Raw genomic sequence first — 72,089 nt, 5'->3', positions numbered from 1 at the left:
ATCTCTCCAACCACAAATGAGAAATGGATGTTCTTGGACTTTTTGGAAATGGGAGAGAAAGATCTACAACTTTCATGTTCAACAAAATTCCATTTGAAGCATTTTTGGTCATGTAATCTTGAGGAGAAAACCTTTCCATTTTTGGCAAATCCAAATTATGGGTCACTTTCTATTTTTGGAAAGTTTTCATCTGACTTCATTTTCTTCAATGTTGATGTTTGAAATGTCAAATGAGACTTTTTTGAACATGAATGAAGTATTTCCCATCACTTCCCACCTCCAAATCCAACAGTTGACTGAGCAGTTGATTGGCTAGGGTTTCAGTTGACTGAAGAATGCCTTGACGAAATCCAAGCCTCTACCACTTGAGATCTTGATTCAAAATGATATCATAGCTCAAATGAACTCTTATGAATGATCATGGTGCCCAAATTCTCAAGAATGGCCACCATCTATTGCTCAATGACTGCCTTGACCTGTAATTGCTTCATCTGCAAGTAACAAGGTTAGATGACATATTTTTGTACTTTTGGTTAGTAAACAAATGAAAAGCAATGATATACAAATGAAAAACATGCTTGGTGATCAAGAACCACTCTCAAAAGATAACCCATCCACAGAGGAGCAAGCATGGTGCACAATGATCCTTGAGGCAATGATATGATGTGATATGATGCCATGAGGGATCTTAGGGACAAAATTGGGGTCTTACACTTTGATCTGATTCACAACCAAAGTTGAATCTCCATAGACGTCTAAATACTTGATTCTAAGATCAATGGCCTCTTCAAGCCCCATAATTCAAGCTTCATACTCAGCCGTATTGTTTGTACACTTGAAAGTCAGTCTAGCTGTAAATGGAAAATGTGTGCCTTGAGGAGTAATAATCACTGCCCCAATTCTATTACCATACTGATTAACAGCTCCATCAAATACCATGCCCCTACGGGAACCAGGTTCTGGCCCTTCTTCAAGCAATGGTTCATCACAATATTTTATTTTCAAATACAAGATCTCTTCATCAGGAAAATCATATTGTACTGACTGATAGTCTTCAATCGGTTGGTGAGCTAGATGGTCAGCCAAGACACCACCTTTGATAGCCTTTTGAGATCGGTATTCAATATCATACTCGGATAACAACATCTGCCAACAGGCAATCCCCCCAATTAAAACAGGCTTCTCAAAAATATACTTGATTGGATCCATTTTGGATATCAACCAAGTGGTATGATTTAACATATACTGACGCACACGCTTAGCAGCCCAAGCCAATGCACAATAAGTCTTTTCAAGCATAGAATACTGAGTCTCACGGTTGGTGAATTTCTTACTGAGGTAATAAATTTCATATTCTTTCTTTCCATTTTCATCTTGCTGACCCAGAATGCAACTCATACTTTCTTCCAACACAGTCAAATACATGATAAATGGTCTTCCTTCAATAGCGGTAGACAAAATCGGAGGCTCGAGCAGATACTCTTTGATACTGTCAAAAGGTTTCTGACAATCTTCGATCCAATCACAAGACTGATCTTTTTGAAGAAGATTGAATATAGGCGCACACGTGGCAGTCATATGCGATATGAATCTTGAGATATAATTCAAGCGGCCGAGAAAACCTCTGACTTGCTTCTCAGTTTTGGGCACAGGCATCTCTTGTATTGCTTTGACCTTGGCAGGATCAACTTCAATACCCTTCTCGCTGACGATAAAGCCCAACAACTTACCAGAACAAACACCAAAAGTACACTTATTGGGATTCAAGTGGAGTTTGTACTTCCTCAAGCGCTGAAATAGCTTCAACAAATGTTCAACATGTTATTCTTCATTACTGGATTTAGCAATCATATCATCAACATAAACTTCGATTTCTTTATGCATCATATCATAAAAAAGAGTAGTCATTGCTCTTTGGTAAGTTGCACCATCATTCTTTAAACCGAAAGGCATCATTCTATAATAGAATGTTCCCCAAGGTGTAATGAATGTGGTTTTCTCCATATCTTCGGGTTCCATCTTGATCTGATTATATCCAAAAAAATATGTCCATAAACGAAAAGACTTTGAACTTAGATGTGTTGTCTACCAACATATCAATGTGTGGCAGAGGGAAATCATCTTTCGGACTGCCTTTGTTCAAATCTCTGTAATCAACACACATACGGACTTTTCCATCCTTCTTTGGAACAGGCACAATATTGGCCACCCACTACGGATACTCGACAGTAGCAAGGAAACCGACATCAATCTGCTTTTGCACTTCTTCTTTAATATTCACTGCCATGTCAAGATGAGTTCTTCTCAATTTCTGCTTGACTGGCGGGCATTCTGGCTTCAACGACAATCTGTGATCCCAATGCTAATGCATATGATGAGATAGCATGAGGGATCTTAGGGTCAAAATTGGGGTCTTACAATGGCGTGGTAATATCTCAAGCTTTTCCACCAAAATTAAAAGATCCATGTAAGTTTACTATTTCTTGCAATATCGGTGAGGTGAATATTCTGCATGCTCTGTGTGATCTTTAATCTAGCATAAATGTCATGCCACTAAAAACGGTGAAAGACTTGAAAGTGGGTGAGATCACACCGAGTAACATGACTCTCACTCTAACTGACTCATCTATTACATAATCGGTTGCTATTTTGCGTGACGTGTTAGTACATGTCGACAGACTAGTATTTCCTGCGGATTTTGTAGTGCTGGATACAAAACGGGATTCAAGAGGATATGTTATTCTCTGATTACCATTCTTGCCAAGCGGAAAAGCAAAGATTGATGTAGAAAATAGTGAACTTATCTTGAAGTTCAATAAAAAGAAAGTTGTTTTCAAGGTGTATGATTGGATACCGTATGTTGAGAGTTCGGATACTTGCTATCATATGTAGGAATAAGGTAACAAGGTAGACAAAGGGCATAAAAGAAGTGAAGTTACCGGCGTAAGGGTATCTCTTACGCCTGACATAACTTAGACTTGGATCATCAAGCTATTTACAGAAAATAAGTGCTAGATGAGAGGCAAGCCAACAATTTTTTATTATTATTAGTTCTCATTTTGCTGAATTTATTTTATCTCTATTCAAGACCATATTAAGAGGAAGTTTCTAATCAAGCATAAATTTTCTAAGAAGATCTCAATTGTCTTTAATAAACAAGTTTGTAGATGTTTATGTTTTTTTAGATTGCAAGTTTAGCACTTTAGCATTGAATAGATGATCCAAAAGAAACTTGATCATCATAATAGCAACTACAAACTTGAAGGACAAGGATGGGAAAAGAATCAACGAACTTGTACTCAACCTACAGATACCTCATCTAGTAAGGTTTGAGCCAAATATTTTCATTGTTCACTTTTCTTTATTTATGAGTTTATCCGTGCATTATTCTTTTATCTCATTAAATTTATTTTCGATTAAGTTATCTGGTTTGAACAACACACACCGAGGCTATTTTTGTTTGTTTATAACTTTGAGCCTTTGCAAACCACCCTTTAGTAATAGGTTTATCCATTGCTAAACACTTTAAGCCTAATCATTTCTTTCGGTGATGGAGCCTTAAATTCTTATCCATATTACTTGAAAGATCTTTTCTTTCCACCCTCTCTTTGGAGTTAGATAGAAGTATAGTTCTTAACGTATATGAAAAAGAATAAGTTTGGGGTTGCTCTTGGAAGTGAGCAAATTTTTAAATTTGGGGTTGGGGTATAGAGAATGTGACCCAAAAACCCAAAAAAAAATTCAAAAAATATTGTGAAAAAGAAGGGGGAAAGAAACTTCTTCAAAAAAAAGAATGAGAAAATAAAATAAAACAAAAGGATCAAAACTCTCTAATACTATAAAAAAGAAACAAAAATGTATGATGAATGAAGGAGAACTAGGAACCTAACTCCAAAGGTTTAAACCTACTTTCCTAAAAATCACCTACCCTAACATAAGCCAAGTTACAACTTGAAAAGTCCTCTAATGTATGTATTGTGATTTCTATGATGAACTTGATTAGAACATGATCAAGCTAAGCTTAATTGATTATGCATGTTGATTGAGTGATTACCCTACCCATTTAGTGAGCTATAGTGAGTTGAGAGACATGTTGAGTATTGTCAATGTTGAGGGTGTTTTCCTTATTTTCCGCATAGAAGTTGGGAGCTAGAACCATGGTCAGGTAAAAGAAGTATTTAATTTAGTGATGTTCGATTGTTATTGTGCGGCTTGTTCTCTGTTGGAATATGCAGTTGCAGGCGAGTTACTTGAGGACAAGCAATGATTCAAGTTTGGTGTGTGATGAGAGTTCATCATTCCATATATTTAGTCGAAGAATCGGAGCAAAACGAGTCAAAGTCGAGCAAATTTGAGGAAGAATGACAAAAGAATGAAGAAAAAATAGCTAAGTATGCAAATTGAGGACTTAGTGAAATTTTGAGTGAAAAGGGAGAAAAAAAGAGTGAAGCTTCGGAAATATTCACACCCACCATCACGCAGCATCGTGCACATGATAAGGCATTAAAAGTTGCATCGTGTGTGATGCAGGGTATCGTGCGCGCGATGGTCACTTTTCTGGGCATTTTTCTGACGCATTCAGGTCCATCATGATGCCTTTAAAAGAGGTTTTCAACACTTTTACAAGGGTTGCGATTTTAGGAGATTGAAGCACAAATTAGTGAGCACAAGTGGTGATTTTTAGAGCATTTGAAGCCATTGGAGGCCATATCTTCAAGAAACTTCTTATGTTATCATTGTTTATCAATTTTGGTATTTTAATTACACTATGAGTAGCTAAATTCTTCTAGGTTAGATTGTGTTATGATGAACCTGTTTCTCAATTTTGGGATTCTATGTTGATATGACCACTGTATGAACCTATTGATTTATAATCTTATTCAATTGCTTCTTGTTCATTATGTTTTTCATGTGAGATACTCTTTTAATCTGGTTTTGGGCACAAAGGGAATGCTGACCATTATTCTATGTGTTGGACCTAGGGCAATTGTTGTACTTACGCTGGTTAAATAGACATAGGAGACCCCGGGTAGTGGCATAGAGAATTAACGTTCTATATATTTCCTAACTCTGCTTACATTGGCAGACTAGGAATAGAAAGCTCCTGGTAGTGGTTAGTGAGTTATTTCGTGAGGTATTGGCTATAACGGTTTTATTAATTCGTCGTGAGGTTATAGTGATTAGATAATTCATACAGAGCATCAAATATCAACAAGAGGGGAATAAGGGATTCTACAACACAACCTGGCCGTTTTTGTGACATTGTTTACTCGTTTATTTACTTTTCGCATTGAAACCTGAAAAAACCCATTTTTTACTAGTTTTTCCAAATTGCACACATTTTGTCTTGCTTGGAGGCAGACCCTATGGATTCGATCTTTTTATTACTTCTACAGTGTCGGAACACTTACCGAGATGTCATCAAGATACTTCATCTATGGGTGCTTAATTTATGAAATGGTAGAGAGGTTTCCCTTAACCTCCTATAGGGTTTTTCTCCTTTTTGTTGACCGGGTTATGTGATGAGTAATATAATTAAATTTCTATTTATATGTCATGATTTAATTACAAATTTGTGTACTGTATTTGGTGTGATTGTTACATATGTTATTTGTTCATAAACAGGAGTTTGGATATGAATTAGGGGTTTTCAGAACATGTTCAATTCCATGATTGATTGATGATCATTTAATGTTGGGTCTGTATAATTTATGTTGATTGTTGTATAATTGTAATATAATTATTGTGTGTCAAATTTTGAGTGTTTGGCTTTTTACATAATCGAAATTGGAGATCCAGAAGGCCTACAATGGTGAAAAAATGCAGAATGTTGCATTCTATGGTAATTCTGCATTCTGCAGCAGTGGTAGATGTCAGCCATGTGACAAACTACCTGTCATTGTGTCCAGCTTTGTGACGGTCATCAGCTTTGTGACGGTCCACCCGTCACGACCAAGCAGACTTGGTTCAAATACTATTGTTATCATAACTTGAGTTTTGAGACTCATATTGAGGCGCAGTTCGAAACGTTGGAAAGCTAACACATAGAGCTTCATCATGATAGTGCTTTGTGAGATGAATTTCCTTATTTGAATGATGTGTGAGTATATGTTGTAAAGTGTGTGTATAATTGCATGACTTATTGTAAATGCTTGATGATGAACATGATTTAATTAATTAAATTATATAATTATTTATTTATTATGAAGCGAAATTATACATAAACGAGTATTATGTTTAAGTGTGAAAATGTGTGATAAAAGTGCAAGTATGATGTGATGTAAATTTAGTGCATAATTGTTGATGAGTTGATGAGAAATGTGATTTAAGCTGTGAGTTACTATTTATGCAGTGTATATATTTAATTATAGTTAGAGTGGGGTTGTTTTGCATATTTTGTGTCGAGTAATTATGTATAGTCAAAGTGGTGTTGTACTACATGTTTATATGGCATTCATCATGTGTGTCGTTGTTGTGAAAAATGCATATTCGCTAGTTCAGAGTGGGGACTAGTGGCTTGTCACAATCCTTGAGTGGGGGCTTGGAGCTCATAGTGGGGGCTCGGGGTTCACATAGATTGAGACCCAGTTCGTATGATGAACTAAACATTGAGTCGGTACTATAACACCCTGATTTCATTAGATTAATTTTAATTAAATTATTATGTTTTGTGTGATTTAATTAATCGTTGTATAGTTGTTCGGTGTAGAGAGAAAGTTAGAGTTTAGTAGAATTATATAGAATTGTTTATAATTTTAAATAATTAAATAATAGTAAAGTTAGTGGACTTATTAATTAAAATAGTTATATGAGGAGTTGGAGCATGTTTGAGAATTAAAAGAATTAGAGGTTGATAGAAGTAATTTGGAATTATTTTTAATCACTTAAAATAATAGTAGTTATTTAATTTAATTAAAATAAAATAGAAATTAAGGAGAATGGCAAAGTAGGGATTTGGGGAGTAAGGAAGGATAAAATAGAGAAAGCCAAATTAGGGATTTTGTATTATAAATAGAGAAGTTGAGAGAAAGTGAGAGTTTGGTCAGTACGTGAAAATTGGTTTGAATAGGCAAGAGTAGCATTGGAAACTTAGAGCTATGGGAGAGGAAAGAACACCAAGAAATTAAAATTCATTTTGTTGCTAGGAGAACCAAGGTAAGGGGGAGATCATGCATTTATGGATGCCATATCATGAAAGGGTGGGGAGGTTTCCCTTGGCATCCATTAGGTTTTGTGTGTTCTTTGATGTTGATGAATTTGATTAACACTGATGTGTTTTGTGGTTGTTTGTGTGATTCAATTATTGTAATGTGTTATTGAATCTGCCCTTGAAATCATGTTGATATGTGATTGTTGTTGTATTGAATTCTTGAACTTTGAGGTGAATTGAGTGGTCTCTATTTTAGTGAATCTAAATGAATAATTCATGAAATAACTGAATATGTTTATGATCTATAGGATGAAATAGGTGTGATAATATGGTTAGATCATGAATTGGAGTAAATTAGAAGCATATGATTGAGTCTGCCATAGGACTGAACGATAGGAAAACTTGGCATTGTCACGTAACAAATCAACTGGGATTTTTGGAGAATCACTCATTGACAATCAGTTGTCCCAAAGTGACAATCAATTGTACTAATGTAAAAATTTAGAAAAAATGCACCCATGACAATCGGTTGTAGCATGAGGACAATCGGTTGTAATGCTTTTTTGAAGAAAAAAATGTACTTTTTAGGGTCTGTCACTGGTGACAATCGGTTGTCACCTATTCACAATCAGTTGTCACTGAATGTTGAACTATGATATGCTTTGACGTTTTACCTCATAACTTTTTAATCGTGTATCTAAACGACATGCCATTTGAAGCATTGGAAAGTTAATACTCAGAGATATAACATGATTATGATAGGTGAATTGTTTGAGTATTATTCCTATGCCTACTATGTTGGTGAAGTCTTTGTTCATATGTTCGGTTAATGAACTGTTGACATATCTCGACGATCTTGGTCATAACTTTCATTTTGTAAGCCCAATTTAGACGTTGTTTGAAGTGTTTGAAAGATAACATGCTGAACTACACATTAGTAGTGAGAGTTGGGATGATTAAACTAGGATTATATGTATACTATTGTTGTAGGTTTCATGGTGATGTGATGAACTGTTTAACAAAACATTGAGTTTCTGTTAATGATGAATTGTTGCGGTAAATTGCTAATATAATTGTAGGTTGTTTGTTTGTCTTGTTTTGATGACATGTTGAATTGAGATGCATGGTTTCAATGTGAAACTATCCTGTTGATGTTGTACAAGAAATTATGCGGTTGATGTGATAATGTTTGTATTGTTGCAATTGTTGTGATAATGTTGGTGTGATTATAAGATGAACGGATATACTTATAATGACAACATGTTTAGTTAAGATGTATAGTTTCCATGTGAAACTATCATATTGATGTTGTATAGGAGATTATGTGGTTGATGTGATATTGTTTGTGTTGTTGAGTTATTGTGACAATGCATACATTCATTCATGCATCATGAGTCGTTAATATTGTGAAAAAGGCGATTACAGGTTTCGATGTTGGTGATAGGTAATTGTCTCAAGCTTGATGTTGAGACTCGGAGCTCAGTATGGGGATCATGGGTTCGAAGTTAATTGGAACCATTGTGAAATAGGCAATTATAGGTTTCGATGTTGGTGACCGGTAATTGTCCCAAGCTTGATGTTGTGGCTTGGAGCTCAGTGTGGGGCTCAGGGTTTGTTGAGTAAGCTTATGGGTTCGCAGTTGATTGGGACTCGGTTCATAATTGGAATCATTATTGGAGTCGGTACCACATGCATATGAGTTTATTAGTGTTGTTGGGATACACATTTGCATATTGATTATATATTATTGTGAAGTGGGTGAAACTTGAATACATGTGTTGTGGTGCATAGTGGATTATGTTTGAACTATATTGAAATTAATCTACTCTAATTGTGTATGCGTCATTTATTACTTAAATGTATTTTTCATCCCTTCTGTTTGAATGTTGCCTTTACATGAGCATCACGTAGATACTCAAGAGAGTAGATCTCGCTGAAGTAGGTGGAAGCTGGCTCATGGAGTACTTGCTTAGTTTATCCTTTTGATTCATGGTGTGTTGCTCTAATTATGTAACATCGAGGTGGGAACGTTGGTTTTACTTTCTACGTTGTTTATGTTGAAGTTTGAGACTAAATGTCATGAGATGATGTACCTTTAATAATTATTTAATGATGAATTCCGCTGCGATTATACCCTAAGTGAATGTGAGCATGCGATGACAGGTTTTATGTGAAATATTGCAACCCGTGTTACAGAGCTAGATATTTTTTATGTGAGTGACATTCTATATGGTTGTATTTTTTTATTAAGTTATGCGATAATTTGTATGTGGGGTTTTAGGTTGTTACATAGTGGTATCAAAGCAGGTCAATCCGTCTGGTCAAGTTTTGTAATGTTGTTTGTTCCCTAGCACACGACATGTGTGTGCAACATAATTGGTGCTTGTTTGTTTTTCTAACCGCTTGTCTGCAGGATCGGGATTGAAATAAGTGGGGGAGAAGCTTCTACTTCTCTGAGATATTTTAGGTGTGGAAGATTGGTTCGGCGTGCTGCTGGTTGCAAGAGTGCAGATTGTTGGAAGAGTCGGTGTTGGTTCTTGAGTGGTAGAGGAGGAAGGTTTGAAGTTCACATCAACAGGTTTGACAAATCAGTATCATTTCTAGAGTTGGATTTCGATGATGAGCGGTTTATGTCTGCTAAGAAAATGGATGAGCTTACAAAGGATGATGTCATAGTATTTATGATACTAGCTTCTGTGAAGGCTGAAGGTAAGGCTATGATTGGTGTGTTACGAGTGGTGTGTGATTTTCCAGAAGAGTTTCCTGATGATATTAGTGATTTGCTATCGAAGTGTGAATTTGAGTGTTATACACTTAGTACCTAGTATTAGTCTGGTGTTCGATAGCTCCTTATAGAACATATGTTTCAGAGTTGAGTGAATTGAAGAAGCAACGGAAAAATCTGCTTGAGAAAAAGTTTGTTCATCCGAGTGTTTTGTCGTGGGGTGCACTGGTGTTGTTAGTTAAGAAGAAAAATGATGGCATAAGGTTATGTGTCGATTATAGATAGATGAATAAAGTGATGATCAAGAACAAGTATCCACTTCTGAAGAATTAATGATTTTATGGATCACTTGGTAGATGCTTGTATGTTTCACAAGATAGATTTGCGTTTGGGTTATTATCATATATGTGTGAAGCCAAAAGATATTCCTAAGACTGCTTTCAAAATGATATATGGTCACTACGAGTATTCGGTAAATGTCATTTGGTATGAGTAACTCTTCTGGAGTGTTCATAGAATACATGAATAGAATCTTTCATCCATATTTAGACCAGTTCATGGTTGTGTTTATATATGACAACCTGATATACCCGAAATCTGATGAAGAGCATGTGGGACCTTTGAGAATTGTATTGCAGGCATTGAAAGAGAACTAGTTGTACATAAAGTTTTCCAAGTGCAAGTTTTGTTTAAGAGAAGTGAGTTTCCTTGGTTATGAGATTTCTAGTGGTGGTATAGTTGTGGATCCATCGAAGATAGATGTTGTGTTGTAATGGGAGGCTCCAAAGTATGTCACTGAGATTAGAAGTTTTCTCATATTAACTAGTTACTACAAGAAGAACATTGAAGGTTTGTTGAAGTTAGCATTGTCATTGACTCGGTTGACTCGAAAAGGTCAAGCATATGTTTAGGATGTGCATTGTGAAGAAAGTTTCCAAGAAATCAAGAAGAAGTTAACGTCTGCTCCAATTTTGATTTTTGCCGAATCCAAGTGAGTTCTTTGTTGTATATTGTGATGCTTCAAAGATGGGTCTGAGAGATGCGTTGATGCAGAATGGTCAAGTGGTAGCTTACGCTTCTAGACAGTTGAGAGTTCATAAGAAGAACTATCCTTCGCATGATCTCGAGTTAGCAGCAGTGGTATTCATGTTGAAGATTTTAGGCACTGCCTATTTTGGCTACAGATTTGAGGTGTTCAGTAATTACGAGAGTGTGAAATATTTATTTGATCTAAAAGAATTAAATATGAGGCAGAGGAGATGGTTCAAGAATTGGAGTTGTTGGAACAATTCAGAGATATGAGTTTAGTATGCGAAGAAACTCCTCTCAGTGTAAAGTTAGATATGTTAAAGTTGACTAGTGGTATTCTGGAAGAGATCAGAGAGGGTCAGGAGATTGACTTAGGATCGATGAACCATCTGGTGTTGATCAATCAAGGAAAAAGGTGGAGAGTTCAGGATTGATGAGAACAATATGATGAGATTTAGAGATATAGTTGGTGTTCCAGATGTGCCATCACTTAAAAAGAGTATTCTTGAGGATGGACATCAAAGTGGTCTAGGTATTCATCCCGGTGCCATAAATATGTATCAAGACTTGAAGAAATTGTTTTTGTGGCCTAGTATGAAGAAAGAGGTAGTCGAGTTTATCTATGCTTTTTTGATATGTCAAAAATCAAAGATTGAACATTGTAAGCCTTTGGGTCTGATGCAATCGTTGAGCATTCCAGAGAGGAAATGGGATAGTATTTCTATGTATTTTATGTCAGGTTTGCCGAAGACTGCTATGGGATATGATTCGATTTAGGTGATAGTGCATAAACTAACTAAATTGGCTCAGTTCCTACAGGTAGAGATTAAACATTCCTTGTAGAGGTTAGTCGAGTTGTATATTGAAGAGATTGTGAGACTGTATGGTATACCTTCGAGTATTGTGTCGGATAGGGATCCGAGGTTTATGTTGAGATTCTGGGAGAGTTTGCAAAAGGCTTTAGGTATGAAGTTGCGTTTAAGTCCTGATTATCATCCGCATATGGATAGTCAGACATAGGGAACTATCCAATTCTTAGGAGCCTTGTTGAGATCTTGTATGCTAGAACAAAGAGGCGCTTGGGATAACTAATTACCATTGGTCGAGTTTACCTACAATAAAAAATTTCATCCTAGCATTGGAATGGCACTGTATGAGACATTGTATGGTAGAAGGTGTACGAATCTTTTATGTTAGTGTGAGTCAGGCGAAAATGGTGTGCTCGGACCTGAAATTGCTTATAAGACGAGTGAGAAGATCAAGATGATCCAAGAGAAGATGAAAGTGTTGTAGAGTTGTAAGAAAAGTTATCGTGAGAAGAGCAGGAAAGCACTTGAGTTCTAGGTGGAGATCACATGTTTTTTAGGGTTAGTCCAGTAATTGGTGTTGGTAGAGCTCTGAAGTCTCGTGAGCTCAGTCCGTGTTTCATTAGTCTGTACCAAATTATGTAGAGAATATGAGAGGTGGCATATTAGATTGCTTTACAACAGTATCTTTCTAATATTCATGATGTGTTTTATGTGTCTTAATTGAGGAGATACATTCTGGATCTGTCTCATGTGATCCAAGTGGATGATGTACATGCGAGAGATAATCTGATTGTTGAGGAATTACCCATGCGGGTAGAGGATCGGGAAGTGAAGCAGTTTCGTGGTAAAGAGATTACCTTGGTGAAGGTAGCTTGGGGAGAACTAGCTGGTGGAACCCTAACTTGGGAGCTTGAGATCAAGATGAGGAATTCGAATTCGAATCTGTTCATTTGAAGTGATTTTCGGGGACAAAAATTCCTTAACTGGGGAGAGTTGTAACACCCCATTTTCATTAGATTAATTTTAATTAAATTATATATTTTTTGTGCGATTTAATTAATCGTTGTGTAGTTGTGGGGTGTAGAGAGAGAGTTAGAGTTTAATAGAATTATTTAGAATTGTTTAGAATTTTACATAATTAAATAATAGTAAATTTAGTGGTTTTATTAATTAAAATAGTAATATGAGGAGTTGTAGCATGTTTGAGAATTAAAAGAATTAGAGGTTGATAGAAGTGATTTAGAATTATATTAAATCACTTAAAATAATAGTAGTTATTTTATTTAATTAAAATAAAATAGAAATTAAGGAGAATGGCAAATTATGGATTTGGGGAGTAAGGAAGGATAAAATAGAGAAATCCAAATTAGGAATTTTGTATTATAAATAGAGAAGTTGAGAGAAAGTGAGGGTTTGGTCAGTACGTGTAAATGGCTTGAAGAGGCAAGAGTAGCATTGGAAACTTATAGGAAAGGGAAGAACACAAAGAAATTGAGATTCCTTTTGCTGCTAGGAGAACCAAGGTAAGGGGGAGATCATTCATTTATGGATGCCATATCATGAAAGGGTAGGGAGATGTCCCTTGGCCTCCATTAGGTTTTGTATGTTCTTTGATGTTGATGAATTTTATGAACAATGATGCGTTTTATGGTTGTATGTGTGATTCAATTATTGTGATGTGTTGTTGAATCTATCCTTGAAATCATGTTGGTATGTCATTGTTGTTGTGTTGAATTCTTGAGTTTTGAGGTGAATTGAGTGATCCCTATTTTGGTGAATCTAAATGAAGAATTCATGAAATAACTTAGTATGTTTATGATTTACATGGCCAAATAGGTGTGATAATATGGTTAGATCATGAATAAGATTAAATTAGAAGCATATGATTGAGTCTGGTATAGCACTAAAGGATTGGAAAACTTGGCACTATCACGTAACGGCACAACTGGGATTTTTGGAAAATCATTTAGTGACAATCAGATGTCCCAAAGTGACAATCGATTGTACTAGTGTAAAAATTTAGAAAAAATGCACCCATCGGTTATAGCATAAGGACAATTGATTGTCATGATTTTCAAAAAAAACATACTTGTTGGGGTTTGGCACTAGTGACAATCGGTTGTCACCTATTGACAATCGATTGTCACTGAATGTTGAACAATGGTATGCTTTGACGTTTTACGTCATAACTTTTTAACTGTGTATCCAAATGATGTTTCGTTTAAAGTATTAGAAATATAACGCTTACAGATATAATATGATAGTGATAGGTGAATTGTTTGAGTATTATTCCTATTCCTACTGTATTGGTGAAATCTTTGTTCATATGTTCGATTAATGAATTATTGACATATCCTGACGATCTTGGTCATAACTTCCATTTTGTAAGCCCGATTTAGACGTTGTTTGAAGTGTTAGAAAGCTAACATGCTGAACTACACATTAGTAGTGAGAGTTGGGATGATTAAACTAGGATTATATGTGTACTGTTGTTGTTGATTTCATGATGATGTGACGAACCGTTTAACAAAACGTTGAGTTTCTATTGATGATAAATTGTTATGGTAAATTGCTAATATAGTTGCAGGATGTTTGGTTGTCATGTTTTGATGACATGTTGAGTTGAGATGCATGGTTTCGATGTGAAACTATCTTGTTGATGTTGTACAAGAAATTATGTGGTTGATGTGATATTATTTGTGTTATTGTAATTGTTGTGACAATGTTGATGTGATTATGAAATGAATTGATATAATTATAATAATAACATGTTAAGTTAAGATGTGTAGCTTCAATGTATAACTATCTTGTTGATGTTGTACAGAAAATTATGTGGTTGATGTGAAACCGTTTGTGTTATTGAGTTGTTGTGACGATACACACATTCATTCATGCATCATGAGTTGTTGTTGTTGTTGTGAAAGAGGCGATTACAGGTTTGGATTCTGGTGACCAGTAATTGTCCCAAGCTTGATGCTGAGGCTTGGAGCTTGGTGTGGGGATCCTGGGTTCGTGGTTGATTGTAACTCGGTTCATAACTAGAACCATTATGAAAGAGGCGATTACAGGTTTCGATGTTGGTGACCAGTAATTGTCCCAAGCTTGAAGTTATGGATTGGAGCTCGGTGTGGGGCACAAGGTTTGCTGAGTGAAGCCCAGGGGTTTGAAGTTGGTTGGGACTCAGTTCATAATTAGAATCATTGTTGGAGTCGGTACCGCATGCATATGATTATGTTGATATTGTTGAGAGTCACATTTACATATTGATTGTGTATTATTGTGAAGTGGGTGAAACTTGAATACATGTGTTGTGGTGTATAATGGATTATATTTGAAATGTATTATATTTAATCTACTCGGGTTGTGTATGTGTTGTTTATTATTTGAATGTATTTCTCAACCCTTCTGTTTAAATGTTGCCTTTACATGGCCATCCTGTAGATACTCAGAAATAGAACTCGTTGAAGTAAGTGGAAGCTAGCTCTTGGAGTACTTCCTTAGTTTATCATTATGATTAGTGGTGTCTTGCTCTGATTATGTAACATCAAGTTGGGAACATTTATTTTACTTTCTACGTTGTTTATGTTGAAGTTTGAGACTAAATGTCATGAGATGTTGTACCTTTAATAATTATTTAATGATGAATTTTGTTGCGATGATACCCTAAGTGAAGGTGAGTATGCGTTGATAGGTTTTATGTGAAATATTGTAACCCGTGTTACAGAGTGTGATGTGTTTGATGTGAGTGACACCCTATGTGTTTGATGTGAAGTGTTATGCGATAATTTGTATGCAGGGTTTTAGGGTGTTATAGGTACCGCATGCATATAGAGTTGAGTTATGAGTCTGATTCAGAGTGGGAACCAGGACAAGCATGAGTCGTGTCATTGTTGCATTATATTGCATGATTATGATTTAATGGTTGTGATGTAGGTGAGTTGTTAATACATGATGTTGGTGTGTTTTCTGATTATGTGAATGATTGTGTAGATATATGAATTTATCTTGAATGATTATGCACCATTTATTATTTGAATTTATTCTCACCCCCTTTTTGTGTTGTTGCATATGTGCTCCTATCGAGTATAGATAATCAGGTGTTTGAGTCTTCGCTTGAGGCTGGAGACGATGTTGTGCCTCTTCAGTTACTTTTTGTTCGATTCTATAGTGGGAGTCGCTCTGATACGTAACACGAGGGGATCGAGTTGTCCTATATTTGTTTATGTTGCGTATCTTTCTATTTTGTTTTATTCTATGATGGACTGTTTTTCAAACTAATACTATTATTGAGGCTTTTATGCCAAGTGTTTTGTATTTTCCGCTGCTTATTAAATGGTTTAATTTAAATTATATGGTTCAAAATGGTTTTTGGTTGTGCGAGTAATATCCTACTTGGTGTTTAATTGTGTAATACGTGTTTTAATTACTATTTTTATCGAGTCGAGAAGTAGGGTTTTTACATAGTGGTACCAGAGCCTGATTGGTCTATCCTTCCAGATTTTGTAATGATGTTTGTTCCCAAGTATGCGACATATTGAAACATTGTCAGTGCTCGTTTATTTTTCGAACCGCTTTCCTGTAGGAGCGAGATTGAAACAAGTGGGGGAGAAGCTTCTGCTTCTCTGTGATGTTTCAGGTGTTGAGGGTTGGTTCAACGTGCTACTAATTGCAAGAGTGAAAATTGTTGGATGAGTCAGTGTTGTTTCCTAAGTTTGTTGAAGAGGAATATTTGGAGCTTTTTATCTGCTGAGTGTGTATCGAGGTTGAATTTCAAAGTGTCTGCTATGAGTGGTAGCATGGTCATTGATACCCTGGCTAGTGGTTCAGTGACTACTTCCTTGGTATGTTTGAATTGTACTCTGACAAATTTTGGGAGAGATTTTGGGATGGGCTTAGTGTGTTTGCCTCTAAGTCATTTTGACATTATTTTGGGAATGAATTGGTTGGAGTTCAACCATGTGTTTATTAATTGTTTTGATAAGTCAATGCAGCTTTTGGATTTCAAAGGGAGTACTATTAGTTGACAAATTCCGGCCAAAGAAGGTAAGTTCACTCGACTAGGAAGCCCGTCGGAATATGAGGTCGACAAGAAGTTGGACAATCCATGGGTCAACATCAAGAGGTTTAGTCGAAGTCGAAAGGTATCTCCTTGGTGAGGGATGATTGTGGGTGGCCAAAACGTGGGCAGTTATCTACGTACATGGGAAAAGTGGGCCGACACGTATCATCTCAATATAGGTTCGTAACCCCTGACGGTTAATTTTTATTAGTATTTAAGCAAGTGTTAGAGATCATTTTACGGGTGGCATTTTTAGCATTTGTAGTAGGAGTACACTTGAAGTACCAAAGCGTTTATGAGAAAAGAGTCATCTCCCTACAAAAAAATATACCTTTGCCTCCATTTATATTCATCAGTCATTTAAACTTACCAAATTGTCTTTACTTTCTTGCTTTTACTTTCACTATATTTTCGTTTGTCATTATGTTTTACTGCATTTTAAACTTACCAAGAGTTACATTCACCCCTTTTGAGCGTTCCAAAGACATTGCCCACTAAAACATCATACACTCAACACTAAGTCTAGGACTTTGTAGTCGGTCCTGCAAGTAACCCTCTCATAGGAAGGCTAGAGATTATTGGCAAAAGAAACAAATTAGCACACCCAGTGGGACCTCGACATCGTTAAGTGTATGTGATTGCGCATTGGCAAAATGAAACCTCCTCGACCACACAAAGAAATGTCTTCGGCGGGAGACATGACGACGTCCTAGGCGACCGATGTCGGTTCTAGCATGGCGTCGACGATTTCGACAGTATTTATAGGTCCAACTCTAACACCGTGTCAGCCACAAATGCTGACACCAACAACAATGGGAACTTTTGGGCAATATATGCCCAATTTTATGGTCCCTATGCACATGAAGTTGGGAATGTCGACTGAGTTTATGGCAAGTATGCATAACCTCAATCGACTTTTGGCGAAGCATCATCATCATCGTCATTCCCACGTTATCAGGGGTTAGAACCTTTGGAAACTCCATTCGGTCGACCCCCAAGTTTTGGACTGGCGTCCCAGTCGGTCCCAACTTTTACATCAAGTTATGTCGACGTTATAAGACAGCAGATGAACGAGAGTAACCATGAAATGGTACATATGCTAACTCAGCAAATGGGTACCATATTGAGGCCTTTGATCCAAGATTCGACGCAAAGTTACCAGCAATTGGCAACTCAAATTACAAGGATATGAGACTTTTGGGGGGCTCTAAGGGCTCCGCTTCGTCGGAATCCTACGCCTCCTCCTCGACCGGAAACCTCGGTCCGACAAGAGGAAATGACGGACGATACTGTCGAACAAGAATATCAGGAATTCAAACAGATTTCAAGGGTGGCACAAAGGCCCCCCGTGGTAATGGTTAACAGAAACCAGGATCCCGACCAGGTGGTCAGACAAACTCGATACGAGGCAGCTGTTGGGGAGCAAAACCTAGAGGCTATCATCGAACGGATCATAGTACGAAATGGAATAAGCCCGTGCTTGCAGCGGCCAACTTACTCTTCACCCTAGCCAGATTTTGTCTTATAGACAGAACTGCCTATGGGATGGAAAGTTCCGAAATTTACCAAGTTCGCTGGAGATACTAAGGAGTCCACCGTCGAACATGTTGCCAGGTATCAGACTGAGGTCGGCGACATAGCGGACAATGAGGATTTGAAGTTAAAATACTTCCCAATTTCTCTTACAAAAAATGCGTTTACGTGGTTCACAATGCTACCTCCATAGTCGATCCAAACATGGACACAGTTGGAGAGATTGTTCCAGGAACAATTTTACATGGGGCATTCAAAGGTTAGCCTAAAAGAACTAGCTAGCGTCAAACAAAAAGTTGCTGAGTCGGTTGATCAGTACCTAAACAGGTTTAGACTATTGAAAGCACGATGCTTTACTCAAGTCCCTGAGCATGAATTAGTTGAGATACCTGCCGGAGGTTTAGATTATTCTATAAGGAAAAAGCTGGATACTCAGTATCTTAAAGATATGTCCCAATTGGCTGACAGAGTTCGACGTATCGAACGCCTGAAAGCTGAGAAGACTAAAACGGGTCGATATCATAAGAAAGAAAAAATATCATATATCATAGTCGAAGGTTGTTCTTCCGACGATGAAGATTTAATCGACAGAAGCAAGGTTAACATGGTCGAACTTAAGCCCAGACCTCCATATGCGTGTAAGGTTTTAAAGCCTTCGAATGGAAAAAACCCCATCGAAGCTGAGAAAACAGATAAATACATAGCTAAGACTTATACGTTCGACGTGTCTAAGTGCGATGAAATCTTTGATATGTTAGTAAAATACGAACAAATTATCGTCCCTCAGGGTTTAGAGGATCCCCCCTAGAACAAAAGGAGAAAAACGGATTCTGTAAATTTCATAATTTCCTTGGTTACAAAACTCACCAATGTGTTCTTTTTAGGGATTTGGTTCAAAAGGCTTTGAAAGAAGGAAGGCTCCAGTTTGGCGAAAGGCAAAAAATGCAGATGGACTTTGATCCTCTGAAGGTGAAAGGAGCTTTGTACTCGGAGCCTCTCGAATGCATGATGGTCGAGACTACTGATGGTCTCGTAGAGGCTTCCGAAGCAGCGTCCTTAGTTGAATCTTTTGAAGTGTTGATGGTCGAAACTACTGAGGGTTTTGGAAATAAGGCCAAAAGGAAATCCGAGTCGGCCTACCCCCAACCAGGCGAAAGTTTATCATACTTCCAAGAGAAGTGTAGAGGGAATGGGTCAAAGGCTCTGCTATGCCCTAAGTGCAGTGCGGTGTTCGACGAGAAAACCGTCGAGAAATTGGAGGCTGACAACAAGGATTTGAAGGAAGAGAAACTTGTCGTCCCACGATATATGTTCGACAAGCATGGAGCACCTTGATGGAACTAAGAATATAGAAGGAAGTTTCAACGTCCCCGACCAAAGACTTTCATTCCGCCGACCGACATCCCACAAGAAAAGTGGATAGAGTCCGTCAACTAGAAAGGAGGCAAGAAACCAAAGTGGAGAGTGTTGGAGAAAGAAACAACATCTCCAGAGAAGAAAAAGGGCTACATGGTATCTCCTAACTACAAAGGAAAGAATCCGGTGACCAGGACAGAATGGAGGCGTTACCAGTGAACATAAAAGTTGGGAGGGACGTCACCACTCAACATTTGAAACTCGTGGAAACCTCTGGACAAAAGAAACAAATACCAAAGGTATTGGGACCGGGACAAAGAAAAATGGTGGCCAACCAGACAGTGGCCATGACTGTCGACTCGACGGGGAAGAAAGTAGTGGTAGCCTTCCAAAGTGTGGAATGTTCGTCAGAAGTTGAAAAATAGCCAAGAGACGGGGGCGAATCGAAGGAAGAAGAACTTGAGTACTCCTCTCAACCAAAGGAAGGAGAGCCTGAATACTCCCCCCAGTCCGACAAGGAGTTTGACAAAGACATGTACGATGAAACCAATGATGACATCTATGGTGATGACTTCGTTGTAAACAGCGGCATTATATCGGTATTGCCAGTTGAATACGACATGGTATCCAAAGTCTCTGAAACAAAAGAAGATTTTGTGTTGGATGAAACGGTTGGAGGGAAACCTCTGTGCTACTACGTCATGAATAGTGGCATAGTGGAGGAACAGAAGGCCACGTTTGAAAGACCTAGCCAAGGGATGATGTATCATCTAAAGCCTTTGTTCATCAGGGCGAATGTTGATGGAATAACAGTGAACAAGGTATTTATCGACGGAGGCACTGTAGTCAATCTGATGCCCGATACTCTATTTAAGAAAATGGGAAATGGTGATGAAGATCTTCGACAACACAACATGGTCCTATTAAACTATGAAGGGAAAACCAGCAAAATAATGGGAGTTGTCCAGGTCGATCTTACCGTGGGAACAACAACACACTCAACATTGTTCATGGTAATAGACTCCAAAGCTAATTTCAATTTACTCCTGGGTCGGGAATGGATTCATGGGATAAGAGAGGTACCTTCGACGGTTCATCAGAGACTTATAATATGGCGCAAAGACGACATCGTGGAGAACATTGAGGTTGACCAAAGTTATTATCGGGTCGACGACTAGGGCTCAAAGAGATCTTTCAACCAACACTTGGCGAATATAGCGCCATATGATGACGAAACAGGTTCCTATACCTCCGTCAAAACTGTCCAAGTTATGAACTTAGACCATGATCATGGTTTCATATGGGATAATGAGGAAGATACACGATCAGAGACGGGAATTCCACCTACGGGGTGGCCTGCAGTCGATGAAGATGACTACTGAGTCAGAAAGTTTGGCTCGAACTTCGGCCTATTTGGCTGAAAACAAGAGAAAGTCGATTCTGGAAAAGGAGATGCTTCAAAATTTGGCCTGTGAGGCCGAAGGTTTAGAAGATGATCGACAAGACCAAACAACAGATTCAGAAGGCCGGAGGCGTGATTGCATTTACGATAATGAGCCTTTGGGGTTCGAAAAGAACCCATCAGATGAATCCCATAAGATGCAAGCACAAGATGCCCTCGAAGAGATAGATTTGGGGGATGGGGGCACAAAAAGACCAACCTACATAAGTACTAAGGTAGGGTCAGAAATGAGGGCGAAGTTGATTGAAGTATTGACCGAATACAAAGACTGTTTTTGTTGGGATTATAATGACCAGTGAAGCATTGACTGCCTATCCAACCTGGGAAAAGACCAATGAAGCAACACCTTCGATGATTTGCTTCGGACATCACCTTGAAAATTAAGCAAGAGATTGAAAGACTCCTCAAAAGTTTCTTTATCAGAACTGCGAGGTACATCGAATGGTTAGCCGACATAGTGCCCGTCATTAAGAAAAACAGAACTCTTAAAATCTATATAGATTTTAGAGATCTGAATAATGCCACGCCAAAGGATGAATACTCGATGCTCGTGGCGGAAATGCTGGTCGATTCGACCGCAGATTTTGAATACCTGAGCATGCTTGATGGTTACTCTCGCTACAATCAAATTCTTATAGCTGAATATGATGTCCCCAAGATAATGTTTCGATGCCCTGGAGCTTTAGGGACATACGAATGGATCGTGATGCCATTTGGTTTAAAAAACGCAAGAGCGACCTATCAAAGGGCTATGAATGTCATATTTCATGACTTCATTGAAAATTTTATGCAGGTGTATATTGACGACATCATGATAAAATCGTCATCACAGGGAGATCACTTGGATCACCTTCGACGCTCGTCTGATAGAATGAGGAAATATGGATTGAAAATGAATCCATTAAAATGTGCTTTCGGTGTGCATGTAAGGGACTTCCTGGGGTTTGTGGTACACAAACGAGGCATCGAGATCAATCAAAACAAGACAAAAGCGATCTTAAACCTTAAAAGCTCGTCGACAAAGAAGCAACTCCAATCTTTGTTGGGGAAGATAATCTTCTTAAGACGGTTCATATCGAATCTAAGTGGTAAGACGAAGGTGTTTTCGCCACTTCTCAAAATTAAGAAGGAAGGTGATTTTCACTGGGGACCAGAGCAACAAGAGGCTTTCGACGCCATTAAGGGTTTCCTTATAAAGCCTCGTATTTTGTTACCTCCTAGTAGGAGGAAAAATATGAGTTTATATATTGCTGCATCGGATATGACTATAGGGAGTATGTTGGCCCAAGAGGATATTAATGGTGTCGAGAGACCCATATATTACCTCAGTAGAATGTTAATAGATGCTGAAACTAGGTACAGTCTCATCGAGAAACTATGCTTATGCTTGTACTTTGCTTGTATGAAATTAAAGAAATATATAAAACCAATTGATGTTTATGTTTCATCTCATTACGATATTATTAAACATATGTTGTCTAAATCTATTCTGCATAGCCAAATGAGAAAATGGGCACTAGCTTTAATAGAGTTTCCTCTAACATATAAGTCTTTAAAGGCCATGAAGGGCCAAATTGTGGCAGATTTTATAATAGATCATGCCATGATCGAACCTTCACTAAACATGGTTGACACAAAACCATGGCGGTTATGTTTCGATGGTTCAGGCCACAAGGACGGAACGGGAGTCAGGGTGTTGATATTATCCCCACAAGATGGTCCAACGAGACTCAATTGCAAGATCAACGAAAAATGTTCCAACAATGAAGCTGAGTACGAGGCCCTAATAATTGGTCTTCGACTCTTGAAGGAGTTGGGAGCCAGTAGAGTTAAGTTAAGGGGAGATTCGGATTTGGTAATCAAGCAGGTCACACGAGAGTACAAATGTATCAAGGAAAATTTAGTAAGTATTATATGACGGCAACACAATTGTTGGAGTACTTTGAGGTTGTCGACATAAAACATGTGCTGAGAAATGAAAACCAAGAAGCCAGCGATTTGGCCCAGATCGCTTCCATGTATAAGATGTCTAAGTCGGAATTCTAAGATATGATTGAAGTTCGGGAAAAGACGGTGTCGGACGCATCGCCACTAAAGGAAGATATCCTCGACATGAATGACAGTTGTGATGAAGGATTCGATGAAGAACGTCCTGGAGATTTTGGATTCAAGAAGTCCTGGGGACATGGAGTCTTCACTGTCAACAGTTCATCACCAACGGACTGGAGAAAACCAATCTTGGAATATTTAGAGAATCCAGTCGGAAGCACCGATAGGAAAATCATATATAGAGCTTTGAGCTATGTGCTTCTAGGAAATGAATTATTGAAGAAAACACCATAAGGAGTATTAGTTAAATGTATGGGAAATGCGGAAGCATATTTGTCCACATCTGAGGTACATAGTGGAGCCTGTGGCGCGCACCAGACAGGCCACAAGATGAAATGGTTGTTGTTCAGACAGGGCGTTATTTGGCCCATTATGTTGAAGGATTGCATCGAGTTCGCCAAGGGATGCCAGGAATGTCAGGTGCATGCAGGTGTTCAACACATGCCAGCGAGTGAGTTGCATGTGATCATCAAGCCATGTCCTTTTAGGGGGTGGGCGTTAGACGCCAATGGAAAGATTCGGCAGCCTCATCGAAGCAACAGAAGTTCATCCTAGTCGGGATAGACTACTTCACTAAGTGGATCGAATATATCCCTCTAGTGAAGGTGGATCAGGAGGAGGTGATTGAATTCATCCAAAAACATATTATATATCGATTCGGCATCCCAGAGACCATTACCACAAACCAGGGTTCGGTGTTTGTGGGACAAAAGATGCAAGAGTTTGTTGGCGAAACGGGTTTTAGGTTAGTTACTTCTACACCTTATTACGTATAAGCGAATGGATAAGTCGAAGCGGCCAACAAAGTGATAATAAGTTTAATTAGAAAACACGTTTCAAAAAAGCCAAATAATTGGCACAAGACTTTGGACCAAATCCAATAGGCCTGTCGAACGTCCCCAATTGAGACAACAAACTCGACGCCTTTTTGACTAACATTTGGGCACGATGTCATATTACCATTAGAAATTTGTTTGCATTCTATCAGAGTACAACGCCAAAATGATCTCCAGACGGAACAATATTGGGAGATGATGTTCGACGAACTGGTCGATTTGGACGAAGAAAGATTGGTTACGATGGAAACACTGGCACGATAGAAAGAACGCGTGGCCAAAGTATACAACAGAAAGGTAAGGGCAAAAACCTTTACAGTGGACGATTATGTTTGAAAAGTAATCCTGCCTATAAATCGAAGAGATCAGACTCTAGGAAAATAGTCTCCAAAATGGAAAGGACCATTTCAGATAATCCGAACATTTACCAACAATGCTTATGAGATCCAAGAACTTGGTATGGAACAAAGGGTCTTGAGAGTTAATGGGAAATATTTAAAGAAATATAAACCTATGCTACAATAAATCCAAATCCAAACGTAACAAAATTCATTAATTCATTGAAGTGGCCCAAAAAGGCGCTACAAAAATGGTCGATGGACCTTACAGGATGAAAACAAAAAAGATCAGACGAGAAATCTAGATTTGAAGTCCTGAAAAGAGGTTATCTCATGAATAATCCTATTGTCTAGAGAAACCTTCTTTCCACACAGTTGTTTGATGTCGACCTCAATTTTGAGGGCTTTTTCCCCATGGGATATCCCCTTCAGAACCTCGCGGTCGACAGCCTCTTGCGCTGGAATTTCCTCAACCGTCTCTAAGGAAGCCTTTTGCGCTGACACATCAGAATTTGTTTTGTTAAGTTCAGCTATCTGGGCTTGGTAGTCGGAGATTTGTTGGTCCAAGGCTTGTTGTCGACGAAGGCGTTCCTCTTTTTTGGTTTCAAATTCGTTGAGTTTTTGTTCATGGACCTCATTGGAGTCCCATTCAAGCCTTACCTCATTAAGTTTCGTCTTGATCTGAAGGTCAGCATTTTGACAAAGGCTAAGGTCCTTGACAAATTGGGTGAAGAAGGCCTCAAACTCGACAAAATACTTGACCATTGAAGCAAGAAGATCATGAAGGGAAAGTGAGTCAAGGAATTTGAAAATATCACGAGCTAGCCCTTCTTCTGTTTCAAGAGCACGTAAAAAGTCGCTCTCGAAAAGTGACGCCTTCAGTTGCTGAAGTATGAAAATGACCTTAGCATTTTGCTCTGAGGGAGGAACGGCAGTCAAAGATGAAGGTGGCACATCAGTAGAAAGACAACGGAGTTGCTGTAGTTTCCGAAGGGCCTTAGCGGGGTTCCGTTGTTTGATAATCCTAATCTCTCTCGAAGTTAAAAAAACTGGTCAACGCACTTTCGTCAACAGTGCTTGGCGGATTTAGAGTTGGTGGGGAAACAAAATTTTGTTGAACCGCTGGTGAGGCACTTTGGAACTCAGGTTGCCATTGTGGACTCAAGATATTGTCGGCAGAGGGATGGTCAGTATTATCTTCGGCCACAGTTTTGACCGGAATTGGAGAGGCCACAAATTCCTGAAAGATAGAATTATTAGAACTCATGATGAAAAGAATGAAGGAGAATTGCCATCCAAGGCGCAGCGGAATTTAAAAATTTCTCCATTTAGTGATCCTTACGAATGGGCATGATCAGTGATAGAATCGTTATCTCTTGTGGCGATTCAAACCTTTGGTGCATATCTCTTGTAACGATCAAAACCTTGGATACAAATCCACGGAGCGATCACGAACGTTGAACGATGACAACGTCTCTACTCAGTCCACACGAACGGATTCTTTCAATCGCAGTGCTAGCTGTTATGAATGAAGGCTTTGAGTGAGAGAAAGAGAGATACGAAATTCCAACTCTTCAGTTGTGTTGTATTCTCATACAATGCTTCTGCACAAGAGTTCTATTTATAGAACCACTTGTGTGGGCTTCAAGCCAAAAAGCCCACTTAAGTGTGTTTTGGCCCATATCTCATAATATGCTAAAATCACTTAAGTATTTGGTACCTTACCATATTTCGTATTCTACTTAAGTACACCGTACCTTACGATGTTCCTTAGTTACTCTATCTCTCATCAATCCGTCCTTTGTGTGTGACCCTGTAGGTTTTTTGCGACGTTGGCAATTATATTAAATCACGCATTTAACATAATAAACAGTGAGCGGTATCTAGCAACACATCACTGCTATCCAAGACACGAAAATTTCATGTGATCTGACAAAACCTCTTGTGATAATAATTATGTGTATAATTACCCCTTTGCCCTTATGTCTATATTGAACACAAGGTATAGACCGTGTCACCCTTGTCCAGTTCAATATTGGGCCCATATACATTTATCCTGTTACGCAGGATGGGTAAATTCCATCTAGGACACTCATGTCCCTCAGCATGCTTTATGGAGTACCCATCAACTGTCTTTATGGTTATCCAGTTACGGACAACGTTGGATCAGCAATAAAGCACTCGATTCTACATCTAGGATCCATAGTGGTTTCAGGTCGAAGAGTGGTATACACTATTATCACCATGAGAATAACTTATGACACTTTGCATAACTTTCTATATAGTATTCTCATAGCGGGTCAATCCGGTATAAATATTACTCCTAATATTCATACTTATGTTTAAGACTTGATAACTCCTTATCCATGATCCATGAGATGTGATCATCAGTCTACAAACATAATAGTCTTAATACTTTAATGTTATCCCACTTCACACTAAATCTCGACTACGGATACTTTAAGAATAGTGTCCTTATGTTTAATGTGCTCTCATGATTAAGTCACACTTAATACATTAAACGGACTATCAATTCCAAGGACTTTATTAATCAACCATAATAAATAAAATGCCTTTTATTATTAATAAATAATTCGATACAAGTACCAAAAGTATTGGTCTCTAGGGCTTACACCAACAAAGAAACCCATGGTTGGTAATGGTAAAGATGGACGAATACTTGAAGGGTCACGGGGGGTGGAGAAACGGTAGGAGTCCTCTCTTAATCACGAGAGGTGAAAGCTTCCTCGAGGTCATCTTGGATTGCAGGGGTCGAAGCCGACGGAGCCACCTTCAATGGAGTCTTTTTGGCCTGAGCCTTTTTCCGTCGGATAGGAGTAGGGGGCGTTCTGGGTGGTGCCTTCAATGTGGGAAAAATGTGCGAGTGCACACTATCGTCGGACTCCTCATTTTCGACTAAAGGTACTTCTTCAGGTACCTGAATTTCAAGATAAGTGAAAAGGTAATGGAAGTACTAAGGTAAAATTTTAATGATATTGATGCGCAATACCTACAAAGTGGGAGTCGAAGGCGCTCGTTGTTTCTTCGAAGGCTTGGATAAAGTTGGCTCAGATGAGGGAACGACCCTCTTTCGAAGAAAAGATGAGAAGATCAACAAGGCAAAAAGGTTTGCCTGTAAGACTCCAGGATTGTGATCTATTCCAGGATAACGAAGTTAATGACGATGGTGACTTCGTCCATTTTTCACTTGTGGTCGAATTCAAACCCGTTAAAATGATGGAGGCTTTGAGTGATCCAAAATGGATTTGTGATATCAAGGAGGAGCTGGAATCAATTGAGGAGAATAAGATTTGGATCTAGTTGATTTTCCTAAAGGGAAAAGACCCATAGGTGTGAGATGGGTGTACAAGGTCTAAGCAAATCTTATAGGAGAGGTTGTGAAACACAAAGTTAGATTGGTAGATAAGGGATTTTTATAAAAGGAGGGACTAGACTTTGAGGAAGTATTCACACCGGTAGCAAGAATTGAGATTATCTGATTGGTTGTTGGGATTGCAAACAACAACGACAACTGGTCCATTTATCAAATGGACGTCAAGTCCGCGTTTTTAAACAGATCGTTGGGAGAGGAGGTATATATGGAGCGGCACTCGGGTTTAGTTGTGAAAAACCAAGAATCAAAGTTCTATAGGTTTAAGAAAGCTTTGTACAATTTGAAACAAGCTCTAAGAGCTTGGAACAAGAGGAAAAATGGTTTCTTGAAAGATATATGCTTTAACAATTGTATGTATCTGAACATGGTGTGTATGTGAAGAAGGATGCAAATGAAGGGGTGATAATTCTTTATCTATACCTGGATGATTTGTTGATCACGGGAAGTGATGAAGATTGCATTCCTAAGTTCAAGGGTGAGCTTATGAAATAATTTGAGATGATCAACCTTGACCACATGACATACTTCCTTGGTATTGAGTTCCATAAGTCCAAAAAGGGGCTACTTATGCATCAAATAAGGTATGCTCTTGAGATTTTTAAAAAAGATTAAAATGGAACATTGTAACATTGCCATCACTTCTACTGAACCAAGGTTGCATCTATTGAAGAGTGAACATGAGTATGATGTTAATCCAACTTAGTATCGGAGGCTAATTGGATTGTTACAATACTTATGTGATACGAGATCAGATTTGGCTTTTAGTGTAAGAATTATGAGTAGATTGATGGAGAGACTGAATATGTCTCACTTTCTAGCAGTCAAGAGGATTCTAAGATACATCAAAGGTTCTATAGGCTGAATAATTTTGTTTCCCGCAACGAACAAGGGTATAAAGTACAATTTACTCGGATATTACGATTCCAATTGGTGCAGAGATAATGATGACAAAAAATCCACAACTAAGTACATCTTTATGTTTAGAGAAACACCAATCTCATGGTGTTCAGAGAAGGAACCGGTTGTGGCACTCTCTTCTTATGAGGCTGAGTATATTGTAGTTTCATTGTGTGCGTGTCAAGTCGTACGATTGATGATTTTATTAAAGGAGTTGTGCAATGAAGAGGGTGAGACTATACCATTCATGGTTGATAATGTTTCTACTATAAATCTTTCTAAGCATCTCATTGCACATGGGAGAACCACTTAAGGAGAAGGGCGATCCAAAATGTAGCAGAATTTAAAATTTCTCCTTTAATGATCCTTACGAATGGGCATGATCAGTGATAGAATCGTTACCTCTTGTGGCGATTGTAACCTTTGATGCAGATCTACAGAGCGATCACGAACGTTGAACGATGACAACGCCTCTACTCAGTCCACACGAACGGAATCCTTCAATCTTAGTGCTAGCTGCTACGAATGAAGGCTTTGAGTGAGAGAGAGAGAGAGAGAGAAACGAAATTGCAATTGCTAAATGCTTCTACACAAGGGTTCTATTTATAGAACCACTTGTGTGGACTTCAAGCTAAAAAGCCCACTTAAGTGTATGTGGCTCATATCTTATAATATGCCAAATTCACTTAAGCGCGTGGTACCTTACCATATTTCGTATTCTACTTAAGTACATCGTACCTTACGATGATCTACAATTCACTTAAGTGCACCGTACCTTACGGTGTTCCTTAGTTACTCTATCTCTCATCAATCCGTCCTTTGTGTGTGACCCTATAGGTTTTTGCGGCATTGGCAATTATATTAAATCACGTATTTAACATAATAAACAGTGAGCGGTATCTAGCAACACATCACTGCTATCCAAGACACGAAAATATCATGTGATCTGACAAATCTTTCTGTGATAATACTAATGTGCACAATTACCCTTTTGCCCTTATGTCTATATTGAACACAAGGCATAGACCGTGTCTTCCTTGTCCAGTTCAATATTGGGCCCATAGACATTTATCCTGTTATACAGGATGGGCAAATTCCATCTAGGTCACTCATGTCCCTTAGCATGCTTCGTGGAGTACCCATCAAATGTCTTTATGGTCATCCAATTACGGACAATGTTTGATCAGCAATAAGGCACTCGACTCTACATCTAGGGTCCATAGTGGTTTCAGGTCGAAGGGTGGTATACACCATTATCACCATGAGAATAACTTATGACACTTTGCATAACATTCTATGTAGTATTCTCATAGCGGGTCAATCCAGTATAAATATTACTCTTACTATTCATACCTATGTTTAAGACTTGATAACTCCTTATCCATGATCCATGAGATGTGATCATCAGTCTATAAACATAATAGTCTTCATGCTTTAATGTTATCCCACTTTACAATAAAGCTCGACTACGGATACTTTAAGAATAGTGTCCTTATGTTTAATGTGATCTCATGATTAAGTCATACTTGATACATTAAACGGACTAGCTATTCTAGGGACTTTATTAAACAAACATAATAAAGAAAAAGCCTTTTATTATTAATAAATAATTCGATACAAGTACCAAAAGTATTGGCCTCTAGGGCTTACACCAACAAAGCAAGCATATTGAGATGAGATTTCACTACTTTAGAGAGCTTGTTAATGAAGGAAGATTGAGGTCGGGGTATTGTAGAAGTGAAGACCAAGTAGCTGATTTGCTGACCAAAGAAGGGTCGATTGAAGTATTCAAAAGATTGAAAAAGCATATGGACATGGAAGACTTAGAGCACATGAGTTAAGGTGATGTGTTAAGTGGAAAAAAGTAATTCACGCGTCTGTAACAGGTTACACCCCTTTGGAGAAAATACATAGAGAGTTGCTTCAACCAATTACAATATATAGGTAATCGGTTACAACAGAAACATAAGTGTCGAGTAACTGGTTACACTCTGTTTGTAACCCATTACACTCTGTCTGGAACAAGTTACACACTCTATCTGTAACTGGTTACAACTTTATATATATATATTTTTTTTTTATTTGTATCTTAATCAATGTAATTGTATATATACCCTAGTGGGCATCTCATTAATACGAAACAATATTTTCATCCTGAATTATCACTTTCTCTCTTTCTCTCTCTATCACTCTCTATATTAAAAATCACTATTCTTATTCTTATGCTTCCTTGTTCGAACAATTAGCATCTTTAAATATATTCATTATTGTAAAAATTGCAATCAAATTTATTTTTTCATGTGTTCTCTCCATCCAATTTAACACTATTAAAATTAAGATAAAATAAGGTATGATAGAGTAAAATAAATTTACATTATTTTACACTATCGATCAATAAATAATGTGTACTTGCAATATCACGCATGTATTTAAAATATAATGATACAATATGATAAATTAATAATTTTTTATTGAACACGCGTATAAAATTATTTTACATCATCAGCGACGATGATTTGAGTCCTTTAAACTTTGAAATATGAAAAAAGTTATAAATGAACATTTTTTTCAATTGAAATTGAAACACTTATTCGCCAAATTAATAAAGCTTTAATATCTTCCCTCGCATGAATCCAACAAGTTAAATCTAAATTCTACCGAAGATCAACATCTATAAAAACAAATTCTATTGAAACTACACAATGTAGATAAATTTTTTCTCACCGCCTCAATTGTAACATGAACACAAGAAATTGGAATGATATAAAATAATGAGATTGATTTTGGTGTGCGTAAATAAGTTAGGGTTATAAAGAAAAAATAGAAAACATTTACCCAAATAGACGAAAAGATATAAAACAAAGCACACTGTTTATTTATAGTTTGTAAAAAAAAGAAAAGAGTGAAGGACATTTGGTCAAATGTGAAGGTGGGAGACCTTAATAAATGAATGTGTCATAGTGGAGTGCTCAGATGATCAGATGACTACTGAGACCAAAAATTGTTAGTATCCACAGAAAGACAGTACATATTGGTGTGTGTGGTGGCCTCTCTCTTCCTTCCCGCCATTAAAACTCATCTCTCTCTCTCTCTCTCTACCACATCATCACCATCACCATTATTATTATTATTATTATTTCTTCAACTTTCTTTCTTTTTTACCTTTCTCTTCTATAAATAGCCAGAATAATAGAGAGGTCCTGCGTTTTACTATATTTTTACTAGGGTTTTCTTCATCATATATACTTAACTTTCTTTCACTCTCATCACTCATCATCATCATCATCATCATCATCACCCCCAAAAAATATATTAAAAAACCATTTCCCAAAACCAAATTCATCTCATCTCATTTCATACCATCTCATAATAATAAATATATTTGAACTAGCTAGTAGCTAGGGTTTCAAGAAGATATATAGATATATAGTTATATATATATATATGATGATGGGTAGTAGTAGTATATATTCATCATCATCATCAAGAGGTGGTGGAGAGATGGACATAGACATGAACATGAACATGATGAATATGAAACCTGCATGGCTAGAGAGGTTGATGGATGAAACATTCTTTGGAGATTGTGGGGTCCACAAAAATCGAAGGAAGAACGAGAAGAACATTTTTTGCTTACACTGTTGTCTTAGCATCTGCCCCCACTGCTTATCTTCTCATACCTCTCATCCTCTTCTCCAGGTATTATATTATTACTATTATTATTATTATTATCATTTCAATTTTCATCTTTTCTTTTTCTCAATTAATCACTTTCTAATCCTTTTCTTATAAATAAAAAAGTTGTTTTTTACATGTCTTTCATCTTGTCAATTTCATGGAGTGGTAATTGGAAAAATTCACGTGATGGATGGTGTTAATTAGTAGTATTTTTGTTCATCTTTTCATGTTGTGGAACACTTTGTTATCTTTAGGTTCTTTTGTTGTTTCATGGATATTTGGAGATTCTTGGATTTTCACTTGTTCCTAGCTAACTAGCTATAGCTAGCCTTTTAATTTTATTTTTTTTGAATTTTTTTCGTTTGAGAGTTTTCTTTTCTGGATCTCTTTTGGATTTGTAATTTGTTAAAATAAAAATTCTCTTTTTTTTTTTTTTAATTCATTTTCTCGTGACCTTCTTTCATTATAATTTCTCTCTGACATGCAATTTTGGAGGATTTACCTTGGTGATAGCTTCAAGGTTTTTTTTAATCCTTTTTTATTTTTTTGATAAGTACAAATATTATTAATTCTTTTGGAAAACTCAAGATGGTTTTAACTTTTAATCAGTTTGTGAATTTCAAAGCAATTTCACATGTAATTGTTGTAAAATGATATAAATTTTTATCTACACACTTCACTCAAATTTTTATCTCTCTAATGGATTCTTGCAATCTGGGAAGAGTTATGGAAAAAAAAAGTTACTTTGTATTTTCTTGATTTCATTCAGATGAGGAAATAAGAGGGTAAAAAAGTTGTCAAGTTAAAATTGTTGGGGTTTAATTTGGTCCATGCAATTTTCTCTTTGGAAAACTTTCCAATTTTATGTCAATTAATGGGGTTCCAGGGTTGTTTCTGCTAGATTCTTTCTATATACTCCCTCCCAATTAATTATAAACAAATTTTGTCTCAATTTTTTTTGGAATAAATTATAAATAAATTAAAAAAAAATATTAACTAATTTATTTATTTATTTATTTAATGATAGTACTAGTAATTCTAAAATACATTCCATTCAACTCAATTATCATATTTGTAATAAATCAACTTTTAAATACTCATGGAGAATAATATAGATAATTCAATTCTTTATTATTACAATTGCATATATTAAATATGATCAAATATAGTTTTTCATTTGCATAATTTAGTCTTATAAATAATTTCAAGGAAGTAATATTTTTTTAATTAAAGAGAAACACAATCAATAGAAAATAATTAATTAAATTAATAATAAAATGATATTTTTATGCGATAATTATCTTATTACACACAAAATAAAGAGAGGTATAAATGTGATAATTTTAATGAAAAAAGGTATAGAGTGGTAAGTAATTGTGTAATGAAAATTCAGCAGTATTGTCTCATTGTATTTGGTGTTTACCCATATCTATGTTTATGTATATTTATATATGGTTTCCAAAAGGGTTCACTATATGTCTTGATTGTTTCTTACTTTTGGTTTTTGGTTTTTTTCCCATTAATAGAACATCTCTTTTTTATCCAATTTTTTCTGCAAAGGTTTATCATCTGTTCCTTTCTTTGAAAGCGAAAAGTTTGACCCATTGATTTCCCAATTCATGTCCCTTTATTTAATTATAATTTAATTTGCACAAGAACCCACCACTTCTATTTAAATTATTCCTCATTTCACACTTCATTTAATTTCTTTTGCTATTGAATTTATTGAAGCTCTCTACATGACCAAGGGTTGGTTGTCTAACTTAAATCCTCTCAATTTTACTTTTGCTTCTCCCAAAAATATTGTTGTGTTTCATTAAAGACAAAATTTATGTCAAGTTTCAACATTCTTATAGGAAAAATAATGGGATAATAGTAAAAAAAAATTATTGATATTTTAAAGAGATAAATAAGAATGGAAATTTTATTTTATTTAATTATTTATTTACTATTGACTTCATTTGTAACATTTGTTTGACTGTGTGATGATGCAGGTGAGAAGGTATGTTTACCACAATGTAATTCGATTGGATGATCTGGAAAAGCTCATAGATTGTTCCAATATTCAGGTTAGAAAAAAACTATAAAAAACTAGTATCAAGATAAAAAAAAATTGATGTGATAATAATTAATTGTATATGGTTTTAATAATTTTTTGTTTATGAAGTTATTGATTAATGTTTGTATTTGATTGTAGCCCTATACTATTAACAGTGCGAAAGTGATATTTTTAAACCAGAGGCCACAATCAAGGTCATGCAAAGTTACAGCCAATGTTTGCTTCACTTGTGACAGAATTCTTCAGGATCCATTCCATTTCTGTTCTCTCTCATGCAAGGTTCTTTTTTCATTTCTCTATCTCTTATTCTTTTTTGTTTTGGTATTAATCAATTTTGGTTTTGATTCATCAAAAAAAAGATTACTTTTATGGGAGAGGTGTTCATTTTTGTTGATAATAGTTTATTTCTTAGCATCCTCTTTTGCTTAACTAAAATTGATAAGTTAGTGGAGAGCTGAACCTTTTAACTTAAAGTTGATAGGAGACTTAAAAGCTATAAAGTGGTATAAAAATAAATGATTGAAGAAAACCAGATAAATTTCTTATATTAGTTTTAAAATACTATATTATTTTTAAAAATATTTGTATAGTACTAAAATATATCTAAATGGTAAAGAATAAATAAACAAAGATGAAAGTTGCTGTACAAAAATTGAAAATGAATAACATAATGTGCAAAGCTTCTCAAACAATATACATCATATAAAAATTTTAGATATAACAAAATTAATATTCACAACATTTAGGAAAGACAAATAACAATAACAAATATTTAGAAAAGACACTAACAACAACTATTCTTATCTCATTATGTTTAAATCGATGGGTTATATGATTTATTTTTGTTATAATATTTTATTTAAAATTATATTTTTATTCAAACAATTAATTTTGAGATTTTTTTATTCGATAATATATATATATATATATATATATATATATATATATATATATATATATATATATATATATATATATATATATATAATATGCTAACAAGTGCCCCCAAAAACACTTTTTAAGTGTTTAAATCGTTAATATTTTTGGAAAATACCTATATATAATGTATTGAAAATTAAAATAATTAATTTTTGAAAAGTGTATTTTTTTTATTTAGTATTTTTAAAGAGTGTCCGAGAATATTTATTATTAAGATAAAATATTATATCAAATAGTTTTGTGTTAATAAATCAATAAATTAATAGAAATTAATTATATGCCAATAATTTTTACTGTCAATAGTATACATTTATTAAGATAAAATATCATTTCAAATAGTATTGTGCTAATAAATTAATAGAAATTAATATACGTCAATAATTTTTATTGCCAATATTGTTATCAAGATAAAATATTATTTCAAATAATTGTGGTAATAAATTAATATAAAATAATATATGCCAATAATTTTTATATAAATAAATGAACAAACACTTACATTTAGCTTTTAAAAAACTAATAGCAGTTGTATACATAAAAAATTGTGATAATTAAATTCTTGAACTTATAATGTAATACACTTTTATATAGTCATCCAATAATGTCAAAAATAGTGGTCATTTTCATAAATTTTAAACTTTTTACTGTATTAATTATTTATTTATTAGCAATATTCTTAATTATATTATATTTTTTCTAAAATCTATAATGAAAATCTAACAAACTTGAAAAATAAATTTGTAAAATTATACTAATCATCAACAAATTTATTATTACAAACAATTTTGTGATTCTTGTGATTTTCCTGGAAGATTTCATAATTAAGTATTAATTATTATTAGAACTAGAATTAATGTATGTTTAGGCTTTGTTTACACCAAGACCTCACAAACAAGGACACAGGTAAATAAAAGTTGAGAACTGAGAGAAGGACTGGAAAAAAAAATAAGAGGATGATATGATATGAGTATGACAGGTTCAAATTGTGTGAGGACCCCTGTTTGGGTAAATTAATTTTCCAACTACTTAAAATTACCATTTATAGAATTCATAAAACTATTTATTATTTTCACAGCTTTAAGTCGCCATCAAAATAATTCATTAATATATTCAGTGGCTAAAATTTTATATTTTATTATTACAAGTATTTAGTTCGTAAAGATTGTAGCTGTTCATTTTTTTTACACATTTAGGAAGATAATATTAGATTATTCAAGTAGTTAGAGATATTTTAGACAATAATATAATAAATCACAGCAGTATTATGATGTAATTTAATTAGATGTATTTGCATAAAAATTAGTCTCTTAATAAAAACGAGTTTTTATTAGAGTTCTATAATCATAATGGATTAATAGACTGCCCTAAAAAATTTGCAATGTGAAAAAGGCTTACATTGACAATTGATCTGATTTCATGGAAATTTTATATTTTGTAATAAATTTTTATTTTTGCAATTATTTTTAAAATTTATTTGCTTGTCTTAAATTTAGCAAATATAAGAAAGAATAAAAGACTTTCTACATATTAAAGTTATATGTAATATTAATTAATTTATTCTAATTTTCCTTCAAAAAATTGATATGATTGCAGGTAGAATACATGGTGTATGAGGGTGAAAATTTGTCGAACATTTTACATCGATTTGATGAATCTGACTTTGCAATATCGCAATTCGAGGGACTAAGAGTGGATGGATCTGAGGTAATTGATGAAGATAACAATCAGATTGGGCCAAGTTCTTCAAATTACTCCATCATCAATGAAGATCAGGCCACCAGCAACAATAGATTCCTCCCTCTCCCTCTCCCTGCCATTGTCCTCTCTCTTGGTAGCAGAAGAAAAGGTGCTCCTCAAAGGGCCCCACTCTCCTAATTATCCTTTTTCATTCAATTTTTATATATATTAATAATTATTCTCTTTCATCTTTTCATCGCTAAATAAGAATTTCTTCATCACTTTTTATTAGTATATTGTATCTTCTAAAGTTATGCTATGTGCATTGTGGGATGGTTTTTCAAACCACCAATTTTGTTGGAAATAATATGGTTTTTTTTATTAAGTCGGGTATCCTTTATGCACAACTGCAAAACTATAATAGCAGGACTGATTTTGAATTTATTGTTATGGATTCTGTTGAAACGTCAAAGCAAACTTTATTTTTGTTTGAGAAGACCAATGAGGTAGTGAGTTTTAAAATTTAGAAGTGATAACAAAAATAGTATAGTTATCATTGATTAGTTTTACAGATATGAGTTGTCATTTCAATTGAATGTGTTGTTCAATTTAATGGCTTTGAGTGTAGTCTTCAAAGTGTCCATTCCAGTTTCGGATTCAAAGAAAAATAATTAATGTTAAGATACATTGATTTTGTAATGAATCTAAATAAAAAATGACTACTAGTATCTTTTTAATCTGTTGGGTGAAATGACAGATGAAATGTAGGGCATAGAATTGATTTTACATGATTTTATATAATTCATTTTGCTCATCCAAGGTATAGTATTATTTAGTATTGTTGCGATTGTAGGAACACAAAACATAGAAAGATTCTGTAGTGAATAGTGAAGTAAAAAGTTGAATGTGTGTGTTCCAGCTAAGAAGGTGTGAGAAATCCAGATGACTAGCGCTGACCTAGGTGAGATGTGAGGAGTATGGGAAAAGACGGTAAAGTAACGACGGATCTAAAAGAAAGAGAAAAAATTGGCAGACAGCGGTTTGGGTAGGGGTTAGAGAAGAAGAAAATGAAAACGTAGAGTAGGTGTATGTTTGAGTTTCAATTTTGGACACAAGCTAATTAATTTTAGCATCTTTGGATGTTTTCTATTACTACAACTTTTTATTTTAAACATGGTACCCGACCATCATACAGAATAGGAGATGGTGAGACCGACTAATCTAATGAATTGTTTGTCAAAGTAAAATTATATATGGATTGGCTTAACACTTAACGAGATTCCAAATGTGAGATCTTGAGAAAGTATACTCTCAAGTATGGATAGGAAAAAGTTAGGTCTAATAGAATTTATAGTATGGGTTTAAATTGTTAAAATATTTAAAGGTGTTAGATCTATATATCCTGAAAATTTATGTTGATCAGTCGATGTGTAAAATCGAAAGAGGTCGGTGATGAAATAGGAATGGTTCGGGTAAAAGTCGAGTAGTATTCAAAGCCAGAATGTGGACTTGCCTAAGGGATATCCGAGGTATAGCTCGGCCTATGAAATCATCATATTTTCGGGTTGAGGGTCCTAGTGAGCCGAGATGATGAGTCTCGTATCATCGGGTATGGATCCCGAATAAGCCCGGATAAATCGAGATAGTGGTCAGACGAAGGTCCACCGTCTGGGAGCGTTTTTGAAAAGTGAAAGGTAATAACGACACCATATTGAAACAATCCTTACCGTCCATTAAAAAGGGAAAATGAATTATGAAGTGGTGGCTTTGAATGTGAAAAGGAAGAGGAAAGAGCTCTTGATGATTGTTTAGGCATGTATAAAGGACATGGAGAAGCAAGAAAGGGGGGGGGGACAACCGAAGAAAAGCATTTGACAGACACTAACCTAACTATTTAAGGCTCTCCCTGACTAAAATCGGAGGAGTCAAGCTTTTAGTGTTTTTAGCAAGAACATGATCCATAGCACATAGTGTGATGAACCAACTAGTGAAGTTGTTAGAGATGTTCGACAAGTTGTTAGAGAAGTTCGACAAGAAGCTGTCGAAGGTCGAGCTAGCACAAGAAGACCTCTGAGAACAAGAAACATGCATGCATGACTGCAGGAATATGTAATCACATCAGATAATGTGGTCAATGATGAAGGTGAGTTAGTACATTATGCCTTCTATGCAGATACTGAGCTAACCGATGCAGATACAACATTGGAAGGCTCAAGGTGGACGAAAGCTATGGTGGATGAGATAAAATCCATAGAAGACAATGGTACACGGTAACTAGTTGAATTTCCAAAAGGGAAGAAGACAATTGATGTGAAATGGATATACAAAGTCAAGTTGAATCCAAATGGTGAAGCAATTTGATACAAGGCAAGACTTGTAGCAAACGGGTTTCTTCATAAAGAAGGAAATTACTATGATGAAGTCTTTACATCGGTAGCTAGTAGTGAGCGAATCAGGTTGGTTGTTGGTCTAGCCAATATACATAACTGGTTGATTGTCAAATGGGTGTGAAATATGCATTCCTGAATGGACCTCTAGACAAAGAGGTGTATGTAACATAACTAGTTAAGTTTGTGAAACATTACCAAGAAAGGAAAGTATACAGGCTACATAAAGTCGTGTATGGACTGAAACAAGCTCCAAGAGCTTAGAACAAGAAAATATACGGCTTTCTAAGAGAAAAAGAGTTTGAGAAGTACACTAAGGAGCATGGTGTGTATGTTAGGAGAAGAAGAAGTTAGTTGCTTATATTATGTCTCTATGTCAACGACCTCTTGATAACAGGCAGTTGCAAGAAGGAGATCGATGACTTCAAACATGACTTAAGTAAGGAGTTTGAAGTTTCAGACTTAGGAAATATCTCATACTTCCTTGGCATCGAATTCTACAAGAGTAGTAGAGGCTTGATGATGCACCAAAGAAGATATGTATGCAAATTACTCAAGAGATTTGAGATGCAAGATTTCAACCCAACTTCGACTTCAGTTGATCCTAGATTGCAACTAATAAAGGATTTGACTGAAGATGATGTCGATCCAATGCAGTATAGAAGACTTATTGGATCACTTTGATACCTCTTTCACACAAGACCGGATTTAGCCTATTGTGTAGGCATTGTCAGCAGATTCATGCAGAAGCCGGAGGTATCGTACTTTGCAGTCACCAAGAGGATACTAAGGTATCTCAAAGGAACACTCGACTATGGTATTTTGTTTCCTTCCATCGATGAAAGAAAAGAATGCAAACTTATAGGCTACACTAACTCTAGTTAGTATGGTGATGCTGGAGATAGAAAATCGACAGCAAGATATGTGTTTGTGTTAGGTAATGCGTTAGTCGCATGGAGTTCAAGAAAGGAACCAGTGGTGGTTTTATCATCATGTGAGGGTGAATACATACCAATTTCGTTATGTGCATGCCAAGCAACATGAATGATGAATCTAGTCAAAATTACAGTCAAGAATCATGGAGCAATGATCATGAAGATCGACAACATGTTGGTTATCAACCTGGAAAAGAATCCAATAGCACATGAAAGAAGCAAACACATCGAAATGAGGTTTCATTATCTGAGAGAGAGAGAAGGTAGCAAATGGAAAGTTGAGCTTGAAGCATTGCAGATCAGAGAATTAGATTGTAGATACAATGACGAAGGTTGTGCAGGTCGAAATGTTCAAGAGATTAAGAACAATGATGAATGTATATAGCTTAGACACAATAATTAGGTGGTGTGTTAAATATGTAATTCTTTGTGTCGAAGTCAAAATAGTGTGTTTTTATTCCATGGGTGTCGAAAGGTGTTTTTTGTGTGTGTCAAAAATAGCATGCGTCGAACAGAGTCTATATTAATTGTATTTGACAGAAAATCAAATACAACTATCGCGCCACGAAAAATATAGAGTCGCCACCATATTTTATTTATTCCAAAGGAAGGGGAAAATAGCAATAAAACTTCAAATGAGAATGGTCTCGCAACCAAGAGATGATTCCGAAGTTGGTTATGCAAGAGGGATGTATTAGCACCCCTCACATCCATCGTACTCGATGGGAACCACTTGCTTGTATCGATGCATATGGGTGTTGTTTATCTGAATGTTGCTTGCTATCGAAAAATGAGATGAATAGGGATAAGATGGGGAGAGAATAAGTTTTAAATTAGTATGCTCCCCAAGGATTTTGGCCCTTGTGCCTATATATCCTCATATGTGCAGTGAGAAAGTCAGAGCTCCATAGATCCTCTCACAAACAGAGTATGTGTTTGGTTGTTTTTACTGAATAGTATTGATGTTTGCATGCTACTGCTCACTTACTTGTATGCTCGAGCATGGGAACGGGAAGTATTTGTTTGTTTGCGATAAAGTGGATGCGCTTGGATTACACTCTTGCAGCTAAACATTACTTGCTCACACATGGAGGCTTAAGCGCCATTCACGGTAGAACGGAAGTAACACGTCCTTTTTGAAAGGATTGAATATTGCACTGAGGTAAAAGATGATTTGATTTATTGGGGTTGATTTTAGTGCAGAGACAAGCATTAGACCCTTGGCTAGATACAGTCAATAGTCCAAGAACTTGGGAGTTGAGAGGATAATGTTATCCTAACCACTCTTTTTCATCCAAAAAAAAGACTTGAGTTGTGAAAACATTTGGCAAGTCTAATCATTGGAACTTAGAGGGAGACAAGTATCTGACCCTTGACTAAGTATGACCAACAATATATTGGTTCTGGTTCTGGCGGAGGAACATGCACATCAACACTGTAAGGCAACTTGATTTCCTTCACCCTTTGTACCACCCACTGGTGATACGGTTCTTTAGCTCGGCAATCACATTTACCCAACTATTTGCCTTTGCGATGAATTTGAGTCCAAGCTTGTTTAATCTTCTGCAACAGATTTGGGTTCTCTGCTCCCAAACCAGGTAGGAAGAAATCCTTCAGTAATTCAGCCTTAGGTTCATTCTCCATCAAGTATCCCAACTGCCTCATGGCCAGTGAAGGGTTGTAAGTTATGCAACCTCGTAGGCCCATGAGTGGCACATTCGGTAAGTCTTCACAACTCATGATAACTTGTTCTATCTTGGAAGTAGGAATATAACAAACAACAACTTCAGCAGAAAGGGAAGCAAACTTCTGAGACCACCTCAAGTCTTTCAAAAAGTCTACCCATGACCCTTTTTTAGGCATGTGGGATAAGAGCCATGCGTACTACAGTGAAGCACAACTCAATACCACGTCTTTCTTCTTTTAGTACCTAGTGTGCAAGCAGTAATACACATCCGACACCAATGTATGGACATGATTTCCAAATACAAACACGCTGATGATAGAAGAGTTTATGTAGTCATTGTAACACCCCTTTTTCTACCCCAAAATACTTAACATATAATCAGAGTAAATAAGCACGCATATAAACAAAAGGGCGTCACATCGACGTTTTCAAAAACTAAAAGCTTTCAAAACCCAACAGCTTTCATCATCAATATACAATACACCTGGTCATTTAAAATAACACACTTCAAATATCATGAGTCATCAAGAATATGCGTTCGCAGCGGAAAATATTGAATACTCATGCATTTCATAAAATGATCCATGTCCCATACCATGATCATATCTCAATAATCTCTTCAAGATAAAATAAAACCATATTCAGAATATTTGGCACTATGGCCTCTCAGACAACAATCGCAAATAAACATGTTCACAAGTAATAACATAATACATATCCAAATAAGATATGAGTTCAATACTACTAATCTACCCCGTGTTACATGACCAGAGCATCGACTCATTACCTAGTCTCTAGGCTAAAACACGGAAACTCTCCGGCTAAATCTCGAGTGAGCTACCATCCACTTAACTTCAGCAATACTACTCTTGAATATCTGCACGATGCCTATGTAAAGGCAACATTCAAACAGAAGGGTGAGAATTCAAATCATTATGAAGAAGTATAATAAGGCACAATGATTAAATCAACAATTAACGGAATTCATCACACCTTGTATAACCATGTCAATAATATTAACCAACATTTATTTCACATGTTTCAAACATCCATCAAAACTCAAGGAGTACAATATTAAAATCCAATACTATATTCCCAAATATACACATAACTACAATTATCACATAATCACATATTTTACCAAGTTATGTATCCAAACATCACCAAATTCAATTACCATATCTCATACACATATCACAATCACATCAATGCATACATTCAATTATCACATGACTCTAATGTGACTCAATCCAAGACATGTGACTCTATGCATGTGGTACCGCAATGTGAACCCAAGGTTTCACCGCTTTCCAATTCAATATCTAGAATCCAAGCCACGCTTCCGATCCGGACAAGATCAAAGTCACTACGTCTATTTCCAATTAAGGATCAACGTCTGCTACGCCTATTTCCATTCAAGGATCGACGTCTATTACCACGTGAACCCACAGTTTCACCGCTTCCACCATGAAGCCGACCATGCCATGAATGAATGTACAAATACCAACACATATGCAATTAAGATCATCTCTACCATCTTAACATTCTACATATCACCATAATTCAACTCTATGAATTATCCACCAATGGTACATATACACATTCATAACAATATATCATTCACAAATATAGGCTAATTATCAAATACGCACACTTAGATTTCATTTCAAAATGAATACAACTTTTAAAGTCTCCATTTTTCATTTTTCAAGGGTGTTAATCGGTTAACGCTTTTAGATAACCGGTTAACACGAAACAGAATGCAATTCCTGGCAGATTTTTAAGTAAGTAACCGGTTAACGCTTTTGGTTAACCGGTTAACACAAAACAGAATGCAATTTCTGAGCAGATTTTTAACAAGTAACCGGTTAACGCTTTTGGTTAACCGGTTAACGCTTTCGAAACTGGAATTTTTCTTAACGTTACCTGTACTTTTATGGAATTTAATAAAATAAGTGGTTTCTCAATCTATCATTCACTTTCATCCATATATCCATTCCAAACACAATTAATCACCACAAATCAAAGATTACTCATCAAAACCTAGCAATTTCAAACAACCATAAAATTAGGGATTTCAACCTAAATATATTTCTACCCATTGACCCAATCATACTAACCCATAATAATAAGGATTCTCCCCTTTACCTCTTCAATTTTCTGGAAACCTTAGCTTCTCTCTTGTTCTTCCCCTCTTCTCCTTACTTTTCCTCTTTTCTTTCTCTGTTGCCGTCAATGATCAAATGAATCCTACTTCTCACTCTCCTACCTCTTACTATTCTAGTATTATATTTGGGCTTAAAGAATGATACCTCTAATTTAATTAATAGGCCCAATAAGACATAGTATTATAATATCTCTATTTAATTCAAATAAATTAAACCAACACACTATACACACCAAGTTAATTAATATAATCAATTATTATACTATCTAACAACCAATTAATTAATTAACACTCCAAATGAATAAAATAAAATATAATAATAATAATATAAGAAATAATTACTAAAATTGTGTTGTTACAACTCTCCCCCACTTAAAAGATTTTCGGCCTCGAAAATTTACCTTAAACGAACAACTCCGGATACGATTCCTTCATCTTATCCTCGAGTTCCCAAGTAATATTGCCATTGGCGGCTCCGCCCCATATCACTTTCATCAAAGCAATTTCCTTACCACGAAGCTTCTTCACTTCTCGATCTTCAATTCGCATAGGTAATGTATCAACCGTCAAATTATCCCTCACTTGAACATCATCTACTGGAACAACATGCGATGGATCCGCAATATACTTCCTCAATTGAGACACGTGGAACACATCATGAAGATTAGAAAGAAACGGTGGCAATGTAATCCGATATGCCACTTCACCTACCCTTTCGGAAATCTGATAAGGACCAATGAAACGCGACGTCAACTTACGCGACTTCAAAGCTCTACCAACACCCGTTATTGGCGTAACTCGAAGAAACACATGCTCATCTTTCTCAAACTTAAGAGCTTTCCTCCTCTTATCATGATAACTCTTTTGACGACTCTGAGAAGCCTTCATCTTCTCTTGAATCATCTTAATCTTATCCGTAGTCTCTTGAATCAACTCGGGTCCAACCACAGCACTCTCTCCCGATTCGTACCAAGACAAAGGAGTTCTACACCTTCTACCATAAAGAGTCTCAAAAGGTGCCATTCCAATACTCGAATGGAAACTGTTGTTATACGTAAACTCGATCAAAGGCAAGAAACTATCCCAATTTCCTCCTTGTTCCAAAACACAAGACCTCAAAAGATCTTCAAGTGACTGAATAGTCCTCTCCGTTTGACCATCAGTTTGCGGATGATATGTCGAACTCAAACGCAACTTCGTGCCCAAAGCACTTTGCAAACCTTCCCAAAATCTCGAAGTGAACCTCGGATCTCTATCTGAAACAATGCTCGACGGAATACCATGCAAACACACAATCCTTTCGATGTACAACTTAGCAAGTCTCTCCATCGAATAATCCATCCTCATCATAATAAAATGAGCACATTTCGTCAACCTGTCCACAACGACCCAAATCGCCTCACAATTACTCGATGTTCTCGGCAAACCCAAAATAAAATCCATAGAGATACTATCCCACTTCCACTCGGGAATAGATAACGGTTGCATCAAACCAAACGGCTTTTGATGTTCAATCTTTGACTTTTGACAAGTCAAACATGAATACACAAATTTCGCTACATCCTTCTTCATACCTTACCACCAAAACATCTTTCTCAAGTCTTGATACATTTTAGTAGCACCAGGATGAATACTCAAACCACTTCTATGCCCTTCCTCAAGAATCCTCTTTCTCAAATCTGCAACATCCGGAACACAAACTCGATCACGACACCTCATGATACCATTCTCATCAATCCGAAAGTCACCACCTTTGTCTTGATTAATCAATGTCATAACATGGACTAATTTCAAATCTGACTTCTGACCTTCTCTAATCTCGTCAATAATGCCACACGTAAGCTTCAACATACCAAGCTTAACACACGAAGGCGTCGCTTCACAAACCAAACTCAAATCTCTAAATTGCTCCAACAATTCAAACTCTCGAATCATCAGCATAGACATGTGCAATGACTTCCTACTCAATGCATCGGCTACAACATTCGCCTTTCCAGGATGATAATTCAAACCAAAATCATAATCTTTCAAGAATTCCAACCATCTCATTTGCCTCATATTCAATTCCTTCTTATCGAACAAGTACTTCAAACTCTTGTGGTCACTAAACACATCAAATCTCGATCCAAACAAATAATGTCTCCAAAGCTTCAACACAAACACAACGGCGACCAACTCTAAATCATGTGTCGGATAATTCCTCTCATGAACTTTAAGTTGCCTTGAAGCATAAGCTACCACTGGCCCTTTTGCATCAAAACGCCTCCCAAACCCAACAAAGAAGTATCACAATACACAACGAAAGTTTCTAATGGATCTGGTAAAATCAAAATAGGAGCCGTAGTCAATCTTCTCTTAAGCTCTTGAAAATTCGCTTCACACTGCGAAGTCCAAATGAAAGCTTGACCTTTCCTAGTCAACTGCGTCAATGGTAACGACAACTTAGAAAATCCTTCAATGAACTTCCTATAATAACCAGCCAAACCAAGGAAACTTCTAATCTCAGCAACAGACTTAGGAGCTTCCCATTGAGATACAGCTTCAATCTTCGTAGGATCCACAAAAATACCACCACTCGAAATCACATGCCCAAGAAAACTTACTTCACTCAACCAAAACTCACATTTAGAGAGTTTAGCAAACAACTTCCTCTCTTTCAACACCGATAACACAACCTTCAAATGCTCGGCATGATCCTCTTCACTCTTAGAATAAATCAATATATCATTGATGAACACAACAACAAACTTATTCAAATAATCATGAAAAATTCTATTCATATACTCCATAAATACACCAGGTGCATTAGTCACACCAAAAGGCATCACGGAGTACTCGTAGTGACCATACCTTGTCCGAAAAGCGGTCTTTCGAATATCCTCAGCCTTTACACAAATCTGATGATACCCAGACCTCAAATCAATCTTGCTAAACACACAAGCTCCAACCAGCTGATCCATCAGATCGTCAATCCTCGGAAGTGGATACTTGTTCTTAATTGTCACTTTGTTCAGTTGTCTATAATCGACACATAATCTCATGGAACCTTCTTTCTTCTTGACCAACAGAACAGGTGCACCCCACGGAGACACACTAGGACGAATAAACCTCTTCTCAAGCAAGTCTTCAAGTTGACTCTTCAACTCTTTCAACTCAGAAGCAGACATTCTATAAGGAGCCATCGATACAGGACTAGTTCCAGGAACTAAATCAATCGAAAACTCAACCTCACGTTTCGGCGGTAAATCACTTATATCTTCCGGAAATACCTTCGCAAACTCACAAACTATTGGCAATTCTTCAATCGTCCTCTTCTCACGAATATCCAAAGTTGCCAACAACATAAACAACTCGGCACCACCTTGCACCGATTCATCAACTTGCTTAGCAGACACAAACCAATCTTCCTTAGCACCAACCTCAGGAAAATAACTGTCTTCTCAAAACAGTTAACTAGCCAACACTGCACTCTTGCATGCAACAACATAATGTTCAAGCTCGATACAATTGGAACATCCAAGATAAGCAGATGCTTCTCCCCCACTTATTTCATTCCCAACATGCAATGGAGAATAAAACAAGAATCGACAGTGTTCTCACACACCTGTCGCATACTAGGGAACAAACATAATTAAACAACCTGGCCGGACGGGCCGACCTGCTATGATACCACTAATGTAACACCCCTTTTTCTACCCCAAAATACTTAACATATAATCAGAGTAAATAAGCACGCATATAAACAAAAGGGCGTCACATCGATGTTTTCAAAAACTAAAAGCTTTCAAAACCCAACAGCTTTCATCATCAATATACAATACACTTGGTCATTTAAAATAACACACTTCAAATATCATGAGTCATCAAGAATATGCGTTCGCAGCGGAAAATAATGAATACTCATGCATTTCATAAAATTATCCATGTCCCATACCATGATCATCTCTCAATAATCTCTTCAAGATAAAATAAAACCATATTCAGAATATTTGGCACTATGGCCTCTCAGACAACAATCGCAAATAAACATGTTCACAAGTAATAACATAATACATATCCAAATAAGATATGAGTTCAATACTACTAATCTACCCCGTGTTACATGACCAGAGCATCGACTCATTACCTAGTCTCTAGGCTAAAACACGGAAACTCTCCGGCTAAATCTCGAGTGAGCTATCGTCCACTTAACTTCAGCAATACTACTCTTGAATATCTGCACGATGCCCATGTAAAGGCAACATTCAAACAGAAGGGTGAGAATTCAAATCATTATGAAGAAGTATAATAAGGCACAATGATTAAATCAACAATTAACGAAATTCATCACACCTTGTATAACCATGTCAATAATATTAACCAACATTTATTTCACATGTTTCAAACATCCATCAAAACTCAAGGAGTACAATATTAAAATCCAATACTATATTCCCAAATATACACATAACTACAATTATCACATAATCACATATTTTGCCAAGTTATGTATCCAAACATCACCAAATTCAATTACCATATCTCATACACATATCACAATCACATCAATGCATACATTCAATTATCACATGACTCTAATGTGACTCAATGCAAGACATGTGACTCTATGCATGTGGTACCGCAATGTGAACCCAATGTTTCACCGCTTTCCGATTCAATATCTAGAATCCAAGCCACGCTTCTGATCCGGACAAGATCAAAGCCACTACGTCTATTTCCAATTAAGGATCAACGTCTGCTACGCCTATTTCCATTCAAGGATCAACGTCTATTACCACGTGAACCCACAGTTTCACCGCTTCCACCATGAAGCCGACCATGCCATGAATGAATGTACAAATACCAACACATATGCATTTAAGATCATCTCTACCATCTTAACATTCTACATATCACCATAATTCAACTCTATGAATTATCCACCAATGGTACATATACACATTCATAACAATATATCATTCACAAATATAAGCTAATTATCAAATACGCACACTTAGATTTCATTTCAAAATGAATACAACTTTTAAAGTCTCCATTTTTCATTTTTCAACAGTGTTAATCGGTTAACGCTTTTAGGTAACCGGTTAACACGAAACGGAATGCAATTCCTGGCAGATTTTTAAGTAAGTAACCGGTTAACGCTTTTGGTTAACCGGTTAACACGAAACAGAATGCAATTTCTGAGCAGATTTTTAACAAGTAACCGGTTAACGCTTTTGGTTAACCGGTTAACGCTTTCGAAACTGGAATTTTTCTTAACGTTACCTGTACTTTAATGGAATTTAATAAAATAAGTGGTTTCTCAATCTATCACTCACTTTCATCCATATATCCATTCCAAACACAATTAATCACCACAAATCAAAGATTACTCATCAAAACCTAGCAATTTCAAACAACCATAAAATTAGGGATTTCAACCTAAATATATTTCTACCCATTGACCCAATCATTCTAACCCATAATAATAAGGATTCTCCCCCTTACCTCTTCAATTTTCTGGAAACCTTAGTTTCTCTCTTGTTCTTCCCCTCTTCTCCTTACTTTTCCTCTTTTCTTTCTCTGTTGCCGCCAATGATCAAATGAATCCTACTTCTCACTCTCATACCTCTTACTATTCTAGTATTATATTTGGGCTTAAAGAATGATACCTCTAATTTAATTAATAGGCCCAATAAGACATAGTATTATAATATCTGTATTTAATTCAAATAAATTAAACCAACACAGTATACACACCAAGTTAATTAATATAATCAATTATTATACTACCTAACAACCAATTAATTAATTAACACTCCAAATAAATAAAATAAAATATAATAATAGTAATATAAGAAATAATTACTAAAATTGGGTTGTTACAGTCATCGTCATTTGGAAATAAGAGGACTCCATAACAGGAATATATATAACAGGAATGGATAAATAAAGTAAGCGATAACATAAATAAACATCCAAAGAAAAGGATACATGCAAGCTAGGCTTGACTTACTTTAGGAAACTTTGTATAATCCCCAGCAGAGTCGCCAGCTATCACGCTGCGAAAAATACAGAGTCGCCACCGGATTTTATTTATTCCAAAGGAAAGGGAAAATAATGATAAAACTCCAAATGAGAATGGTCTCACAACCAAGAAAGGATTGGGAAGTCGGTTATGCAAGGGGAAGGTATTAGCACCTCTCACATCCATCGTGCTCAATAAAAACCACTTACTTGTATCGATGCATATGGGTGTTGTTTATCTGAATGTTGCTTGCTATTGTTAAATGAGATGAATATGGATAAGATAGGGAGAGAATAAGTTTTAAATTAGTGTTCTCACCAAGGATTTGGACCCTTGTGCCTACGTATTCTCATACGTGCAATGAGGAAGTCAGAGCTCCGTAGGTCCGCTCACAAATGGAGTATGTGTTTGGTTGTTTTAACTGAACAGATTAACGTTCGTGTGCTACTGTTCACTTTCTTGTATGCTCGATCATGGGAGCGAGAAGTATTTTCTTGTTTGTGGTAAAGTGGATGCGCTTGAATCACACTCTAGCAGTTAAACATTACTTGCTCACACATGGAGGCTTAAGCGTCGTTCACTGTAGAACGTGAGTAACACGTCATTTTTGAAAGGTTCGAAGAATGAATTGAGGCAAAAAATGATTTGATTTGTTGGGTTTATTTTAGTGCGGAGATAAGCATCAGACCCTTGGCTAGATACAGTCAACAATCCAAGAACTTGAGAGTTGAGAGGACAATGTTATCCTAAACACTCTTTTTCATTCAAAAAGAGAATTGAATTGTGAGAAAGTTTGGAAAGTCTAATAATTGGAACTTAGAGAGAGACAAGTATCTAACCTTTGACTAAGTACGACCAACAATCAGAATACTTGGGAGTCGGGAGGCAAATGGTATACTAACTACCCTTTTTCTCCCCCATAGCACCTAGATCTAACTTGTTTGAATCATTAGATGTTTTAAGGGAAGTCAAGTGTCGGGTCCTCAAGCTAGGTATAGCCGACAACTCAAGAACTTTAATGTTGTGTACAAGCACGTACACCATATTTTTGCATTCCGTTTGTTATGAAAAGGTTTTGAAAAAGGCACTTGACGTTCGATCAATTGTTTGAGTTTATTATGAAAATGTGTGAAGATGGAAGAGAGAGAGTGAGAAAGAGAGAGAGAGAGAGAGAGAGAGAGAGAGAGAGAGAGAGAGAGAGAGAGAGAGAGAGAGAGAGAGAGAGATGAGATTGAGAAGGGAGTGGATAAGAGATGTAGATCATGGATTATGGAATGGATGGGAGATACTTGATGTTGGATCAAGTACTCACGTTGCAATAGTGTGAATTTTATTTGGAAAACAACTTGACATTGGATCAAGTACCTTTTGTTTCTTTTGAAATGTTTTATTTTATCGTTTGTTTTTATCTTTTTAGTTAGCATGCATGGTGAACTAATAAAAGAATAAACCTAGACTATTACACTTTCAGGGGGTGAGGGGACATGTGATCCATATGGGGGGATGGAAGCAATACAACATAAATGGGAAATGGAAAGAAATTAGACAAAATACAAATCATGTATCATGCCTAAAACATACAAGTGGCATGGTACTTACTACACACAATACAAGTCAACTGAATGAATTAAAGGCATTGATAATTTGGAATGTACTTGGATCTCAATGTGCACATGCGGACACAAACATGAACCAAAGCGGGGTATTATGCATTAACAATGGACATTAAATGCTAAAACAAATGAACCATAAAATGATAAGGTGATGATGAAATTATGGTGAAACGATAAAATGATCATGGTGAAAATAATGGACATACAAGCATATCCCATTAAATTGAATTATCATTTTCAATTTAATCATTAACCACAATCAAAGAAATTGAAATGAAATGGAATTAAACCTGACATATGGAATTAACATGGAATTAAAATGTAAACAGATCAAATTAAATCCTAAACATGGCAAGTTAATTGAATTGAAAAAGCCAATAATTAATCAAAACAAATCAAAAGTTAACATTGAATCAAGTATTTTTTTAGGGATTTTTCCAAAAGGATTATCAAGTCAATTAAACCTAAACAAACTAATTTCTACATCAAAATTAACTAACAACTAACATGCATTTTATTGTTTCTAAACATGGTAAAAAATGATTAAAGTCAATATGATAAAATCAATTAGCTAGAAATTAAAAGATCATGAAGAAATTATGAAGAAAATAACAAGAAAAAATGGGCCAGGGGGTGCCAATCTGGAATATGGTGCAAATAGATCCAGGCGCATGGGCCTGAGCTGCCACAAGCCCAATCAAAACTCAGTACAGCTTGGGGGTACAGGGAAGCTAATTGGGTGATGGTGATAGTAAGATGTGCTAAGCCCACTGAGATGGCCCAGAATCAACCAAGGCAATGAGTTTCGGCATGTGGAAATTGAAATTGATTCAGCAATAACACGTGGGAATTGGTCAATGGCTCAGATTGAATTTAAATAAACATTTAAAACACGCGCCAGTTCAAGGAGACACCCCGATCACCACCTCAGCTTCTCACTGCCATGGACCACCACGCCGGGAATCGCTTCTGGTGGAGGTGTCCACCAGAAAACTAAAACAAACACAACACCATGACCGTCTTGGACCCCCCATCATGAATCTGCCACTGATTTTCCTTAATTTTATGTCTAAGGTCCAAACCGATACCAAAACTCCAAGAACCATTAAATTTTAAATACAAGGATTCAAAGCCCCCGGGGTTGGGGCTTTGACTCCCTTCCTCAAGCTCTACATCTCGGTATCAATGATTGAAGAAAAGAAGGATGAAAAAGAAACTCATCGTGCCAGAGATTTCGAAGGTGACGACGACGAATTCAGGTGAATACTCAAATTTTCCCCTCTTTATCGTACTCGTCCAACTCTCTTCGTTCCTTTGTGCTTCTTTGATTTTGTTTTGAATGCGAGTGTGAATCAAGTGATGTGAGGTTCTGATGTTGAGGGGAGTGATGAGAATGTGAGGGCTTGATGATGCTTCTCTGGTTCGGAATGATGAAGGTGGTTCTTCTGTGAGGGTGAATGATGAATAGTGATTACAGAGCTTTTGTGAATGTGAAAAGTTGATTCGAAACTAGAAGATGATTCTGTTATGGTGGTGAATGATTGGAGTGTATTTCGAGAGGATGAGGGTGAATGAATGTGAAATGATTGAGAAGTGGTTAAGAATGACTGTGTAATGATTGGGTGAAGGATGAAAGAATGATTGGCCAGTTCTGTAATGATTGGATGTTATTATTTATAGGTCGGTTATAGCATAGGGATTGGGAAAGTGCAGTTAGGATTCAGTTGGAATTTTGAGGTTGAGTTGTAACTGACTTTGTGGTTCCTAATGAAGGTAGTTGGTATTGAAATATTAGTTAGGATTGGACTGGTACAATTGGACTTAGTTAGTCATGAGCTGGAACTAGCTTTACTGAAATGATTCAATTGGGTGAGATCTATTAAATGGTCCTTTGATTCTGGAACTGATATGTTAGCTCAGTTCAATGTCCATTATATAGAGACAATGTTCAATTAAGTTCAGTTAATTGGTGAGGTAAGTTGTTGAGAGTTAGATGTTAACTCGGTGGCTGTTAGAGCTTGAGAGAAATAAATTTGGTTGGGTGCTTATGTGATGATTGCTGCTCGATTTTGAATGCCTTTCCATTGCTTTTTCTCGATTGTTATTGATGTTTTAATATTTTATTTTCATTAGTTGTAGGCTTGTTGGATTATGGATTATGCAGGATTTGATGTTGACCATGCAGTATGACATTTGGCTGCAGCAGAATTGTGGTTGTTACAGGTGTTTGTATTGGCATTGCAGCATGACATGACTCACCTTGCAATTGTTCCCGAGTTTCTGCAGTAGGTTTTGATGTGGATCATGATGCCAGGTATGGTTCAATTGGTTTTGGTCAAGGTTTTATTGGAATCCTAATGCAAGTTTGATGCATCTGGTTGCGTTGTGCCTTGCATGTTGTTATGGATTTTGATGTACATGTATGATCACATGGACTGGCTCGAGCATGCATTGCAATAGATGTTTTGCAGGTCTATTCATTTGCCTTAATCCTGACTCTGCAGCTTAGCATTTGCAGGGTTCTTGGCTTGGTGTTCTTCAGTTGTGGCTATGGTCTGAAGTGGCAGGTATGATGTGCCTGGTATGCATTCAGTTTCAAGTCTTATTATTCAGACTTATGGTCTGCAACATGTTCTGACTTGTGCCTCCATGTATGCATTTGGCCTTGAAATACTGCAGGGTGATGTTTGCTTCTGGTTTGGCATGCTTTTGTTGCAGGATTTTTGCAAGGTGAAGTGCTTGGTCCAATGCAGAATGGTATTGGCCTATGGTGTAACATGACCATGTGGGTGCTGCAAGTTTTCATCTTGGTCCTGTTTATTTTATGAAGTGATCCTGACCTAGGATTCCGTTGCATCTAGGGGTTCATCCATGTCTTTAGCAATGGTTATGCACATGAAATGGTTGGACAGGGCAACATGACATCCAAATTGGATTTTTGAAGCATTATGTCTAAATGGCAAGCCAAAGGACCATGGTGGATCTTGAATAATTAGGAAAGAAGTTTAGGGTTTTAGGATGGGGAATTTAGGGTTTTAGGGGCTTAGGGTGACTTTGGTCAAAGTTGACCAAAAAGTCAATTGTTGACCAAAGTCAACACTTGGTCAAATATCAATTTTGTTGTATTTTCATGTATAGACATTTATGATTATGAAATGAATGGCATTGGTATATTTTTGAATGAAATGGGTTGTTTTTTAATTGATGTTATACATGAACATGATACTTGAATGAACTTGAATTTGCCATGATGAATTGAACATGTATGACTTGAATTAACTATGGTCAGGACTTAAATATGAATTGAAATGGAAGAGGATGCAAGGTATTAAAATGGATGACCACCTTAACATGACCATGACTTGAATTAGAATAATGAACATAATAACATGAATCAATCAATGGACAATGACTATGAATGAACCAAAAACCCCACAAATGAAAAATGAAAGGATGGCACAAGAACATTTGAATGAAACATGAAAGAATCGCACAAAATGGCTATGACCAAACACCAAGCAGTGATAATGGCATGAAGTTGCATTGACTAGATGAAATGGGCCTCAAACAAAGCAAGACCTTAGGCTAGTCATGAGGATAACCAGATGAAATGGGCTTAGACAAGCCATGAACTAGGCATTAGGTATGAGGATGACCCAGATGAAAGACCAACGATGGAAGTTGATAAAGATAGTGGGATCAAGAACTTGACCTCAAACCAATGGACATAGACAAACACAAGGTGCATCAATGGCATGAAGGAGAATCAGATTGAATTAGGGTTATGGGCCCACACAAAGGGCCATGGAACAAAACTAGGGTTTGTGGAAGCCCTGATCAATTGAGGATCCCCAAATTAGGGTTTTGCTTCATCAAGAAGTCACACTTGAATCACCAATGATGAGCACAATGCACAAGCATTAAGAGTTATCCTCATATTAGGGTTTGATTGTTGAACCACCTCAAGTTGCAGAGAAACCCTAGTTTCCACTAGGTGCAAGCACAAAGCTTGGAATCCATGATACTTATCCTCTTGTATTAGACCATGGTTATGCAAATGAAATGAATGACCACAAGGATATGCACATGGGGGTTAGTGACCTAGATGATCATTATGAAGGGTAGGGTGAATTTTGGGGTATGACAACAACTTGTCGAAGCATGCAGACGAAGAATGTAGCTGTCGAAGGAATCGGCAGAGTCGAAATGAACTAACTTAGCTTAGCTTTAGTTGAGTTAGTTATTTTTTGATTACTTTGAGTGCAAGTAATCTCATCTATAAATAGATAGGATCTTTATTTCATTAGAACTAAGTTTTGATAACAAACTTTATAGTTGTATTGTGTAATTTCATAAATCACAGTTGTGATTAAGACACATTGTATCAAATACTTAGAGTGTCGTTTGCATATTAATGCATTCATCTTCTTCCTCCATAATTTTTTTCTCTCACTTTCAATTGTTTTATTTTTTTTTCTTTCAATTGAGTAAAGGGTGATCTCTCACTTTTAATTGTTTTATTTTGTTTCTTTCAATTCTCCAAGTAGTGTAGAATATCTTGCAACCAATGAGTGATTGTTTCACCTGAGTAAAGGGTGATCAATCAAAAAGATTGGTTTTTATTCTTTAAGATTGAATCGATTAACTAAAAGATTGGAGTTTTTCCAACAAATTATTATAGTTGGACACAATAAATAAAGGGTTTTGCGTCGTCATGATTTTTGTGCACGTAATGTATATTGATGAGTTGTTGAAGATGATCCAACCATGTTGAATTTGAATTATTTAAGTGTTTATGTTAAACATTTGTTTGGTTCTAGAATCAGAATCTCCAAAATACACTCAAAATTTAAAATCCGAGCAGAAAAACTGAAATTTTAAAAGGCAGGACTGAGACGAATTTCACAAACAAGGCAGAATACAACCAAGATATATGAATATCAGACATAAATTAGCAAACTAAACCTTAGTGGGGTGGGGTATTCTTAAATCCCACTTGTCATAATCAAGAATAAAACTAAATATATATGAATATCAGACATAAATTAGCAAACTAATCAACCAAGTCAAAAACATCACGTGTCATTTGAGTCATAAAAAAATTAGACATTCAACATTGAATGTAAGATGATGGACAGCATTGCAAAACAATTTACAGATTGAACTCAACCATATCAGCCAAGAAAATAATTATGTATATGGTACAATCACACAGTTAAAATTCTATTAGACAAATTGAAAAGTCTTCAGAAGATCTTGAAAGTATCAAAACAAAACCACATTTAAACGCTAATTCCTATCACAACCCACTCCACCCTGCAAACTGCATGCCCTTTTATATAAGATCACCAATATTCATTGGCATCTCATCAATCTGGGTACTATAATACTGCTCAATATCTCTCAAGATCTTGATATCGTCGCTTTTAACAAAATTTATTGCAACACCCTGCAAAACCAATTATGTCACATATTGAACAAAGAGCAAGGAACCAAATCAGAGCATGGGAAAACTACTAGAAGACATGGAAATTTTTAATATAGTAAAACAGTTTCCGATATGAAAATCAGACTAGCTACTTGAGTCAAGAAACATTAATTCAACTAATTTAAACATTCACAATACCTTTCGTCCAAAACGTCCAGACCGACCAATCCGATGAATGTACAGCTCTCGATTATTTGGAAGGTCATAATTAATAACTAGAGAAACCTGATCAAAGAAGCAATTGCATGATAAGTGTCAACAATTCATAAGAATTAATGCAGGAATGTCTCAATAATTTTATTTGTTACTAGTCAAATGGATGATAAGAAATTTTCATTTGTTTGCATTACTTGAGAAGAAAAACATGTTAATATAGCTTAGTGGAAAAATTGGGTGTATATATTTCAACCTAATAAAAAAACTAGTTTATATAACTTTTGACCTGACTAGATATTTGACTAAGAAATTAATTTTAATTCAAATAATCAAACATCTTGATTTTTACTACATCAAACAGCAGTTGACAGGAGGCAATATCAACTGACACCCTTCATCGTGAATCCAAACACATAAAGAAACAAGAACACACAAACTACGCAATAGAAACAAAGGCATACCACATACTTAGGCAACATGAAGTCATCATATATTAGAGGCACAAATAATAATTATTATTATTATTATAGAACACAGACTGGTCAAATGACTTGCCTGTTGTACATCAAGGCCACGAGCCCAAACATCAGTTGTTATCAATACTCGGGTTGTTCCAGCACGAAATTCTCCCATAATTGCATCTCTTTCTTTTTGAGGCATGTCACCGTGCATTGATGAGACAGTGAAATTATTGTTACGCATTTTTTCAGTTAACCAGTCCACCTGTTCCAAAAGTATATTATTATTAACAATACTACTTATAATGATAATATAGAAATTGTTAACTGATCACTATGGGCGAAAACAGAGTACAAAATCCACCAATCCACCATACTGATCCTACGAAACTTTGATAATTTTCTTTTACCTTTCGCTTGGTGTTACAGAATATAACAGCTTGAGTGATGGTGAGAGTATCATAAAGATCACACAGAGTATCAAACTTCCAATCCTCCTTTTCAACCGCAACAAAAAATTGCTTGATGCCCTGTAATTAGAGGGAAGGGTTATTGCATCAATATCCAGGTAAATATCAGAAAGCATGAGGACAACGAAAGCAATTGCGTACCTCCAATGTCAATTCATCACGTTTGACAAGGATCCTCACTGGATCTGTCATAAACTTGTTTGTCATCTCCAGAATTTCATGAGGTAGCGTAGCAGAAATCAAGCAAACCTACACATTAAAAACTAAACAACTCAGAGACTACATAAGTTTGGGAAGAAAACAGACAAGAATATTTCACAAGTTTAAAACAAGAGCAAAACCAACATCACACCACTAACTACGACCAAGGACGCTAAAGATGCATCCAATTAAGTTATAAAAAGAGATAAAATTTCAGATAATTTGGCCAAAATAAGTTTTAAATTAAAATAAAGACGAGATTTATATAAACTGTATCAGAATCTTATCACTGAGGTACTTCATTTAAGAACAAAAAATGAAAACTGCTAGCAGCTTATATTATGAAATTATGAAAGCACTAACTTAATTCTTTCATATGATGTAAATCCAATTACCAAACAGAACACTGCACACCTCTCATATCCCTACTTAAAATAGCGCTATTTGCCTGAATAAAATTGGTATGTCTAAAATTCAACCAGTATTATTCTGTCTCATATGATGTAAATCCAATTATCAAACAGGAGCACTGCACACCTCTAATATCCCTTACTTAGTAGTGCGATTTGCCTGAATTAAAATTGGTATGTCTAAAATCCAATAGATATTTATTCATTGTCATTGTCAAACCTTATACAATAGTTAAGTCTACTTACAAAAATCTAACTAGCCAGTGGACCTTAGTTTTTTTAATTTAAGCATATATTAAGATTTCAGATTGCAGAAATTCCACTCCAAACATTGAGAAAGATGAGGGCATCAGAGTAAGGAGAACCTGAAGATCGGGTGGGAGATATCTATACACATCATAAATTTGATCTTTAAATCCTCTGCTCAACATTTCATCAGACTCATCCTGTAAACGAAAAGAAAAATATAAGATAATGCTTAACACATGACGATAAAAAAGAAGAAAAGTACAATCAAGCATTGGCAAGTAGAAGCAATTAATTACCAGAACTAGTAACTTGATAGCTCTTGTACGCAATGTTCTCCTTTTTATCATGTCACAGACTCGCCCAGGAGTTCCAGACACCACGTGAACTCCATGCTCAAGTTTCCTAATATCTTCTCCCACACTTTTGCCTCCAATGCAAGCATGTGCTTGTATATTAATATGATCTCCAATAGCCAATATAACTTTTTCAGTCTGTGTGGCCAATTCTCTTGTTGGAGACACAATTAAAGCTTGCACTCTGTTCAGAAATTGTAAAATTCGGCTCACAAATTAATAAACTGATGTACTTTGTTCTTAGTAAACCACAAATCTTCAAGATTATGAATATATTGAAAGATTTTAAAAAATGTCAGGATGGAAAGACCAGAAACATCAAATTTCCATTTACAAACTAACAGAACTACATCAGAAGATTGATAGTGGGCATATACAGCAATGAACAGTAATCATTATATCAAGTTCCCTCTAAAAAATTATCATTATTTCCTACAATATTCACTTTAAATTATTAAAAATAATAATAATAAAAATATTTAAAAAAACGATTATCTCTAAAGCAAGCAACTTAATAACCATTCATTAACAAACCAAAGGTGGGTATTAATATGCACTAATTACAAATCATCAATTTCTTCACTTTGCTCTCTACTCTAGCCAAATTCAAAATCACACCCTTTAAAACACCCCACACAAAACATGTCAAATCATTTAGGGGATAACGCCCCTCTTTAAGCTTTCCCATGTTTCTAGATTTTATTCAAATTCACATTATCCAATATCACACAAACATCAATCAAAATTCAAAAAAAAATAAAAATCAACCTTTAATTACCTTGAAAAAAACTCCTACATCAAAAACCCTAATTGATAAATCCAAAATCTCTTCCAAAAACACCCGTAATTACCCAGGAAAAAAAAACCCTAATCAATAAATTCAACCTCAAACTACTCTAAACTGATATTGTATCTTCCAATTGCTTATCCAAACAAATCAACACAACAAAAACAGTAAACAAGACGAAAGAAACTCACTCTCTGACGGATGTATCAACAACCTGGCAAACAGTAAGCGCAATCATGGACGTCTTTCCGGTTCCAGATTGAGCTTGAGCAATAACATCACGTCCCTGAATGATAGGCGCAACGGCACGCTGTTGAATCGCCGATGGTTTCTCGAAACCGTATGCGTAGATTCCACGCAGCAAATCTTCTTTTATCCCCATCCCTTCGAAGGTCGCAATCGCCTTCACACCTTCCGTCGTCTCAAAGTCCATATCCTCATTGGAGATAACCGTTCGCCGACGATTTGCCGGCACCACAGAAGTTGTCGCCATCGCCGCCGAGCTGTATTTGGTTGATGAGAGGAGATAGAAAGGGGAAAGTTGGGTTTTTGATTTTTGAGAGACTCGTTTTTTTTCCCGAACCCTAGAAAGTAAAATAGGATACAGCTTATGTGGGGAGCAAATAATAATATTTGCTAATTGATTTATACTATGGTCCTAACTCAAAAACTAAATCAAATCTATCATGCTAGAAACTTTGTAATATTACTAAGATTTGGTTTTTTCTTCAAATTTTATCTTTACTTTATAAATATTTATATACCATTATTTACTAGTAGTATATATATATTTATTTACTAGTAATATATATTTATATCAAATCTATCCTGCTAGTAACTTGTATATTACTAAGATTTGGTTTTTTCTTCAAATTTTATCTTTATTTTATAAATATTTATATACCATTATTTACTAGTGATATATATATATATATATATATATATATATATATATATATATATATATATATATATATATATATATATATATATATATATATATATATATATATTTATTTATTTATTTATTTATTTATTTATATATATATTTATATACCATTCTTCAAATCTATTATTGTATATTACTAGTAATATATATATATATATATATATATATATATATATATATATATATATATATATATATATATATATATATATGCGCTCGCATAAAGAATATAGAAATTTAGAATAAATAATATAGGAATTTAGAAAAAAAAATATTTTAAATGATGATTGTCTTTTAAATATTGATATTACTAATTAGGTTGTATTACTTTTCAACAGATTAACAAATAGATCGAAGTAAAAAATCTAATTGGTTCCAACTATTCGAATAAAATTAATAATCACATATTTCACTCATATGCAAGTGTGTTTTTCTAGATTGATGAGTTGTTAGATCGGTTTAGACTGTACCTCTTTCTCATATTCTTCGTGAAGCAAATGGTTTTATTGATTTTTTAGCTAAGGAGAAAATCTACGTTGGTGTTGATTTTTTGTTGGTAGTCCTCCCTTCTTTCAGGGTTGAGATCACTGGTTCTCTTATAGTGTATTTGGATGGAGCATTTTAATGAGAAAAAGTAATTTTTTTAAGGAATTCAAAATGATTTGACCAAAATCTCTTGTTTGGATAAATAAATGAGAGAATTGTTAAAACGATATAATTTTCTTAGATTTTTTCAATGACCAATTTAGAGAAATTTATAATTCCACCTCAAATGACAAAATTTTGAATTCCCACACTCTCTCTTCTCATGATGTGCGTCTTATGAGTTTCACGTTCTCCTTTCACATGTTTTTCTCTCTCGCGAGATCGACTCTCACTCTCAAAAGAATCAATCTCTCACAAAATTGATCTCTCTCATTCTCACATAATCGATCTCTCATGAAATCGATATTTTATCCTATTCTCTCTCACATAATCGATCTCAGGTATTTTTATTCCTTTTCCATCTTTCTTTTGCATCTGGTTCATTCTCGTTTTTGCATCGCCTCTTCTAATCTGTGTGTTTTTATTTCCTCAAATTGACCGAACTTCGTGATTTATCATTGTGTTGTGTTTATCTTCTTAATCTAGTATTGGATTTACGAATGTTGGTTCTGTTGGAGATTAATCTTTAGCTATGTCTAAGAAGATCCTAGTTCCATTTAGGTTAATGTTTTGTGTGGTGTTTATTTCTATGTTCCTTCGGAAGATATGTTGTTTTGATTTCTAAACTATGATTTATGTTTATCCTTGTGATGTTCTTTACGTTAAATTCTTGGAATGTGAGATTATTTTTTTTCCCAAATCCTGAGTGTGGATGATATCTGTCATATGAGCACATTGTGCTTCATTAAACTCATATGGTTGATTGTTAATAGCTTCTGGTTGGTCCTGTCTAATGACACATGTTTGCATATTTGGTATTGTTTAGTGTGATATTTTCTGCACAATTGTGTCTATCTGCTGATTATCTTGTGTTGATTCTTCATCAGTGATTATTTTTGTTATGTCATGATGTTGTTCTTGAAGTTGTTATGATTGGGTATCTGTTATGATTTGTCTTGTTTTTCTAAAAATTGTAATAATTCTAATACCTGTAATGAAATAAAACCTCTCTAACTAGGAGCTAGTGTGAGCTGATAATAGCTAAGACATATTTTCCATATATTTGTAGTGTGGTTTGGGAGTTATTCATTAGAGATGTTATGAAAGTAAGTCGATATTATTTGAAGTTTCACGATTGTAATCTAGATGGCCTTGAGGAAAATAAATGGAAATAGTATGAGGTAAGTTTGAAATTTCTTTTACAACTTCTAACCCTTTTAGGTATCTATAGTTGTAGTAATTTTTTAAAATTGTTTTTAGAATTCAATTGGAGCATCTGATGGGACACATATTCCATCAACAGTTGCTAAAAAAGATATGCCTAGATACAGTAATATAAAGGGTGACATATCTACAAATGTGTTAGGAGTTTGTGGTCCAGATTTAAGGTTCATCTATGTGTTATATGGGTGGGAAGGGTCTGCAGGAGATTGTCAAGTATTACGAGATGTTTTACATCGTCAAAATTGTCTCCGAATTCCAAACGGTAATAGATTGACATTTTATTTATTTATGTGAGGGCAAGAGTGTCGCATCCTGCGAAAAATCAACCGGCGAGGCTCGAATAAAAACACACACAGAGCCGCCACTGCGCGTTATTTATCCCAAGATAGGGAAAGGAAACGCTCAGAGAAACCTGGAAAGGAAATGGTCTCGCGACCAGAGAGAAAGGGTAAGGGAGTCGGTTACGCAAGGGGAAGGTATTAGCACCCCTCACGTCCGTCGTACTCGACGGGATCCACGTTCTAAAATAAAGAATAGGTTGCTAAAACATCACACACACACACAGGGAACGCAGGTGGGGTTAAGAGAAGGGAGCTCGATAGGACATCGCGTCCTATGCCTACATATCTCATCTGGACATGAGAATCAGAGCCACTGTAGTTCGGCTTACGCACGCCAAACAACACAAAACAACACAAACAAGCAAGGGTGGCAAACATGGAGCCCGACAACCACTGGATGGAATTACGTCAACATCCGAACCAAAACACACACAAAACGGCAAACGGGGAGCCCGACTGCCAATCACTGGACTTACGTCGGCATCCGAACCAAAACACACAATCAGATAACAAGTTAACGCACGCAAAAAAGAAAAAGGTTGCCCGGAGTGGTCTCGCACGACCACCTGCCTACATACCTCGTCTGGAACGAGGATCAGGGCGATGTAGTTCCCCTGAAAGGGACTGAATTGCTAGCCAGAAACCAGGGAAAGACACACTACTAGGGAGCTGGACTCGAGCCTAGTGTTGTCATGCATCGTTTACCCTAAGTTCGGTTTTCTATCCTACTTGCATAAGCAAACTACTCCTATCCAGGAAAGAAGCAAGCACACAAGCATACAGAATAATTCAAGCATACATCCAATGAGAACAAGCATCTCAAACAGATATCCACATAGCACGCACTATAACCAAACAAGTGGCTCACACAATAGGTTTGACTGCCTCAGCAAGTCGTCTGTACGGGCTGTGTTTGCTCTTAACCTTGCCATTACGAGGCTAAGGTGAAGCAGATGAAAGGATGAAGTGAGGATCAGACCTCACAGCTCTTATCCCTAACCAGGGAGAGCTTCTGACAAATGAGCATGGGTCCAGAATGGGGGAACCCTTCTATACTCAGAGACTCTGACACAACGTGCACTGCACGGATCTTGGGCTTGTAATCTCAATGCTACAACCATGTAATGGGAGCAAGGAGAAGACTCACATAATAGTGGGGGGTAGACTGCATACCCCTACCTTCCACCAATTGCCTTATTTAAAGGACTTTCACCTGCTTGGCACGAAAAATAAACAACCACAATCATTGCCTCTTAAGGAGGACTTCAGACATTTGCCCGGCCCGGTAACAGCCGGGTCTCCCAGACTACATGAAGTCAAGAGGACCTACCTCAAGCGGTTTACACAACCGAGCAGCGGCTACCAAGCAAGTTCTTAAAAGAACTAGAGCGACTAAAGGTACCTGTACAAAAGCTAACCAGTTAATAACTCAGACAACCAATCAGAAAACAACAAGTTAATCAGTCAAACTATGCAAGCCAAGGCACACAAAGGCAAGCTATGAGCTCAAGCCCAAGCTTCACAACCTACAAAACAATGTTATGTTAGTGTACAAACATCAAACAACATCATTTCAATCAACTTGGATCATTCTCCATGAGCCTTATGCTATTCATCTTGAAAAATCAAGCAAATATTAGCAACAAGACCACTAGGCCAAGCCTAGGGTCCAAAAGCAAGAAAAATTCCTAAACAGCAAGGTATCTCTAACCAAACTCAAATTAATGCAAATAGAAAACCAACACAATTGGTCTCATGTCCATATCATTCATCATGTTCAATTTATGCACAAAACAATCCAAACTAGTTCAAATGGAGCACAAAACATCCAAACAGAACTATTGCATCCAATTCCATATCAAAACAAATCCAAAAATCCTCAAATAATTTACACCTAAACAGGACCTAATCCAGGTATGGCACACCAAATTTCAGCTTAATTGGGCAAAGGGAACCATGTCAATGAAAATCAACAAAAACAGACACAATTACATGCTCCAAATCACAACATCAACATATGCATTCACTTCAAAAATTCACAAGTCAATGAAAACAGTAAAGAAATGAGTGAGACCAAAACAGGGATGTCATACAATGTGTCTATAACATTCCTACCAAATTTCATGATCATTCAATACCATATGAGCATTTCACAAAAGATCTACCAACATATGTCACATGAGCTTGCACATTTGACCAACAGAGATGAAAAATAGCAATCAAATTGAAAATGCCACATAAAATTCCACAAAAATTCACATAGCATCTTAACATGTTAATGAACATCCATGCAAAATTTCACATCATTCTAACAAGCCTAGGTCATTCAAATAAATCCAGCAAATTGACATAAATGAGGTGTGACACCAATTGTCACACCTAAGTTCCAAAATTCATAACTCAATCACCAGGAATCAAAAATTCACAAAATGTACATGTAAATCATCATCAACCAGTCTATAATTACCACAAAAATTTTCAAGAATTTCTTTTATACTATGAGCATTTCACAATCAAAATGGTAGAATGTATCAAAATGTAGCACATGTGAAACAAACCTAGGTCAAACACAATTTCTACCATGCACAACTTCAACCAATAGGTCAAAAAAATTCTACAGTCAACAAGGAAGTCAACACAAAAATTCCTACATTTTTCTGATTTTTTATTGATTTTTTATGAATTTTCTAAGGTGTTAATGATTTTTTTTAAGAATTTTTTAGAATTATTATAATTAATTAAATGCTCCAATGGCAGAGTTGTAAATAGTGGAGCGTGGGGGCGGTAAACGTGTTATTCAAAAATTCAAACGCAATTTTGGATCAAACACTCAAATATTCCCAGAAATCCATCGTCTTCCCCAGAACTCCTCAAGAACGCGTGAATCTCAAACCATCACCAAAATGGACAAGTGGATATCCGTTGGACTCGTCTCACTACGCACAATCCAAATATCAACCTAATTTAACCTAACTATTCCTAAATCTTCTGAATCGATCAACTTAGGGTTTTGGTTCGAAACTTAAATTCCAGATTGCATGAGCCACAGTTCACCATTCCTAAAACTACAAACATCACCATGACCTACATGAAACGCACTACACAAAGCACATGCCAATCGAACAAATCGTGACATTCGAAAATTTGACATACCTGATGTGCAGTGGCTGTTCGTGTGGCCTTTGCGCTCAATTTAGTGAAATAGATGGAGTAGAGGCTCGTGGCAGTGAGATGCAAAGCTTAGATCCAATTGGTTTCACTCCTAGTGCATGAAAACTCGATTTGCCATTGATGGAGCTTGTATGTGCAGTCACGATCCACAGCTTCTTGCCTTCCAAACTTCACAAACAGTTGATGAGGATGATGAAAGGAGATTGATGCAAAAAGAAATTCGAAGATTGATCAAGATTTGGAGAAGTTTTATGAATTTTTAGGTTTTGTGTTCTTGAAGGAATTTGAGAGAATGAAGAGTTTTCAGATCTGGTTTTGGGATGTGTGATTTTCTGTTATGATTAGATGATGATTATGAATATATATGATTGCTTAATCACCACTTAACCATGTTTAATTAACCAAATGGAATGATTAGTGAAAATGGTTAATTTTCAAGTTAGGGACAAAATGGTACTTTCACATATAAGCCAATGCCAGCTCATTGACAGCTCACACACTCTCAAAATGACATGTGTGAGCTGTTGCAACTTGTTTCACTCTCATTGGATGCATATTTTGGAAATTCCACATGTGATGGCATTTTGTCCATTTTTGCAAGTTCATTTTACAAGCCAATTTCCAAACCACAAGGCCTAGTCATGTTATGATGATTCCAACAACTTTCAAATACCATTTATGAGGTGTTGCAAAAATCCCCACTCAAAAATTCCAATTATTTCACAAGTTGGACAATTTTGCCCTTGGTCCATTTTAACTGTCCAGTTGAAAATTGACTTTTTGCATTGACCACTTTTGAGAAAATCCAATTATGCACCATGAAAGTACATGTCAAATGGAGTTTGTGCATATAAAGAACTTGCAATTTGGACACTCCATGTGGAAGTTATGGCCTCCTGATTATGGGTCATTTTTGAAATTCACTAGACCATAACTTGACAACCATACATGGGATTTTCAAGCTCTTGGACATTTCGGAAAGGTGAGAACAAGATCTACAACTTTCATGTTGAACAAGTTTTCATTTGAAGCTTCCTTGGATACGTGGTCTTGAGGCCAAAAACTTTCCATTTTTGGAAACTTCTATTACAAGTCACTTTCTATTTTTGGCAGTTTTTGTCCTGACTTGATTTTCTTCATCCTTAAGCTTTGCAATGTCATTTAACACTTGTTTCAACATGAATGAAGTATATCCAACTCATTTCCACCTCCAAATCCATCAGATCATGTACAGTCGACCACAGTTGACTCTTCCAACTGACAGATGAAATTGGCAATGCATAGATCAAATTGAGCTCCAATCGTCAACTGAAATGGCTCAAGGGTGAAACCCTAGCCTCAATAAGCACAAAATAATCACATAATGAACCCCATATCCATCATAAACCTCATCTCCTGATTATGCCCTGATTGGCCCAATACAACTGATTAGGGTTGACCAGTGGTCAAAACCCTAATCTCAAGGAATGCGCTTCAACACTTGCTGATGACAAACCATGATGATGATGATGTATCATTGCAATCAAGATGAAGACCAACATCCATTGAGAATCATGAAACCCTAATTCACAGTCCAATCCTCAGATGGCCCATGATCAGTCAATAAACCCTAGGCTGCACTTTGACTTCCTCATCCTCTGACCAAGACTTGGGAAGATAGCTTGCACAATGTAACCACATGATATGCAATGCCTAATGACCTAAAATGATATGTACAATGTTAATGCTAGTCCCAAGAGAGGAGGGCAAATTTTGAGGTGTTACAGCTGCCCCTATTCAATCCACTGTGAACCTGTCGATACGAAATAGCCTCGGCTTTCGGATGATCAGGATGAAGAGTGATTGAATACCAAGAACAGACGAACAATTTGCACTCTGATGGGATATAATTAACAGCGCCTGTCAGAATCGGCGAAGAAACAAACTCGAAAAACGTCGACCTGGATACCAAAATAAATGGTAACGCAGGGATAACCATGGTCTGAACACCACACATCCACGCGGGATTATCACTCTCTCCTTTTTAAGCTTTTCTTGAACCCCGAAATTTTCTCTATTTTTCATTTTCTTGGCCTGAACACCACTTTGGTCTGAACACCTCTTCGGTCTGGATACCACTTCGGTCTGGATACCACTTCGGTCTGGATTGCCGCAAGCTGCATCGATCTAATCATCGTGAGCTTCTTCGATCTGGAAATCGGAACTGGCCGGAGTGCCACAAGTTCTTCGTCCTGACTGTTGAGAACCTCTTCGATCTGGAAATCGGAAACTTCTTCGATCTGGAAATCGGAAACTGGCCGGATTGCCACAAGTTCTTCGTCCTGGCTGTTGAGAACCTCTTCGATCTGGAAATCGGAAACTTCTTCGATCTGGAAATCGGAAACTGGCCGGATTGCCGCAAGTTCTTCGTCCTGATGGTTGAGAACCTCTTCGATCTGGAAATCGGAAACTTCTTCGATCTGGAAATCGGAAACTGGCCGGATTGCCGCAAGTTCTTCGTCCTGACTGTTGAGAACTTCTTCGATCTGGAAATCGGAAACTTCTTCGATCTGGAAATCGGAAACTGGCCGGATTGCCGCAAGTTCTTCGTCCTGACTGTTGAGAACTTCTTCGATCTGGAAATCGGAAACTGGCCGGATTGCCGCAACGACCCATGCTGAGGATGACAAGCCCTGAGCCGACTGCTCTCTATTCAACCCTGGAAGACAAACACTTCGCGTTTAGCTGTGGATTACCTTCTTTCTTGTTTTTCTTTTTGGACCCCGAAATCGCGCTGATCGCGTAACGTCTTCTGATTTTATTTCCATCTCTGTCTGACGGAAACATTTCCCTCCAATATCGTACTACTGGGGAATATCCTTGATTAAAACCATGATGCTAGACTCCTCGGAGTAACACCTTCACTGTCTGATAAAACCAATCCTCAAGCGGTAACCACGGCTTGAATCGCGCTGATCGCTTAACGTCCTCTGATTTTATTTCCATCTCTGTCCGACGGAAACTTTTCCTCCCATATCGCACTACTGGGGAACATTGCTGATCTAACGTTGTGATGCTAAACTCCTCGGAGTACCATCTTCACCGTCTTGATGAAACCAAACCTTCAAGCGGTAACCACGGCTTGAATCGCGCTGATCGCATAACCTTTCCATCTCTGCCCGACGGAAAAACTCCTCCAGTATCGCACTACTGGGGAAATACCTTTGATCAAATCATGAGGTCAAACTCCTCGGAGTAACACCTCTACTTCTGGTAAAACCACCTCTCAAACGGTAACCACGGCTTGAGACTAGCTCTATGCTTGCAATGATGCATGATCTTTTTCTGCGTAATGCTCCATAATTATGGAAATGCTACGCGATTTATTATTATTTTTTATGCAATATGCTATGCTTATTTACATGATGAATGCATAAAAAATATCCCCCTCAAGGGACTCTTCTGAGGAGCACGAGACACTCCGTTGAGAAACTCGTCAATACTCCGATTCCACCCTGCTGGGGAATAGCACTACTGCTGGGAAAAGGCAACCCTTGCTGGGGAAGAACCTCCTTTGCACCCAATCCGCTCTAGAACCTGCTGGGGATAAGCACCACCAACACTCTGTGGGGATACATCGGTCTTTGACTTGCTGAGGATATTGATCCCCCTCTGCTTCGGTAAACCCTCACAGATACCTGACGACATCACTGGGGAAATGCTCAGAAAGAGCTCCGCTGGGGAGACAGCAACCTCCAGGCCCGGCGACTGGGGAAACATTGATTTGACACCCGCTGGGGATGACTATCCTGACCCTGCTAGGGAAACAAATGCCACTCCGCTGGGGACAACCCATGCAATCCATAGGTAGAGTCAACCCAGTCGGGGATGCAAACATCCGTCTACTACGGGAACTTGTCCAATCCACTGGTAGGATAAACACTGCTGGAGATATATTTCATTGAAACCCGCTCCACTCGGGGAATAACAACCTTCAGACCTGGCTGCTGAGGAAATACCGCTTTAAACCTGCCGGGAATAACCATCTTGACTCGGCTGGGGAAGTTACAGACCTTGGATCTGCTGGGGATTTAGTCCTCACCACTCTGCTTGGGGACTTAGCTGGAAAATGAGAAAAATTGGTACAATGCACCCGTCGACTCGTCGAACTCTGGTATCCACCTCCCAATCTCGCATCGGCTTTCCTCTTCTGAGAATTCCCAGACTCGTCTGGACCTTTTCTGCTCCATAATCTTGTATTCCAAGTCGCTCCGTGCTCGACAGAGAGCGAACTCCTGGGATCTATACAGAAATTTCAATTTTCCGACTTTGAAGAGTCTTCTTGATTAATTTCAAGGGTCGGCGTATGTCTCAACGTCTCTTCGTCATCGCTTCTCCAATTCACCTGTTCATTCCTGATCAGACTCTGCGGGGAATTCTACAGACCTTCAAATCTTCCGATTTTGAAGAGTCTTCTTGATTATCATCAAAGATCGTCGTACGTCTCAACGTCTTTCGTCGTTCCTTCATATTCGCTCGTCCCTGATTGGACTCCATGGGGATTTGTTTTCAACAAATGCTTCCATATCACAACCTGCAAGTGGGTGAAAATATCTAACAGTACCTGCAAAACAGATCGTTAGATAAAACCGTGCCCCAGGCGTGTCAAGATTTTAACACTTGGGTCACCCAACCTTCTGAATAAGATTTCAAGCTTTCAATCTTATAAACATGCATTGGAAGGGACCTGTATGTCTTAAAATGCAAGATTCTTTATCAAAAATATCTGGATGTTTTTGCAATCAAAGCGGTAATGAAAAACAAAAACCAAAATTATTTGACTGAACATGCATTTTATTGATTGGAAAAAGTGTGGCTCAAATTGAGCAATACAAAAGGAAGCAATTCCTGAAAAGAGGTAACTGCGCAAAAGGAAAAATCTATCCTAATGGCAATGTGAAACCCGTGATCTCATCGAGTTCCAACTCGGTTACACCCCATATGTCCTCAGACTCTCCGTGCTTTCTGCCTTCTGAACAAGACGTTTCTGATTGATCCCCACCGGGTATTATCCATGATGCTTTAACCAAAGCGCACGCGATCATGCTGGACGCAATTGTTCGTTTCAATCCCTCTTTTGCCTGGACCGCCCTTCCGGGTTTTCAGTCCACCGGGATACCCATTCTTGCCCAAGTCGCCTTTCCAGGTTTTCGACTTGCCGGGTGTACAGTTTTTTCATTTTATCCCTAATTTTTGCCCGAACCTTTCTTTCTGTTTTTGGTTCGCCGGGATGCCCATTTTTGCCTGGACTATTTTATTCTTTTCGTCCAGCGGGTCTCTTATACGAAGTATTTTTTAACTG

At 36.6% G+C, this 72,089-nt stretch overlaps 2 protein-coding genes and 1 long non-coding RNA gene across 9 annotated transcripts; 2 read left to right on the top strand and 1 right to left on the bottom strand.

The window, feature by feature from the left end:
* The first annotated feature begins 31,710 nt into the window (after positions 1-31,710).
* On the top strand, positions 31,711-37,414 carry LOC127137906 (protein RGF1 INDUCIBLE TRANSCRIPTION FACTOR 1). Its single transcript, XM_051064315.1, has 4 exons — positions 31,711-32,396; positions 34,370-34,444; positions 34,573-34,713; positions 36,967-37,414. The coding sequence occupies exons 1-4, from the start codon at positions 32,142-32,144 to the stop codon at positions 37,246-37,248; spliced, it is 753 nt and encodes a 250-aa protein (XP_050920272.1). The 5' UTR covers positions 31,711-32,141; the 3' UTR covers positions 37,249-37,414.
* Positions 37,415-52,701: 15,287 nt separating this feature from the next.
* On the top strand, positions 52,702-55,032 carry LOC127137887 (uncharacterized). 7 transcript variants are annotated; one of them, XR_007808723.1, is made up of 4 exons: positions 52,709-53,105; positions 53,980-54,160; positions 54,365-54,413; positions 54,526-55,032. It is a non-coding gene; the product is annotated as an uncharacterized LOC127137887 (long non-coding RNA). The 7 variants fall into 7 exon arrangements; XR_007808722.1 differs by having other exon boundaries at positions 54,356-54,413; XR_007808721.1 differs by having other exon boundaries at positions 52,707-54,160.
* Positions 55,033-56,914: 1,882 nt separating this feature from the next.
* Positions 56,915-61,051, bottom strand: LOC127137876 (eukaryotic initiation factor 4A-3). Its single transcript, XM_051064294.1, has 8 exons — positions 60,610-61,051; positions 59,575-59,815; positions 59,395-59,475; positions 58,560-58,667; positions 58,359-58,478; positions 58,046-58,213; positions 57,473-57,559; positions 56,915-57,295 (listed from the first exon to the last, which is right to left on the bottom strand). The coding sequence occupies exons 1-8, from the start codon at positions 60,909-60,911 to the stop codon at positions 57,182-57,184; spliced, it is 1,221 nt and encodes a 406-aa protein (XP_050920251.1). The 5' UTR covers positions 60,912-61,051; the 3' UTR covers positions 56,915-57,181.
* Between the last annotated feature and the right edge of the window lie 11,038 nt (positions 61,052-72,089).

Source organism: Lathyrus oleraceus, chromosome 1 (genome assembly GCF_024323335.1).
Source record: "Lathyrus oleraceus cultivar Zhongwan6 chromosome 1, CAAS_Psat_ZW6_1.0, whole genome shotgun sequence".
NCBI classification, from domain to species: domain Eukaryota; kingdom Viridiplantae; phylum Streptophyta; class Magnoliopsida; order Fabales; family Fabaceae; genus Lathyrus; species Lathyrus oleraceus.
This window is presented reverse-complemented; position numbering and strand designations above follow the sequence as displayed.

What these genes read in the sequence shown, in the direction of transcription:
- LOC127137876 (XM_051064294.1), bottom strand. Translation starts at nt 60,911, where the DNA reads ATGGCGACAACTTCTGTGGTGCCGGCAAATCGTCGGCGAACGGTTATC. An exon ending in CTATCAAGTTACTAGTTCTG is followed by an intron (nt 59,476 to 59,574) that starts GTAATTAATTGC and finishes TTTCGTTTACAG; the next exon opens with GATGAGTCTGATGAAATGTT. An exon ending in ATCTCCCACCCGATCTTCAG is followed by an intron (nt 58,668 to 59,394) that starts GTTCTCCTTACT and finishes TTTAATGTGTAG; the next exon opens with GTTTGCTTGATTTCTGCTAC.
- LOC127137906 (XM_051064315.1), top strand. Translation starts at nt 32,142, where the DNA reads ATGATGATGGGTAGTAGTAGTATATATTCATCATCATCATCAAGAGGT. An exon ending in CCTCTCATCCTCTTCTCCAG is followed by an intron (nt 32,397 to 34,369) that starts GTATTATATTAT and finishes GTGATGATGCAG; the next exon opens with GTGAGAAGGTATGTTTACCA. An exon ending in TAGATTGTTCCAATATTCAG is followed by an intron (nt 34,445 to 34,572) that starts GTTAGAAAAAAA and finishes ATTTGATTGTAG; the next exon opens with CCCTATACTATTAACAGTGC.